The 70787-nt window shown below is 53.4% G+C and overlaps 1 protein-coding gene across 1 annotated transcript; it reads right to left on the reverse strand.

The window, feature by feature from the left end:
- Positions 1-13641: 13641 nt before the first annotated feature.
- Positions 13642-36575, reverse strand: TRIM29 (tripartite motif containing 29; the record flags this gene model as incomplete). The annotated part of the gene is made up of 9 exons (XM_084248839.1): positions 35528-36575; positions 28792-28887; positions 27777-28010; positions 26416-26614; positions 23799-23900; positions 21489-21581; positions 19245-19340; positions 16374-16450; positions 13642-13704 (listed from the first exon to the last, which is right to left on the reverse strand). The coding sequence occupies exons 1-9, from the start codon at positions 36332-36334 to the stop codon at positions 13642-13644; spliced, it is 1767 nt and encodes a 588-aa protein (XP_084104965.1). The 5' UTR covers positions 36335-36575.
- Positions 36576-70787: the final 34212 nt, after the last annotated feature.

Here is a 70787-nt window from a genome sequence, read left to right on the forward strand (position 1 = left end):
GTTTGCATGATTTTCAAATATGGGTGTTTGGTTATTGCTGTTTTTCACTATTTAATGATCTGCCTGTTTGCCAGAGTGCCCCCCAGCCTTGCTTCCTGACCCCCTTTGCTTTCCCTGAAGCCCCAGTTCTGCTGCTTCACCAGCAGATGACATCAGCCTGATGAAAATTTGGGAAGAAAGATCCAGCATCTGCTTCTCCCCTCCTGTCCCCTGACTCCTCAGTCCAAAACCACACTCCCCCAGGACTTCCCTCCCTGGAGGACTTGGAATGTACTTTGCTGCAGCTGGTCCTTGTGACTGGTGACAAAGTACCTAGGCCTCTGCACCAGGCTCCGTGGCCCTGAGCAGGGTGACTGGAGCTCAGAGCTGGTACTGCCCCTAAATAGGTGGCAGGAACACAAGCAGGTGTCTTGGCCTTTCTGCCTGCAGGTCCCCTTCTTGCCATTTTCATAAGGTGCCTCAGGGAAGACACTGAGGACGCCCCCTGCCCAGGACAGGGAAGCTTCTCCATCCTTGCTGTCACCTCCTGCCTGCCTACCCTCCAATTTCCCAGCTGCTAGTGACAGCTCAGTGGGAGTTCTTCAGCTCCAGAAAGGAGCTGAAATCAGACCCAACTCAGCCTTGGGTGAAGGGGAGGGGAGAACCTGCAGGAGGCGGCTGAGAAACAGGGGTGAGGAGCAGATAAAGGGAGGCGGAGAGCAGAGCTGAAGGTAGGAGGGGGAAGCGCTGACACAGCACTCATTCTGCAAATTTCTGCCATAAATCACTCTCCAGAGCTGCCTGGGAGCCCTCACTGTTGCGGAGGGGAAAGAAATCCTGGTTTCTCAGCCCAGAACATTCCCTGGGGGATTGGGGACCTTGGGCAACTCTTTGATTTTTCTCAGCCCCTCAATTTACCCCACTGAAAAATGTGACCCCCTCCCCTGAGACTCTGTGCAGAGTCTGGTGTGTCTGGGGGACACTGAGGTCCCCATGCAGAGGTGTGTTGGGATCATTATTGGTAATTATTATTCCTAACAGTATTAGTAAAAAAAAAGATCACACGGTGCTCAGGAACGTGCCTGCTCAGGGGTGTGGAATAATAACTAATGTTTATGTGAGGCCTCCCAGCATGAAAACCACACTCATATGTATTTTTCTCATTTGATTCCCATAGCAAGGCAGTAAGGCAGGTGAGGCAGAGCTTTCCCCTTGTTTTAAAAACCAAGAATTTCTAGTTCAAAGAGGCAAAGTAACTGCTGCAGGCCACAGACCCAGGAAAGGTTGGGGGAGCAGAAAACTAGAACCCAAGTCTCAGGGTTCATACCCCACCTGCTCTCTGCTCCCTTTCCTCTGCCCTGCACTGAAGAACCCAGGAAGCAGGAACCCCCTGATCACTGGGAAGGTGGGCTGTCACAGGACTTGGAGGTCACATTTGGCTACCCAGTGGCATGATCTCAGCTCTACCCTTGAAACTGAGGAAGTGCCAGCAGAACCCACCCCTGGGTTGTTGGGGTGCATTAAGAGAGAGACTGGATTGAAAGGGCTTAGCAGAGATCCTAGCAAGGGCTCAGTTAGCATGAGCAATTGGGGTGATGGTTCCTAAGATAAGGAAAGGGGGATTTGACCCCTGGTTTGCCTGCCATCTTAGAGGCCAAGAGATGGATGCCCAGTTTCTTCCCAGGAAGTGACCTGCCTGCCCCTTCTGTGCAGCTCTAGGGCTTCCAAGCTCACGTGCCTGGCATCACCAGCAGTCAGAGGACATCACCAAGGCGGCGGGTATCCTGAGCTGAGCCACGGGAAGCGGAGATCTAGACCCTGGGGAGTTTTGAGGCTTCTCCTCTGACCTTGGACTTGGAGCTGACCTGAATCCAAAGCCATGATTCAGCAGAAGCTTGGGGCAGAGTCAAGAGCATGGGCTATGGATCCTGACTGATGTGAAACCTAACTCTGCCTCAGTTTCCTCCCCTATAAAGTGGGGTTATTAGAGTCACAGTGGGGATTGAATGTGGCTACCCCAGTGAAATATTCCCTCCCTCTGTCATTGTGAAGACCAGGGTGAGGCTCAACTGGCCAGACCACTGGGCAGAGCCACCAGAGGACCTAGCTGTTCTTCCAGGGATGGGACTCTCACCCAGCACTGGTGGTGTGGGGGTGCTGCTCCCAGGGGGCTTCGGGGACTTCTCCCAATTCTCCAGACTCTATGTACCTCCTACTACAACACTGAGGCTGCCCTATCCCCTCCATGGCTGCCTGAAGTCCTGTTCCCCAGCCCTCCTCCAGGGCCCCTGACTCCTATGCTGCACACGGGCACCCCACAGGCCCTCCTCCTGCTGTCAGTCCTCACCCCAGTAGTGGGCAAGGGAGCCAGGCGACGTGCTCCGAGGCGCGAGGACTCCACCATTAAGTGGTGTAATTGAGCCCGGGTTCTGTGTTTTGATTTTGCCCAGCTGCGTCTGTGTGCATTTAGATTAATCCTGTTAGCTGGCGGGAGCGGGGCTACCTGCTGTTTGTCAAGAGTGCTTGTGTGATTCCCGTTTGATATGCAGCCTCCTTCCCCTGGCAGAGCAACCTCCCATCTCCTTCATCCTGAAAAAGCAGAGGGGAGAGGCAGAGGAGTGCCCTGAAGGGGTGGTCTGAGCCACCCACACTCTGCCCTGCACACACCCACCCACCAGCCTCATATCTCTTAGCCTCAGATTTGAACACCTAAGTGAGCCCGGCCCTGAGGCCCAGTGAGGGGACCAGCTCTGGAATGAGGCCAGCTTGGGTTCAAATCCACAGTCAGGCGCTGAGTCATAGAGAATGTACTTACCTCCTCCATAGCCTAGAGGTAACAGCACGCGCGCATAATGGGCGTGAGCTCCTTGTGTTCTGGGTGCAAGCTCCTTGTGTTCGGGGAGTATGAAGCACGGAGCTTCACACTCTGCCTATTAATTGTTATTCTCCCCATTGTGCTGGTGAGGTGACTGAGGCACAGACAGCTTCCTAAATACCACAGGGGGCCTCCCTGGTGGCTCAAGGGGTTAAGCATAAGCACTATGAAGCAATCCGCAGCTACTGCAGCATGAGTTTAATCCCCCTGCAGGGAGGTGACATACATGGCGCAGCAGACCTCTCCTGTCTCACCCGCTGCTCCCCTCAGCGGTGTACTTCAGTCAGTCTGCCTGTTCTGTTCCCCACTCTGTCTCTAGTGAATCCCCTCGCCCCCCCCCACCTCTGTCCTGTACCCCAGGTCTTGTATGCATAAATAAATAAAATAAAATAAAAGTAAATAAATACCACAGGGTGCAAAGTGGCAGAACTGGGAGTTGACCTCACAACTGTGGGAGCTGCAAGGATGCACTGCCTTCCAAGGTCAAGGGTCAGTGTGTGTTGAATGAATGAATTCCTGTCCTGAGGGGGTCCCTACCTCACAAAGCACTCTGCTCTACTGCTGGATACTTCTAGTCACTACAAAGTTCTTTCTTTCTTTGAACAAAAATTGCCCATCCCTCATCGTGTCCCATCATCCTGACTCTTCGCTATAGTGAACTCCCATGCCCAGGGCTTTGGGTCCCCGTTGCTGCCCTGGACCCTGATAGACAGGAGGCCCCTGTGTTCCTCCATATGCTCACTCATGCCTAAGCCCCAGTCCTGCTCACCTGATGCCCAGGCTGAGTCTGAGAGCATCCACCTCCCATGAATCCCTCCAGGGCTGGATGTGGAAAGAGCCAAAATCCCTCCCTAGAGATCAGGTGCTGGGGCTTCTACAGGGAGATGAAGCCTTTGTCAGGGATGATGTGAGAGCCGTAGGTACTGGCTTTGTGGGCCCGTCAGCCACCAGGTCCACTTAGGGCAGGGGCAGGACTCAGGTGCCTGCTGGAGGGGCCTGCGGCTGCAGACAAGAAGGGGTGCCCCGGAAGACGCTCCTCACAGCCACCTGCGCAATCCCACGCTTGGTTAGCTTTCTGAGTGACACCGCTCTGGAGCCGACCTCTGTGGCCCCAAGTTGACCCAACACAAAGGCCGTGTGACCCCATCTCAGATGGTGAGAAATACACTGCATTTGGGGAGCATGAGGGTAGAATTCACTGTCTGAGCATCCTAGTAATCAGCCTGTGTGTAGTTGGGGAGGAGAGAGTGCCTGAGACCAGCGCCAGCCCTCCAGACGCAGTGTGGACTTGACCTCTGACTCCAGGAAGCAAGTGCTGACCTCTCTCACCAGGTGGCGGCCCCTTCTGCCTGTCCTTAACAATCAGGCTGGGCAGGGTAGGCTGGGACTGCGCCCTCCTACCTCTGGGACTCTCCGCAACAATCCAGGGCCAGGACCTCTAGCCAAGCTCTGGATGTGGAGAGAGCACCCCAACACAGGGAGAATCCAGGGCCATGGGTGCCCATGCTCCTGGGGCCAGTGCTGTGGTGGAGAGCCGGCTCTGGGGCCAGGGACCCAAGCTCTGATCCTGCCACTGCAAGTCGTTTTGCTGCCCCGGCCTCAACTTGCATTTCTGTAAAATGGGGACACCTCGTGGAGGGTGGGAAGGGTCCATAAGGATTCAATGGGCCATGCAAGTCAGTCCTGAAAGTTACCTGTGCTCTGATTCCACTTGACATTCTTGAAATAACAAAATGATAAACACAGAGAACAGGTAAGTGGTCACCAGGGGTCAGGGCGAGGAGGAAGGGGTGGTGAGGGCACCTCAAAATATCCTCGTGGAGTTGCAAACTCTGGGCCTTGATGGATCTGCTAGGATCTGTGGGGATCTGGTGCTATGGGTACAAGGTGGTTCCATTGGCAGGGGCGGGGGGGCTGGGTAAAGGGGACCTATAGCCTCTCTGCATTATTTCTTACTGCCACATGTGAACCTACAATGGTCTCCAAATTGAAAGCTTACTTTTTAATCAAGAGGTTCGTTTCGTGTCTGGGGAAGAGCAAGCATCGACAATTCTACCTATTCCTGCTCCTCGCTGAGTCCCTGTGAGCTGGGGCTGGGAATTGAGCACCATATAGAGCTGTCAGGGCCAAGGAGGAGGGGCCCAGAGAACATGTTTAGCCTCTTTGATTTCTGTTCCTGCCATGAGCACTTAATAAAAGTGCAAGGAAGTGACTGCCTGAGTGAGTCAATGAGCAAGTGCCTGTTACAAGCCCGCTGGTGACCTCTCAGGAAGTGAAAGGGCCTAAAGCAAGAAAGAGATAGAGGGACAGACATGGGACCAGACTGGCAGTCCATAGGTCAGCCAGTCCAGACAACCCCCCCACTTACCCGGTCCACCCCAGGCTGCCTTGTGGGGTGTGGGGGGCAGGCCGTGTGCCTGCGAGGACAGCCCAGTGACTCACTTTAATTAGTGCAAGAGTAAATTACATTGGACCAAAAAAGCCCAGACTTCTCCCGATGGCGTGGGGAAAATGGAAGCCTAGCATTTTCAATTTAAGGTTTAGTTAGATAATGCCTATTGGTGCCAGTAGATTACAGAGTGGATATTAAATCCTGCAGGATTTGGAATCAGAGCATACAAGTGGAATCCATAAGTAGGGGAAACAGCGGGAAGGAGCCGGCGAGCTGTCCTCAGCTAAAGAGAAAGTGCCTGTGAAGTAGCAGCTGGCATGGCCTGGGTCTTAAAGCTTTCAAGGGCTGCCCAGGAAGGGCGAGAAGAATTGGCAGTCCCTGGAATTCTAGGTGCTGGGATGGCTTTCTTTACTGGCTCCCTAAACAAGCTTTTCCATTTTATGGGTAGGAATGGGGACCCCCCCACCTCCAGTCCCTGGGACCCCCTGGTAGCATTTATCCCTGGTAAATATCTCAGACTTACCTCGTCCTGCTCCCCATAGGAGAGAATGATTTTACTTACTCTCCTGCACCCCACTTCTAGCACATGAGGGTACCCCAAACATGTGCCGCACAAATGGGGTTTTGACATTAAATTTGTATTTATTTTTTGAACAGTTGACGAGTTCTGGAGATGATGCATTCACAGCACTGGAGACTCAGGTACGAAAAGATCTACAGCAAAATCCCCCTCCTCCCTGCTTTGTGGCCTCCTCCTCCCTGGGGGCAGCCAGTCTCCTGTGTATCTTGCAGCCTTTTCTCCAAGCAAATATGTACCTGCGTCTCCCCCTTTCTTAGCAAAACAGTCAGTATAACAAGTTCTTCTCCCCTCGCTATCCTCACTTTACAAGCTGTCTGGGAGTTTTCTTCGGGCCCTCTGCAGGGCATGTCTTCATGCTCCTTGTCACCTTCGAACCAGGCTCTGCTGCTTCAGAACGGGGAGGCTGTGGGGCAGGGGCTTGGGAGGATGGGCACCCCATGTTCCCTTTTTCCCCTGTGTGAGTCTTGCTGGGTGCCCTGAGGTGGCATCTGTGGCTAACCTCAACCAGCAGGCTCAGCAGCATGGACATGAGGCCTCAAGTCTTCGGTCATACCCTCCAGACTGCAGAGAGGACCATGGCCGCCTTCCCTGGGGGTCCGGATGACATCTCTGGTAAGCCCAACACGAAGGCCCTGGGATCCACAGAGGAGGATAGAGAAGCTTATTAGTTTAAGCAGGATGAAATGTGTAAATTAATTACCCCGGCCACCCATGCGTGTAGCTGCTGGCCCCGCGCACAGGAAAGAGAAGCACCAGCCTCCATCCCCGACAGATTGGCTTCCCGGCCTGGACCAGGGTGGCTGCGTGTCCTCACAGGGATGGGGATACCCAGGCTCAGCCTGTCCCTGGGAACCAGAGACTGAATTCTGCCCCCACCTGCCAGCAAAAGCAGGAGTCAGACAAGAACAGGCAAAGGGAGCAAAAACACCCCGCTTCTGTTCTGTTCCCGGCAACTATTTATCTAGTGAAACACGGTGCCAGGCTCTGTGGAGACCCTTTACTCACCGTCTTGCATCTAATCCTCCCTACCAAAAAATCTGGTGGTCCCTATTATTAGCCCCTTTTCACAGATTTCGAGAAGACTGAGGAAGAATAAGTAACATATTCCATTGACCCAGCTGCTAACTGGCCATATAAGGATTCCCAAGACAGCACCCTGCCCCCCCTCCCCGCTCCCTCCCCGTGAGGGCAGACAGGCAAGGACCCTGCGACCCAAAGAGCCTTCCTGCCTCCACAGCCCTTGGCAGAAGCCCCTCCTCCAACCCAACCACCCAGCCCCAGCCCCACTCCCTAGAGCTACCCTACAGCTGGGGCCTGCCCTCCCACCTGCTCCCTGCCCACAGGCCCTCTGCTCTTAGCCTTTCATTTCCCAAGCTGCCCCCCACCTGGACTTTCTGCCTCTATGACTTTGCTTGTTCCTCACCTGAAAAGCCACCTGGATCCCCATCGTCCTGCTTCCAGCTGTCTCTAAACCCTGTCCTGGTTAGCCTGGCCCCCACGCCCACTTCTCAAGCCATTCCAGAACCCTCTTCTTAAAGCACTAGGCTGATCACCCCCACGGAGGGGGCAGCTGTATTTTTAGTGGATCCCAACTCCTCAGATGCCCTCAGCCCCATCCGCCTCTCAACTGTCCACCACCTCCTCCGGGCTGGCCTCCGCCCTCCTCCCACACACAGAGGCCCCTCTCCAAGGCTCCCCTGCTTCTGGGAGCTCCTCACCCCCAGATCTCCTCGCTAGTCCACACAGTGATGCGCTCCCTGAGAGGAGCCCACCTCCCTTCCTTCTCTCACCTTCCCATGTGCTTCTCTGCCCAACACATCCCGCCGACATCAGCTCAAGCTCACAGATGGCGCCTCCCTTTGCCTCCCCAGCAGCTCAAAGTGCCGCAAAGAACACTGAGGTGTCCTCCAGTTTGCCTGAGTTTGGTATGCTATGAATATTTGGGGGTGAATGAATATTTGCCCCTCCTCCAAGAAGCCCTTCCAGGCCCGTGTCCCGGGAATCCTCTGCAGGACACACCTGCGCTCCTCCCTCTCACCTGGGCCAGCGCCTTGGCCACCATCTTGGTGTCCGGGTCATCTAGTCCAGTTCCTTGTTCTAGGCAGGTCTCCGTCAAAGCCACTGAAGACCCGCAACCACACATGTCAGGAGATAAGCACTAGTCCTGTGCGTGACAGCAACTGTCCTCAGCAGCCAGGCTCGTCTGCAGCAGGGTGCCACTCAGCCCTTTGGTCTTACCGTGAGATGGCACCAACCTCAGGGAAAACTGGCGTACTCCCGAGGCCAACTAGAAGGTGGGGGGAAACAAATTATCAGTCCATTTGGGATTAATTTCTTTTGAACCCTGAGCCAGCCAAAGACCTCTCCTCCTCCCTTGCCTGGCTCCCTGACCTCCCTGGGGCTCCTGGGGGAGCCAGGGCATCATTCTCACCCCCTGGGGAGCGAGTTCCCAGCTCCTCCACCTACTGGCACAACCTCATGCAAGAGGGTCTAGTGGTTCCCAAAGTCCTGGCCCCCACTCACCCCTTTCCCTGTGCCTCTTCTTAGCCTCAGTCTTGCAGGGTGATGAATTAGGAACCGGGAGCTGGCACAGCCACCCGGCAATTAGCATTTATCTCCCTTGTTTATGTGGCTGAACAGCAGTTCATTTTCAAACTTAATAGTCAATACTCAGAAAGATGAAACTGCCTGGGTCACTCTTGGGAGGGGAGTTAAGGGTTTGGTTTGGAAGAAGCAGGGTCCACACCTCCGCTTCCAAGTGCCCACCCCTCTGGACAGTTAACCCCCAGGTCCAAACTTGTCTCCTTCTGACCTCCCTACACAGTCAGTCAATCAGGAGAAAAGTACAAATTTCCCCGCATCTAGGTGGACATTGGAGATTGACAAAAGTCAAGGGGCCTTTCAGTCCGCAGCCCCCTATTTTCCTTCCCACGTTGATATCAGGAACCCCTGTTTCTTTCCATCTCACACTTCACTTGGTGATCTGCTCTGTAGTCTCCCAGACCTTCAGGGACTGCAGAACTGAAGCTGATGTGCCCACCCAGCCCCTCCCTCGAGCCTGCCCCCTTGCAGTGAGGGCCCAAAGAGCAGAGCCCTTCTGGAGGCACCAACCCTACCCACCACCCGCGGCCTCCATGCCCATGCCCGGGGGAACAGGGTCTGGTGGGATGAGCAGCAATTCCCTCAGTGTTGCTCAGCCAGGGGCCCGTCAGCTTGTAGTCACATGATCCCACACATCCCACCACCTAGGACCACAAGGCCTATTTAGCTAATGCAGAAGGACAGGAGAGAGGGACTTCTGGAAGGAGCTTCCACCTCTTGGTAGGACAGTGGATCCAGTTCTGACTCTTGGCCTGGTGGAGGGACTTGGTGCCCATTAACTGCAGTAAAATACTGCCACCTGCTGTCAAGCTCCAGAACTGCAGGGAGCCCAGGTTGGGGTTCCAAGGCCTGAGACTCTCCCTCCCAAGCATGGAGGGGTGGCACAAGGGGTTAAGACACAACCTATAAGCTGTCTGGAGCCACTGCAGCATGAGTTCAATCCCCGGCCAGGGAGATACCCACATGGCACAGCAGACCTCTCCTGTCTCCCCCGCTGCTCCCCTCAGCAGTGCTTTCAGTCAGTCTGCCTGTTCTGCTCCCCACTCTGTCTCTGGTGAATCCTCTCACCCCGCACACACCTCTGGTATGTAGCCCAATTCTTATATGCATAAATAAATAAATCTTTTTTAAAAAATAAATAAAATGAACAGGAAAATCAAGCTTGGCCTCAGGTCAGATGTCATTGTTTCTGTTATTGTTTCAACAGAAATAATAATAGTAATATCATGTCCCAATTATTGAACACGTGCTACTCAGGTGCTTGCACGCATTGTTTTGTTGCCAATGATCCTTGAAGATGCTGTTACCTTCTTACAGGCTGGGGAGCTTGCCGCAGGTCACACCTGGTGAGTGGGACAGTCACCTGTCACCTGTCCAAACTAGAAGTCCATGTCTCAGCCCCACCCCCACCCCCACGATGAAACATCCCAGATACCCTGAGAGTTCTTCAACTCCCCTTTCTGGTCCCATCACCTAACCACCAGATAACTGCCCCTTAGCCTCCAGGGCCTGCCCGTACACCTGTGATGTTCCAGAAGAACAAAGCTGACCAATCCCTGTTGTCATGGAATCAGGTGGGTCCTGAAGATCCAGGCCCAGCACAGAATTCACACACTTCCGGAGCCCAAGACTTCCCCTTGGATGAGGGCCCAAGTCCCTGATAGTCAGAGTGCAGTGGGGCAGCTGGGCTGGGTAAGGGGCTGGGGATTTGGGAGTCCAATTTACCTGGCTCTCAACCCAGTCCTGGTCATGGAGCCCCAAACTGGGACCCAGCTCAATTTTCCAGTCCCTCCCAACCACCCTTGCTGTGGTCTTTATGCCACAGACTACCAAGCTGGGAAAGGACATCAGGAATGATCCAGTGAAAACAGCTCTTTTTGCAGGTAGGGAAGGTCAGGCCCAGAGAGGGCGGGCACGTTGGCCAGATCACACAGCCGGGAAGGGTGAGATCAGGAAGAGAACCCTGGACACTCTGGACGTCTCCCTGCTTCCTCCCTCCTCCTCCAGCTCAGATCCTAGTGGGTCCTCCCCCATTAGCCAGTGGGGTACCCACAGCACCCACAGTCCAGAGGTGATAAGCCCAGGACACAGGAGAGCACAGACCAGGACTTTGCTGGGCACTACAGGAACAAGAGTAGAAAATGGGTTTTTGCATCTTCCCTTTCTGCCTGTTCTAGGGAGAGCCGCCTCCCTCCCTCTGAGCCACTTGGGGCCTGCAAATGTCCTGATGTTTTTACGCCTGCTGAGGAGGGAGGCATTCTCATGAAGTGGGAAGAAAGGATTCCCCTGATTGCTTTATAATCACAGCTCTGCAATAATGGAACTGGTGGGCATGAATGGGGTGCGATGTTCCGGGTGGGGGATGTCTGTCCCCAGGCTCCTGAAGACACCCCGCCAATACTGCTGCCCTCCTCTCTCCCCACCTTGCCACCTCCGTGCTGCAGGGGGCAGCTGCAGCTCATGAGTCCAGCAGAGGAGGCCCAGGGTCAAGGACACCCAGCCATCCCCAGCGCTTTCAGCTGGAGGATCTCAATCAACCTGCATCCCTGTGCATCTTTTCCCCTCTGCAGCTGGCGGGCCTGCGGAGGGCCCCAAATATGGAGAGTCAGGGTTTTTCTCAGAGAATTTGGGCCTCCCTGGAGCCTGGGACAGCATCAGGGCCACAGGATGGTGGGTCCTAGAAGTCGGGGAGGCTGCAGGGCACTGGGCGCCACAGGTGGGCCTGCTGGGGGGAGGGACATGGGACTGGGGGCAGCAGCAGCAGCCACACAGGGACACCGGCTGCCAGCTCCCAGGGGCACTGAGGTGGCAGAATGTGAGGCCCTACTCCTTCCTTCCCCACAGCGCTTGATGGTCCTCCATAGATGCACGGGTCCCGTGCCCGCCTCTCGTGTCTCCCCCTCCTATCCCCTCTGGGCACTACAGGTGGGCCTCTGGGTGCCTGTGGCCTCCTTCTTTTACCTGTTTTTCCCTCCCTCCTCCCACCCTGGGAAGCTGGGCAGCTGGATGGAATCCTAAAGCTCCCTGGCCCGGTTGGGTGAGGAGGAAGAGGGTGGAGCACCATGACGGACAGCAGCCAGCTCTTTTTTCAGGGATGGAGAAGGAAGGCAGAGTGGGGTGGGGCTGTTGTCCCGAGGGGGAGCAGAGCAAGGAGAAACTGCAGGAAAGGAGAGGTCTGGGGGACGTAGCTACACCCTCTTTCCCACTGTACAAGTCATGCTTCCTTCTGTCTTGTTGGCTTCTTCCAGGAAGCCTTCTCTGACCACCCCTCCAGGGCTCACAGGGACTGAGGGCCTCATTTGCTTCCTTTGTTCCACAGGCCCAAGACGGCGCTGCCTCAGGAGCCCAGCTAACCTGCTGACCTCAGCTGGGGGTTCCCCTAGCAGGAAGCCCTGACCACTGCTGAGCAGCCCTAGGTCTGAGACCTTTGGGTCTCCACTCCACTCCCAGTCCTACTTCCCTTTGGGGACTCCAGGGGGTCTGGACACACACAGACCCTCTGGGTGCTCAGTGTCTTCCCGACCCCACCTTGCCAACTCCCTTCTGCTCATTGTCACCCAAGGTCTGTGTAGGGTAAGGTAAAAGGTATCAGGCTTTTCTGCCCTCCCGCCATCAGGATAGATGATGGATCCTGGTCCTGAATGCATGCCTGATGGCGGGCACCTGGAGTAGGGTGTGGACCTAGATAGATGGGATTCACCTGGGCTTTTAAGGGCAGCATCACGGGGATGCCAGCAGAAGCCGAGAAAGAAGCAGAGAAGCAGGAGAGTAGAGAAGCAGAGAGAACCTGAAAGAATGCCAGAAAGCCCAGATAGAGTGAAGACTTGCTGGGGGCTTGAAGGCCTGCCAGCCTTCTGGCCCCCCAGCACCCCTGCCTGCTGTGTACCTGGTAAATCCCAGTAAAAACCTGAAAAGCCACTGAGGGCTCCAGGACTCCTCCTTTACCCGGTCTGCTGGATTAGAAAACCTGCACAGTGTCCATTCCTGCCTCGACAGTCTGCCTCAAAAAGGTCGGTCTCCTGCCCTGCACCCCAGGACTCAGATGGGGGGGTGGGCAGAGAGACCTACAGGAGCCACATCTTCTGGAAGGAAGAGGACACACTCTCAGACGGCGTGCTGGGGGGGCAGATATGTGCAGACTGCAGCTGGACCCTCTAGCGACCTCAGGGAAGCATTTGTTTGATTCAAAAGAAGTGGGTGATCCATGGTTTATTAATGGGGGGAAGCCCAGGCTGAATGTCCCGACTCCCGAAAGCTGCCCCCATAGGCCCAGGGATAGGGCTGGGAGGAGAGAGGTTGACCCCACCTTGCTGCTCCTGGTTTGGTCTCCTCTCCAGGCCCTGAGCCCCATGAGGCAATGTTGGGGGCAGTGAGAGGTAAGAAGAAGATGGACAGGGGCTGTGGTGAGGGCGGGGAGCACCTGGAAGGCACCTTGTACGTAACCTCGCACATCCCAGTCGAGGGACGCTATCACCAGCCTCACTCCCCTTGCCCAGGAGGACACAAATGACCAAACTAGAGATGTTCTGCAGGAAAATGAGCCTCCTCCAGGGCCGCTGGGCCAGCAGCTACCTTCAGGTGTGGATGCTATCCCATGAGGGGATCACTTATCTCAGCAGGTGGAGGAGAGGACTATCTCCAGGCCCAAGAACAGAGGAGACACGCAAGGCTGGCAGGAGGATGCCAAGAAACGGGATTTCCCCCTGGCCTCCCAGGGCTGTGGGCTCTGCCAGGCTGGGCACAGGTAGAGCCAGTCTTCTCCTGATGGGCAGGGAAGGAGGAGGCCTAGGAGGGTGGGAGGTGGGCATCTGTCTTGGCCAGGCACCTATTGACATGTCACAGGGCAAGGGACTGTGGAAATGGCCAACAAGCCTGAGGACAGCAGGGCTGAAGCCCATGGGCATAGACTACCACCCCAAAGATGCCACTCTAGGGGAAGAAGGTGGCAGTTCTGGGGGGAGAAGCCCCATTGTCTCCCCCCTGGAATGGCCCACCTCTGAGCACAGGAGAGATGGGGGTCATTAGAAGCCACAGTGGGAGAGAGGCCTGGATGGAGCGTGGCTGATGAGGACACTAGGGAGAGGCTGGGGGGAGGCACAGGGCCAGCCCCCTCCCACCCAGATAAGAACAGTAGCTTAGAAGGCAAGAGCAGCAGGATCAGCTGGGGTGGGGGCAGGGCTGGCAGTGCCTCCCTCAAATCTGCCTGTCTGGAACTCATGGCGCCTCGTTGGATCCAATCCCATTGCCTTTGTTGACGTAGAATGGCCGGTAGTGAGACTGCGGGGGAAACAAGAGGAGTTAGCAGGGGCACCAAGGAGCCAGACCCAGGCTATCCTAACCTCTCCTGGGAAGCAGCAGTGGCCTGAAACCCCAGCAATATCGGGGACCTGAGCCCTCCCTGCAAGCCCTACCTACCCTGTGATGGGGTGGGGCCCAATGTTGTCAGTCTCCAGGGTTACATCCTGATTAGAGGGCAGCCCCGGTAATGGCAACAGGTGGATGAGCTTGAACCTTAGTCCCTCATCAAACTTCCTCTCCCAGTCCCAGGAAGGCCTCCCAGCAGCGCCCATTGGTGGAATGCTCTGCCACTCTGCCATCCCGGGGGCTTTACGCAGACAGGCTCCCTGAGTTCCCACCTTCATCCAGTTACCATGATCATCCCCATTTATAGATGAACAAATGAAAGCACAGAGCAACCTGCCCATGGCTGCTGGGATCTGAACCCCGGCAGTCTGGTCCCAGAGTTCAAACCCCCGGCCCTCACACACACCTCCCATCACTTCAGTCTCAAGGGCTTCAGGCTTGCTTCTGCTTTTTCTGCATGACTCTCCTGATGGGGAGGTGGTGCAGAAAGGTCACACCACCACCCCAGAACAGCCTTACGCATGGCCCACTCCAACCCCGACCCCTTCTCCAGCCTCATCCTGGTCCTCATCAGGATGCAGGGAGCTTCCCGGAACAGAGCCCGTGACAAGTTTCCCACCAGCTCTGTGTGTTTCTGCCGGAGTCACTTCAGGACATCAGTGCTCTGCTCTCTGCCCGACACCTCGGCAGGGCCCTGAGAGCGCGCCCTCCCCTAGAAGGCAGGAGCAGTGTCTAAGGCCAACCCCCAGGGGGCCTCAGGGAGGGGCTGCCCCTCCCACCTCACGTGCCCTGACCCAGCACCAGAGACACCTAGGGTGTCCCACCCTCTGCCCTTGGCCTTGCCCGCCTGGATCTACTGGAAGATGCTTCCGTGCATCTACTGGAAGCTCCTTGCTAGGTCTGGCCCTGAGCAGCACTCAGGGGTGTGGAATGCCAGGGCTGAGAATCCTTAGTTCAGACTTTGGCTAAACCATCTATTAACCAAAGGAAGAGACAGAGACCAGGGCGGGGGAAGGCTGCCAAAGTCACACAACTACTCAGTAGCAAACTGGGTCTCGACACCAGGTCTCCTGACCCCAGTGCCAGCCTGGACCCCAGAGCGGTGAATAAGGCAAAGGGAACAGACCTGGCAATGCCAGGAGCCTTTCTTCAGGGAGGCTAGGTCAATAAAATCTATCACAGATCAGGAAATGGTGTCGTCCTCTTAGGAGCCCGGAGAGGTGGGTAAGAGGAAAGAGACTCCTGGCAACTGGTAGGTGCACCCCGTCCCCCAGTTCCCTCCCTGGCTCAGGGTCACAGCCCCTTGGAAGAGCTGGAAGGCTGTGAAGTCATCCATGCCATCTGATTCATATCACCAATGGGGAAACTGAGGCACGGAGGAAGACTCACATGAGGTCACACAGCCAGTAGGGGGCAAGTGGGGGCCAGATTCCAGGCATCCTGGCCCCCGGCACATCTTCCCCTGACCCCCACCATTTGTGCCCACTAGCCCCTGCCTCCATTTTCCCAGCTTGAGGGGCACAGGCACCCTGTCTAGGCAGGGGTCTCAGGTAGCGATGAGACTTTTCTGCTAGGGCCCTGAAAAGCAGGTAGAGAGGGGGAAGGGCTAAGGGCAGGGACAAAACCCTTTTGTCCCCCCATATCTGTTCTTTGCAGTCCTGCTATTGCAATGCCCCTGGGCTCAGCTCCAAATTACACACACAATCACTTAGCTCCCATCGCTGGCAAATTAAAGATTCTTCCCAATTAAGCCAGCCCCCTGTCATTCTCTGTGGCCCGAAGCAATCACCTCCCCCTGGTCTGACCTCCAAATGCAAAGACAGTGGGGGGCCAGAGCTACAGCTGTGCGCAGCAGAGCCCCCAGTGCCACCCACATTCCAGGCCTGGCCTGACCATCAGCAAAAGAGCACTTGGGGTGGTGGAGACCCCGCACATGAAGGACAGCCCAGGGCAGGGGTCAGGCTTGTTAGGTCAACAGGGTCTCGGGGATCATCTCACCCCAGCACTAAATCATGAAAATGAAGGAACAGTCCCAAAGAGGGGTCTCACTCTCCCAGGACGTGGCAGCTGGCAGGTGGCTGGAGCCCCAGACCACACCTTCCTTTTGTGAGGTTCTTCAACATCCCCAGCCTAAGGTCACTAGATATTGAACCCTAAATGCATCTGTTCTTAACTCTGCAGGCTCTGCGGACCTCACCCCAATGACCTCCATGCTGTCAGAGCTGGAAAACCGGCCCCAGCAAGGGGAAGCCGATGACCATTCCCTGCCTGAGTATTTTATGCTCCCAGAGCTGGTGAGGACCAAGATGTCATTCAACAAGCATAGTCCCCAGAGGCCATCTGCCAACAAAAGACCAGGGCTGCCCATTTACAGACGGGAAAACTGAGGCCCTGAAGGTCCCCCTGTGTGTCAGCCCTGGGTCGCCACCACCTTTCGCTGTGTACAGGGAATTCAGGCCACTGCCACCTGCTCCCTCCACCCTGGGACCCACTGACCCAGGAGCATGCCCCTGGGACTCATTCAGTGCCCATCCTGGACATGCTGGTGCCCAGGCAGGCTCTGCTGGCAGCCCCTCACTCACCAGCATGGTATGCTTGCCAGACTTCCAAGTCTGCGGCTGGGCCTTCGGGCTCTGGCTCCGGAGGAGTGAGGGATAGCCTGGGAGATGAAAGTTCTAGTCAGAGAAAGCATGGGCTGGCAGGGACCTCCGGGGCTGGAGCAGCACAGATGCCATCTCCAAAGTGGCCACCAAGCTCCATCCAGCCCGTTACTAAGTGCAGCCACCCCTGAAAAGGCCTGCAGCAGCCGGGGGGCTGCACTGGAAAATCCTGGGGCAGAAGACCAAGGGGAGGAGGCACCAAGCCAGACAGAAGGAGGAGTAGGCCAAGTGGGGCTGGGCTAGGCATCAGGGAAGTGTCACCCCCAAATCCAGGTCAAGGTTTCAACTTTGCAGGGAATCCCCACACACACACACACACCCTGAAGGTTCCCACCAGTGGCCCTCCCCCCACTGCAGCCCAAGAAAGCAGTTCCTTAGCACCACCTGCCCGGATGCCCCAAGCCGAGTGGAAGGTGCTCCCCACTTTTGCTAAGCTGTGCTGCCACTTGACATACACCTTTGAGTTTTCACCCTGTTTCCATGAGCTTAACGTTCACTCCAAGCTGCGTGACTAATAAGCAGCAGTCAGGACTGAGCCCAGGTTTTACTGCACTCCAGAACCCACCAGCATGGTTCTCTGGCCCTGCCCCAGGGAGGGGTGATCATTTGCCATGTGGCAAACCCGAGGGCCCAGGAGCACCACAGAGCATGTACGCGAGCAATGGGCACTGTGTGGGCATGGTCTTAAAGATGCCAGTCCAAAAGGGGGCTGCCAGACCCCCTCCTAAGCGAAGCACTTGGTGCTCTGCACGCTCAGTGCCAGCCTACAGGGACGGACACAGTGCCTGGGAAGAACAGGCTATACCCTGGACACCAGGGAGCTCAGGAAATGCCAGCAGGGTCTACACTGAGGCAGCCTGGCACCCTAGCCTGGCCGACCCTAAGGCGGAGGTGGGGAGCAGGACAGGCCCAGAAACCTCCTGCGGTGCAGACTGGGGCTGGCCCTTAGCAAGGGGGCAGAGACAGCAGAGAATGGGGGCTCTCCTTGCCCTGGGGAAGGGGGCAGCCTGGGACAGAGAAGCTTCCATGGGTCCTAGGTGGGAGTGTGAGAGAGAAGTAATTCAGATCTCACATCTCAGTTCCCAGAAAGAGCCCATGCGCCTCGAGAGAGGTGAAGATGGGGAAGGGCTGTGGTGGGGGAGACCAGCCTTACAGCAGGCAGAAGGCGGGGCGGGGGCAAGCTGGAGATGGAGGCATGCATCCCTCTTCCAGCAGACTCTGGGGAGGAGGGACCAGGACACCCTAGAAGTGGCAGAGAGCCCCAGAGGCTGTCCCACCTGCCCAGCTGTGGAAGAGAAAAAGGGAGGTTGGAAAGCGGGCAGGTACCGGGATTATTTTTAAACAGCCCACTGACGTCCAATGGTTTGGAAAATTCTGTGGTGGCCTGTCCCAAGGTGGTGAACTGATAGGGGACTTTCCCAGGGCCTGCTGGGAGAGAGAGAGGCATTAGGAGCACAGTGCTGGTCCCAGGAGTGGCCAGAGGGTGTCACACCTTCCCAGGTGCCTCCTTGCTCAGCCCTCTCCCAAAGTTCCAGGCATGCGCTCTGCATCCCCCAGGCCTGGGGCAGGTGGGGACCGTCTTCAGAGACAAGAGGGTTTGGGGGAGGTGACCTTGCACACAGGCAGCCCCTGTCCAGAAGTCCCCTCCCCACTTGTCCTAGCAGCCCCCAGCTCATCTGCAGGACAGTGAGTATCTCTAGGCTGTTCCTGGGGGTGGAGTGGGGGTGGGGACTGGCATCTGAGGAGGGGCCCTCTTAGGGCAAAATCTTCTACAGGGGAGGCTATTTAAGGTGATGGGGAGACACGAGGATGTGCGAGAGCTCCAAACCTTCCCTGCCTGTGATTCAGGTTTGACCAACGAGCAGGTAGGAACCCACTGGAAGTCAGACCAGCTAAGGCGAGTCCTCTGGGAGAGGACCTCCCTGGAGGTTCTACAGGCCCAGACCCTCTGGTCATAGTCCCTTCTCTCTCCCCTCACTGTCCCTTCCAAGAACCCCTGTCCTGAGTATAGGCTGTGACCCCAGCCTGCAATGAACAGCTGGAGGAGAGGGTCTGGCTCAGGAGCCTGCTGCCCCACGCAGCTGACTGCCCTGGCCCACCCAGCCCACTTCCCCTTTCTTCCAAGCCAGATGTCGGTTACCAGAAGGTAATTGGGCTTACTCCCATTCCCGCTAAGGCTGTCCCTGGGGCCTTCCAGAAGAGACAAAAGGACCCGGGGCCCCACTCTGAGGTGGGGTCCTGGCTCCTCCTCCTCAGGATCGCCCTAGCCCAGGGGACAAGAGTCACTGACTGCTCAGCCTTCTCAGAGTTCTGGAAGGAGAGTTGCCTCAGAAGTCCTTCCTCTTTCCCAGCGGAGCTCAGCAGGACTCTGGTAAGCTGCTGCTGTGCAGCCTGGCCACAAGGTTCTAGAATCCCTGCTGCTGGGAGTCACTGGTGAGCAAAGTAAAATAAGCCTCTGCAGTAAGAAGACTCGCCGTGAAGCCTGTGGGACACAGACTGGGGAAGTTTGGGTGGGGGAGTGAGGGCAAGCCTGGGTGGGGGTGTGAGGGCAATATGTGCCCCCACCTTGGCACCAAGGCCTGGCATGGCAGCACCTCCTAGGAATGGTGCATGGGGAGGGGGCCCTGAGAAGCGCTGGTGCCTGGGTCCAGCCTGTGCTGACAGCCGGGGTGCGGAGGGAGGCAACTCTGGCTCTAGGGCTCCTGCTCTGTCCCCTACAAGGTGGGGAGCAGCAGTCACCGGGGCAGGCCTGGGATTGGTGAGGAAGCACAGGACCAGTGGGGCAGAGCTCACCTTTCAGGGAGAAGGAGGAGTTGCCTTGGACAGGGGGCATGTCCTCAGAGCTCTGGACGGTGGAGGAGTATTCCCAGACGCGGGAGGTGTAGTTACCTGGGAGAGCAAAGGCAGGGGCGTCAGACCTGGGCCTCCTGGCCTGGGGAGGAGGGTAGGACTGTGACTCCAGTTCCCATTGCCTCTCAAGCCAGGATTCCACTGCGCCCCACATCATGCCTCTCACCAATCCTTCCTGCCTCCAAGTTGTCCTGCTAAATTATAAAGGCCATTCTGGTCCCAACTCGAGACCCTCTGTCCTCAGATGAAGGTACAAGGCCTTTAACAAGGCCCAAAGATCTTCCAGGAGCTGCTGCCCTACCCGTCCCACTATCTCACTCCAATCTCTGCATCACTGACTCCAGCCAGGCTGCGCTGACTCCCTGATACGCGCCAGGCTTTCTCTTGCCCCAGGCTCTTTTTGCACAGACCAGATTCTCTAGAAGACCCCACCTGCTCCTCCAAGAACAAATTCACATGCTGGGTCTTCAGAGTCAACCTCCATGTCATCTGCCTGTGCCTCAGTCCAGCACCCTGCATCCCCTGCACCCCTGGCCTCCCTCTCCCCTGAAGAGGTTGTAATTGCAGCAGTAATCATCTGTCTCCCCCCTGGGCTCCACAGGCTCAGGGGGGTCCACCTGGCCTGGCATCACCCCAGGACAGGCCCCAAGCGTGGTTCCTAGAAAGTGCTCATTTTCTGGTTGATGGATGAATGAACAAATGAACAAATAAGTACAAACTCAGCTAAAACTTAGGGACAGGGCAGCTGTCACAGCTCCTGAAATTCTGTTGGCCCAGTAAGTCCCTGCAGTCTAGAGGGAAAGGAGGCTTGGGGGAGGGCATGGGAGGGACAACAGGGGTCCCCAAGGGACTGCAGAGCTCCCACAGATAATGCAAGCTATGTCAACCGCTCTGGAGGTCTGGTGTGTTGGGAGCCTTCCTTAGCCGAGCTCTCTCCACAGCAGAGTCCTTGGGGCATCTCCACAGCTGCTGTGAGAGGCCTGGGGCTTACTTTAGGCTCCAGGTCAGAGGTGACCAGGGAGGCCCTCTGGCCTGGTGCAAATCCCCTCCCACAGGGCTCAAGGAAGGTTCTGTAGCCAACCCCCAAGGCGCCTCTCCCCCAGGGCTCTGAGGGCCCACAGGGCCCTTCGCTTTGCCCGTTTATTCATCCAACTTTCCACGTCTGCCTTTCAGCAAATGTTTCCTGCACCCCTCCTCCATCTGGGCCTGGGGTTATGGCAGCAACAAGGCAGACCCAGCAGCTGCCCCCACCTGGAGCTCAGTCCCGCTGTGTGGGGGAAGTATGAATCCAGTCCTGAACCATGGTGCTCCTGACCCTCGAGATCTCAGGGGGGTCTTGTCCTCACTGAAAACCCCCACACTCTTTCCTCAGCTCCTGGAGCCATGTCTGAGGCAGGAGTTCTGGTGGAGCTGGCCTGCACATGGCTGGTACATACCAGGTGCCCCTAGGAAGGGACCAGGGCCTCCCAGAACTGAGGCTTATGGAACAAAGACCCTGCCCACAGCACAGCGGTGCCCAGTGCACCAGGCAGAGGGGACTCAGAATTTGGCAGCTGTCCCCCCAGGAAAGCCACATCTGTACCCCCATTTTACCTCTTCTGGATCTTAAGGCCAAGGCACCCACTCACCCCAGAGCAAAATCTGGGCTGGGCCCAGATTTCCAGGCCCAGCCCTGTTTCACATGGCGCCCTCTTTTCCACTTATAGCCAAACTGGCCTGTTTTAACCTCTTTTCAACTTTCAGTGCAGAAGTTAAACAAATCAGGAAAGGACCTCGGGGAGTCTCGTGACCTGATACTTGCCGAGAGGGGTCTCCACACCTACCCTCAGGTTCCAGGTTCCCCTGACTCTTCAGGGGAAGAGCACATGGGCTCAGGGATTTCCAGTGGGGCTGGATGTTGGCTGCCTCCCCTCAGCCTGAGGAACAATGTCTCACAAGTATGCACAGGCACACGTACACACATGTGCATACACGCACACATGCGTAATACATTCACACATTCTTTAAATCAGCAGGGCCCCTCCCCCACATATCTCCAGGCCCTCAACCTCTTCCTCCTGCCCACAGTCACCCCACATTGAGGAGTCCAGCTCCCCTGTCCACATAGCCTAGCCCTGGTCACCACCCAGTGCCTGCCTGCACTGCCCACACAGGCCCTGCCCAGCCCGGAGTTGAGCCTTCGCCCACCTTTGGTGCCGTAGAGGTTGTTGAAGTTCTTCTGGTTGATCTCCTTCTGGAGGCGGTTGGGGGATGCTGGCTGGTATGAAGACCTGGCTCCAGCTGTGAAGCAAAAAGGCCGTCACCCAGAAAGGTGAGTGTAGCTCAACTCAGGGGCCCATGGCATCTGAATGGGATGTTACACAGATTCCTGGCCCCCACATGGTCCCCAGGGTCTGCCACAGCACCTGGACCTCAGTACTGCACCAGCCCCCTTGGATCTAAAATCAGGGGGGTCACTGAGTCACCCCAATTAGGACATTTTGGAGAGTGAAGTGCACTTCACTAATTGCACGAAGAGCAGAGGGGTCTTGTGTGTACTCAGATTGCCCTACTTGGGGGCCTTAGGTTTCTCTGAAGACCTGAAAGGCCAGCACTGCCCTCCTGCCATCAGCCCCTGCATGTCGGAGACCTCAGAGGCCCAGAGATGGGGTGCCTGTGAGGAAGAAGTGCTTCCCGGGAAGACAGAGCACTGGCCAAGTAAGAGTTTAACACATGAACCTCTTTCAGGTGCCCCCGCCCCCGGGGATGGGCATTCACACTGCACAGGTGCTCCCTCCCCTGCTTGGCTCTCACCCCAGTCTGGAGAAGGCAGAGGCAGGATCCTCGCCCCACTTACAGGAACAACATGCTCCCCATGCATGTCCAGGTCCTTCCCTCAGCTCTTTCCTGCCCTGCCAGATATGCCCCTCCCAGCCTCGCCCACCTGGCCCAGCACCTACTGGCCTTCCCTCTACACGCTGTGCCCGCCATCCCTCTGTCTGTCACAGCTGTCTACTGGTTTACTGAGAGCGCTGCCCCTCTTCAGGGGCCTCCCTGGGAAGTCCCATTGACTCCTCGCACTGACCCCAAAGTCTCAGACCCAAGCCTGGTGGCCCTTCGGCGGCCTTGTTTCCTGAACTCCTGGCTGACTCTCTTGAGCCTTCCCTGCCTCTGCCCTGAGCCTGGGAGCTGCCAAAGGGCAGGTTTCCTCCCCCTCCTGCCCCCGGTGCCGTCCAGGGACACCGGATGAACCCGTTCCTTCCGCCCACAATGCCACTGCCTGACTCACAGTGACAGAGCTGGAATCCATGCTACCATTTAGTTCCAGTCCTGTCTGTCAGGTGGGGACACCGAGGGGCAGCAACCACCCCAGGCACCAGGCCTGCCTCTCAGAGTCACCCCTTGTCACGTTTATACTGTCGCCCTCTTGTTCCTCTGTCCCCTCTCAGTGCCTTCTTCCAAGAGCAGGGGAGCCACACAGGGGCCAGTGGGGGACTCAAGGTCATGTCAGAGTCAGCCCTCACCCTAGGGGGAGCCAGAGGGCTCTGGTCAGGGTGAAGGATGCTGGGGTACACCTCATGCTCTCAGAACCAGAACCAAGGGGCTGTGTCTGGGAGGGAAAAAGGAGTCCACGGGGCCTGGCCCACAGCAGGAATGTGGGGTGGGGGACCTGGGCCTCCAGCTGCCTCCCCAGAAGCCCAGGTGTTGTTTTCACCTGGGTGGGGCACTGGTGGTGGAGGTTCCTATTCACTGAGCTCATCTTCCCAAATCCCTTAAACCCTTCCCAGCGCGCTCTCATATGTGTGTGTGTGTGTGTGTGTGTGTGTGTGTGTGAATCATACCCAGAGCCTCTGGGCTCCCCCTCCCAGCCCCCTGTGCCTTCTCCCATGTCTTCTTTCTCCCCAGACCCAATTCTCCTCCGAGAGAGCTGTGTGGTCTCCCCACACAGCCATGCTTACACCCCTACATGAAGACTGGCACACCTGGCACACCCACCCTTATGTAACGGGTGTTGTGGTTTATTGTTGGTGCCAAAGAATGTGACAGTTTCCTACAGGGCTTGGACAGGCAGGTGCTGGTCTGTACCCCACCCAAGCCGTCACCCCACATGCCAGGAGAGTAGAAAGGAAATTCATAAAAACAACAGCTATCTCTCTCCCTGCCCTTGGATGGTGGAATGCTCTGGAGGATCCCCCACCCTCCACAGGGTCAAGGCCTAGGGACCCTTACTAACCCAAGGAACCAGGGCCTGGTGGACAGGGGCCACAATCAGGGGACCCTCCCCCAGCACAGAGAAGGGAGGGTGTAAACTGGAGGCAATAGCCTGTATCACAGGGGAGGAAGACTCTGAAGATTGGAGTGCCAAACCAGAGGCTTCTGAGAGCAAAAGGAGGTGCTATTAATAATTACACCAGAAGACAGTGCATGCTGGGATTCTCCTGGCAAACACAGACAGACGCTCCACCCAAGAGGAGTGTGTATGGACCACAGGTCCCCAGAGCAGGGGGCAAGCCTTACCCTTGGGCGTGAGGTACATGGAGTATCTCTTCATGGTGTCTGGCGCGCCCCACTCACTCGTGAAGCTGTTGGAGTAGTTGTTCATGTAGCGATGGTCACTCCCTGAGAGGAGAGAGGATGTCAGCCAGGGGCAGGCAGGGAGGAAGAGCCGGTCCCTGGGGCATCCTGGTCTCTGCTCATTCAGCTCTAGCCCCTCTGTCCCCGGGAGAGGTGAGCTTCTGCAAGCTCAGAGAAGGTAATCGTCTGCCCTGAGACCCCTTGCTCCTTGGGGTGCGGGAGGACCTGCGTGAGCCATGCACCCCCTTGGGCAGCGCATAGGAGTAATGGTCTCGGCACAGCTCTACAGAGCGCTGCTGTCCGCTTCTTGTGTGATCTGTGCATCAGTTCTGAGGCTGAAGATCCCGTGTGACAGATAAGAAAGTGGAGATTCAGGTGGGTGAGGTCACTGGTCCAACGTCACATGGTGGATAAGGGCAGAGTTGGGGGTTGATTCCTGGTCCCCACTTCCCAGCTCCGTCTCACCCACAGCTGACAGCCTGAGAGGTGGGACATGGTTCCTCCTTGACCAGGGATCCAGCCAGCTGAGCACAGACTCCCCCACCTTCTGCTTTCCTCTGTACCCACCAGCAGAACCTCAGACCTAAACACATCTGCGGCTCCAAGCTCATCTTTCCCAGCCCATCTCCACCCCATTCCTTTCTCTTGCCACTTTCCCTCTGTCCTTCCTGCTCCCTCTTTCCTGGGCAAGTGAAGAAATGAGACCTTATCTTTGTCCCCTGTCACCTGTGCCTCATGGGTCACTGGCACACAGGGGGCACTCCATGACCAATGAGTGTCCTCTTGGTGATATCCCAGTGCCTTGCCACCCCCAGCCCAGGATAAAGGCAGTCTGGTGCCTCTCAGGCCTGGACCTTTGAGGATGGGCATAAGCCCTGGTCTGGTGGGCGGGGAGGAGAGAATGGTCTCTCCAAAGTCTCCAAAGTCTGACTCACGAACCATCTCCCCACAGTCACCCCCACCTCACACAGCCAGACACATTCCCACGAACAATGCAGCAGCAGCTAAAAAACCAAACCAGCCAGGACCCCAGGCACAAGCACAGGGCCACTAACATCAGCAGCATCCTTCCCTGCTCCTGGGGGCCACCTCCCCGCACACCTTGCTCGGGTGCCGGCCACACCTGCATGAAGGCCACAGTCAACACCACCATGACCTAGAAATGACACTATGGGAGGCTGGGAGTCTGGACAGTCCCTGGGAGGCTCACAGACCACCTCAGCACACTCGAGGCCATTCTCATAGGCCTGACCAGACCTCAGCTGAGGTTTGTGTCCCAGGAGCTGTCATCATTTCATGTCCCAAACCTTCTGCTCGGCCAGCAGCAGCAGCAGCTGTTTCTCAGATGAGAAGACGGGGAGGCTGAAGAACAGTGTTAAAGTCCAATGCACCCCTGTGTGCTCATGAGCTGTGTACCCTCTGAAAAGCTACTTCTCTGAGCCTCAGCCTTCTCATCTGTGAGCTGCACTGCACCCGAAGGGAGACTCAGATAACATGAGTGGAATTCACACCCGGAGTTCTTGGTCAAGGTCAGCCATATCCATTAGTGTAATTGCCATTGCTACAGGAAGAGGATTTCAGGATCCAAATGCCCTCAAAGGCAATGATCGGCTTACTGCAGTGGTTTATTGTTGTCAGGTGTGATTGAAGGTGACAGGGACACTGTGTGATGTCACCAAAATATAGACACCCCCCGGGACCCCAGCACTTCTGTACACTGTTACCCCTTTCTCGGTCCCAAAAGATCACAGACTCCAGCTGGAGGCCAAAGACAGGGTCACCTCTTTTGAAGTGTTTGGACCTAGAAGTCATTGATCGGGCTGTGTCCTCAGGGCCTCCTGTTGGGCCTGGGCCACAGGGTGGGACTTCAGGCCCTAAAGGCACTGGACTGGGATTGATGGGATTGGTTGGAATTAACCGGATAGTGTCTCAGGTTAGGAGGCTTTCTGCTAGATGATTCAATTGGTCCCTGGAGGGGAATAGCATGACTCAGAAAAAAAGCTGACTTCAGGGTGTTGGTAAGTCACCAAGACACTCCACATCCTACTGTCCCCAACCTGGTCCACCAGGCCCAAGTCCAGCCCAAGCCTCTGGGTTCAATGCTGTTCATGGTGACAGGCAATTTCTCACTCCAAGCCTGGAAGCAGTTCAAAGTCAAGTCTACTGGAGTCTACAAACCCACTGGTTTGGCACCTGAACCTTATAAACAATAGTGTCTGCAAGCTACTGGGTTTGGCCCCACCATAAGATGCAAATCTGAAAGAAACCCATCCCTGAGCGGCAGACCACCCACCAAGAGGGGGCGTTTGTGTAGCCTGTGTCCCTGATGCTGCCAGCTCTGGCCCCCCTTGTAATAGCTGCATAATTTTGGCGGCAAGTTCAGTGGGGGTGGGGACAAGAGGGCAATTCTTGAATCCTAGTCCAAGCACTCTTAGGTGGAATGGGTGGCTGGGTACAATGAGGGGCCAGCTGGATTCCAGTAGTCCACACCAGGCGACAGGAAAGGAACCGGGCGAAAAATGCCCACAGCCTTGGGGGCTGGCTGCCAGAGGAGACTTACCGTTCTCCATGTGGTTCCTCTCGATGAAGTTACGGCTCAGGTCCGCCTTGCACATCTTCTCAACGTGGCGCATGCACACATTGAGCAGGTCATCCTTGAAGTTGCCCAGCGACTGTCCCAGGCCCTCCCCCTCCAGCAGAACATGGTAGCTGGGTAGGGCAGGGGGGAGGGAGTAATTGCTCATCAATGCACCAAATTCCTAACAAGAAAGGAAAGAAGCCACTAAATTCCTGGGTCTTTAGGAGTCAAGGGGCCCCCACTTTGCAAAGGGTCCACAGAGTCTAGCTCCATGGAACCATCATGGGATGCCAGGATTAGACCCCTAAAGCAGAGTCCATCACACCTACCTCTAGGTTGTGAGGTCTTGGGGAGCGCTAGAGAAGTGGGCGGAATTAGTTTTGTGTTCTGGGTAGGCCTGGTGGTGTCTCTACCTTTACATGCTCAATCCTGTACCTACCCTTTGTATTCCTCACCTCCCTTCTCCCTCACTGGAAAATCCCTCCTCCTCGAATCCTAATAGGCTTCAAGGTCCAGTTTGAATTCCACCTCCTCCACAAAGCTGTCTCAGATGACTTCAGCCCTCTTGTCCTTCTCAGAGTCTCCATGAGTTCTTATCTCCTGAACCACATGCTTTATCATTTAATTACACCCTCTCCTAGATTGTTCTCTAATTGTGCATGTCTTATCTTCCCAGCCGGTTTGCAGCTCCTTGGGGGCAAAAACCACGTCTCAAAAGCCTCCAGAAGGAAGGCTCCAGAAGGAAGTGACACTTATGTTGGACTTGTAACTTCCAGACTGTGAGATAATCAACGTGTCTTGTTTGAAGTCGCTAAATCTGTGGTCTTTGATGTAGTCGTCATAGGAAGCCAATACCCCACCCTGCACCCTTTCCAGCGTTCTGATAGTGGGAATCTCACGCTTCCCTGTTCTCCCCAGCACCTAATCAAGTAGTGGGCTTGCAGTAGTTCCCAAAAACCCTAGCAGATGGAACCGTGGATGTATACACAGACAGACAACATCAAAGATGACAAATATGCAGCACTCATATGCCACTCCATTCCCATTCCCACAGCAGGCAACACTGATCAATCACAGAAGTCTTTCCTACTAAGCCGGGAGCACTGTTAGCACATACCAGTTGACGTTGGTACAAAGTGATATTTGAGTGCCATCTTTAAAGTAGACAGAAAGACGGCTTGGACAGAAGAATTACGTGGACAGATGGAATGGAGCTTGGATAGATAAATGGGTGAGTGGGTGGGTGGGTGGGTGGATGGATGGGCACAGGGAAGGATGCTGACTGAGGGCCTGGGGAAATGGATAGGACTGAGAGACCGAATGGCTGAGGAACGGCTTCTTACCTGCAGAAACAGCACCGAATCACTGATGCTGTGCAGCTGCTCCCGAGTCTGCTTGTCCTCATGTAGCACCTTGGCCCTCTCATCCAAAGCATCCACAATCACCTTCACTTGGTCCACAGCATCCTGCTCCCGCTGCTCCAATGCAGCCCTCACTTCCTCCTTCTGCTTCTCCAGGTCCCGGACCAGGTCCCGGAAGTTCTGTTCCAGGATGGCCTTCTCATTGGTGGTGAAGCTCTAGGTCCAGAGCAGGGCAGAGGGAGAGGATGGTTTCAGTAATCAGAAAGTCTTCCTAACAAGGAGCCTCTTCAGATCATAGCATAGAGCCAAGGCATTTCTATTGCCCCAACCCAGGAAGCCTATTGTCCAAGAATCTAACTCAAAGGCATCAATGGAGGATGCTGTCTACTAATACCCATGGCCAGCCCACCCTTCCTTATCCATCTATAGCTCTTTCCCCTTGGTGAGTTGACATGAGCCCACATTCCACCCTTAGGTGACTCCCTTCGGGCCCAGAAATTTCCCCTGTGAATCAGGATGTGTCCACTGAAATCTCAACCAGAACCAACTTCAGAAAATGAATTGACAGGTTGTGAAGATGGCCAAGATCAAGAATCAGTGATTTCAGAGTGTGGTTTGTAATTACTCAAACTAGGGCAGACATCCACCTTGCCACACGGGCATCAGCGAATTAGAGAGGGCATGCACGCGGTGGCTGGGCAGTCTGGCAGGCAGAGCAGTCCTGAAGGACATTGGAACACAGAATGGAGGACAGGTCAGTCTAAGGTCTTTATTTCCGGGGATGATGTGAAAAGAGCATTAGGTAGGGAACAAGATCCCCCCTGGATGCCTGGCCCAGGTTTAGCAGGGGAATTAATGGGAAAACCACTGGGATCAGGGAAACCCAGAAGAAATGGGTGTAGGGTGTAAACATAGACCAAGGCATTAGACAGAAGCCAAGGTCAGGCTCCTCCCAGGCACGATGGTGGGATGAGAACCCAGCGGGGCAGTGGCGCACCTTGATGCGGTCCTTCTCCTTCTGCCACTTCTCGGCTTCATCCTCAATCTCAATGATCTTGAGCTGCAGCTGCTCCTTTTGCAGGGACAGTTCTGTCTGCAGGGAAGAGGCCAGGATGGAAGAAAAGTCACAGGGAGGTTGTGGAAGAGAACCAGAGATCCAGGGAGTCGGTCCACCCAGGGAGCAAGCGTGGGCAGAGTTCACCACTCATCCATTCAGGCCTTCACTCAGCAAACGGGCACTGAGACCAAGGCTAGGGCAGGCATCTTGCCAGTCACCAAGCACCCAGCAACGAGTCAAACAGCATCTTGCTGTGAACTTGGGCCTCTGGGACTGGCCATCCCAGCCGTGTCTTTATAAGGGGTCAGCATCCGCAATCTCCTGCACCCAGCCTGAGCAGGAGGGAAGCGCGTTTATGGTGTTCTCACTCTTTTCAGTAGACCTGGGGCTACTGGGGAGAGGGAGGGAGGCTCCTGCCTCTTTCAAGCTAAGGGGAGGAAGAGGACCCAGCCTAGGGAGTGTCCCACGGCAGTAACAGTGTGCAAGGTTTCTATGGCATGACGTGAAGCCTGTGTTGCAAACGGAGCTTGGGTTGCCTCCGGCAGGGACTCCGTCTGGACAGGCACAGCTATAACCTGTTTATAGGGAAGAGAATGCAGTCACCAGCTTGGGTAAAAGAAGGACTTTTATTTAGGGTCCCTTGGCGGGGTCAAAGTGGGGAGTAAGACAGTGAAAGTGAGAGAAGAGAGGAGAGGAGAGGTTTTAGGGGAAGGACATGGGTTTTCGGGGTCCAGGTTGGGTTGGGGAGGGGATCTGTCAGGAGTGCACTGGGCAGTGAGCTCTCACACCCACACTTTCCTTCCATTTGGGAACAGGTCCATCTCTGAAAAGCAGCTACCACAGAGACAAGAGGGGAGGCAGCAAACTGAGGCCAATCCAACTCAGCCCACTCAAGTGCCACCTCTTTTGTTGTGCTGGGCTCCCCTCTAGGCCGTCAAAGACAGGTGGGTGATCACCACCTGAGAGGCTGGGAGACCAAGGCATCTGAGAAAGACTTAGGGGCTCGAGATGTCTCTGCTACAGTGGTTTTGAAGGCAGAGTCCCACCCCTTTCTCCGGTACTCTTTGAAGAACCCACAAGAATAGTCAAGATGCAGAAGCCACAAACCACTAGGAATGTGAGCCCCGTTGGCAGCGAGTCTGGAGCACCGGTCACAGAACTTGGCCAGATGGGATGTTACACCTTCCAAAAGCTCCGCCAGACCAAGGGGGCTGATGGGTGCCACGGGAAATGCCCAGAGAAGTGGGTTGATGCTGGAGAGGATTTCCCTGAATTTTTTGGAAAAGCTGGGCCTGAAGAAGAGAATCATGGAGCAAGTGGAAGGTGGGGGAGCCTGGGGAGAAGTTGCAGAGCCCCTACAGAAAACTCTTGATTCCATTCTGCCTCTGCCACACTCCTGGACTCTCTAGTAAGAAGACACTCCATTCTCAGAAGCATCCAATCTGTCAGTGGAAATCCCACAGCCTGGAAAATGGCCGTTGCTAGAGATGGGAAATTCTTGTCAAGAGGAAAGTGATAAAAGGAAATGAGGAAAGAGATTTGACCTGGTCTCTGCAAAAAAGGCTGGTGAGCAGCCAGTTGTCAAAAGGCACAATGCACAGAGGAAGAAGAATCGGGTTTAGAGCAATGCAGAACCTAGGCCAAGGGCAAGTGGGTCAGCCCCTGGGTGTCTAACCTGTGAGAGGGAGGGAGCAGGGGTGCCAGCAGAGGTGTGGAGAGGAGAGCCAGAGATGTCAGCGTGACCTGGGAGGGGAAGACGGAAGAGGCTGATCTGGGACAGAAAGGGCAGGGTCAAAAGTGGAGCCGAGCTGTCTGCAGCAGTGGGCGGGGGAGAGACTGGGCCTCCTTAACTCTTTGGGGCACTAGAGAAATCGCACTGGCTACGACTGGACAGCTGGGTCTGGCTGGGAGGGGGCCTGGTCCCAAGGCTTGCCTTGCAAGACCAGACTCGCAGGATGCAGCCGGATCTTGGAAAGCACCTTGCACTGGGAACTTTGTGATGCTGGAATGGCCTTTCACACCTGCTAGGAGAATGACCATCAGCATCTATTTAGCTCCTGGCAATTTTTCCCAGCTGGCAGGTTTACTCAAAACTGGAAAAGGCAGGATATAGGAAACAGAGTGTCTCCACAGACACTGGATTCTTTTGCAGCATCAGGAGAAGGAAGGACACTAACCTATATTTTTGAGCATCTACTATGTGCCAGGTATTTTTCCTTTCATCCTCAAAAGCCCCTGTGGAGGTAAGTGGTGCCACCCCCATTTTGCAGATGAAGAAACCAAGGCTTAGAAGGATAATGGAGCTTGTCTGAGTCTTCACAGCTGGAAATTGAGAAGCCCAAGAGGCAACCAAAGGACTCCTATTTCATGGCTTTTTACCCTCATAATGCTCCCTGTACCTCCCCGGTCTTCCCTTCACTCCCATCCAGCTGCCCCTCCCAGCTCCCAAACAGAGCAATTTGTTAATTCCACCTCTTTCCCTGTCACCCTCCCCCCCTCAGTCCCCAAACCCTCCTGGTCACCCCCTGGGACTCCAACTTCCTCTTTCCCTCTCTCCTCTTGGAATCTGATTAAAGCCACCAATGTCTGGTCAGGGTCTCAGCTTTCCACTGCTCCACCCCTGTCTACACCTCCCTCCTGACTTCCTCCTACTCCCAGTTTCAATCCCTTCACCCTGCCCAGGCCTGTTCCTAAATGCCTCCTTTGTTCCCTCTCCCACTCGTCTGGCTGTCTCTCACTCTGCTACCCAGGCCAGGCCCCGCATAGGCCACCCAGCCTGGAAATCCTTCCGGTCTTGGGGGATCAGAGGTTTCCCCTGAGAGAAGAGCATGGCATAGCAACTGGTGGTGGCTCAACCTGGACAGGGCCAGGTGCAGACAGGCCAGAGCACCCCCCAGGACTCATGCACCCAAACTGCCCCCCGGAGAGGAGAGATGGGCGCTGAGCATCCCCAGCCTGAGCGAACCGTTTGGGCCCTTGGCTGTGACATTTGCCAAATGAGCCTGTTAATTGCCAAATTTGTACTCTCAGACAAATGGTAATTATCTGGATAAGAATCTGAAAGGCCAGATAGATTTCTCCATTTCCACCTAGACGTCAAACAGTCCAATTTTAGTCCGCTTGATTAGGGACTAATGTTCCTTCTGCTTCCTCTGGTGTAGGGGCAGGGACGGGGCATGTTGGGGTGGGGAGAGCATGACCAGGCCATCTCCAGACCAGCAGTAGGTCCTTGAAGAAGTCACTCACCTCCCCGAGTGACGTGAAATGGAGCTAGCTCCCCGTTTCCCACCCTGGCTACACACTAGAATACCGGGGAAGGTTTAAAACAGGCCCCAGACCCAGACAACTTGAGACAGAAGCTCCTGAGATAAGGCCTGGAATCACTTTTAACAATTCACCTGGCAACTGGGGCCTGAGGACACGGCTTGGAGCCACTGGACTCAGTGACCTGAGGGAGAGCCTGCCCCTCCCATGGAAGCCAAGTTTAAGATGGAGGCCTCGGCCTCAATGCCAGCACCATACTTTTGGTAAGCTGCTTGGCATCTTTGAGCTGATTTCTTCCTAAAACAGGTGTGGAAACCCCACCCTCAGGGGCTGTTGGAGGACTGACCAGGGCCTGGCATACAGCCTGCTGTAGTGCTCCCTCCCTGCTTCCTCCATCTAAACCTTTCGTTTATTTCTTTCCCTCTTAACATCGCTGAGGCCATCCCACCTCCTTTCTCACACACCCTGTCCAGCCCCCTCTGCCAGACCCCAGGTCTTTTCCAGGTTCCTCTTCTCCAACCCAGTCATCTCTGTCACACAGTGTCTTCCTGCCCAGCCCAGCCCTGTTTGGAAGCTCAAGGCCCAGCAGCCTGGAGCTCAGGCAGCTCCATGGACGAATTGGGCAATGAGATGAGAAAGTCTCGGGGCATGGTGAGAGAAGCCAGCTGAGTCAGACAATGGAAACGGGAGGTTGACCCAGGCACCGGGACTCCATGGTGATGCTTAGCTGAGCGCGGCCCACACTCACCTGGCCAGGCTGCCAACCCAGATCCCAGACAGAGCCCAGCCCGGGCCAGTGGCCGAGGTCCTCCAGCCTGACCCACTGCAGTGGGTAGGACTTAGGAAATAGAAGGGCCACGAGGCACAGAACAGGATGAATATGTGTATTTTGATCTCATCAGCCTAATCCAGACTAGGAAATATCCATGTTGGGGAGGGGGGCGTGGACCAGAGGAAATCTGCAGAACCCCTTAGGACATCTGGAGTGGAACTGGAAACATCCTGACCTGGGTCCCCTAGAAAGTCTGTCCTATTGCCACATCAACTTGTCTTTCTCCCACCCTGCCTCCGCTCGGCATCTCTGGTAGGACTGGGCCCAGGAGAGGAGCACCCACAGCTCTGGGTGTCATCTATAGACTCGCGCAACTCACCAACTCAGGTCTGCAGTTACCTCACCAGTCAGCCTGCAGAACAGGTTCCGGACGGGCTCCTTGCAAAAAGCTGTGTGTGGGCTGATGTTTGGGGTTCAGGGAACACCTCCAGGGGATGCCAAGATTGACACATTTGTTCACTTTGATCCATCAACCCACTCCCCCTGCCATGTGCTAATGCCCCCCACATCTGACATTCCACTGAGCCAGGCTCAGACAAATGCTCCATCTCAGCCTCCTGGCCACCCGGTAACACTCCAGCCTGCCTCCTCTGTGCTGCTGGCACACGCACATGCATGCACACAAATGCACACACACAAACATGCACACATGCATGCTGCACGCAGTTCCTGCTGTTAAGGTTACTTCCGTGGATCAGTTTCCCCTGAAAGCACCATTAAAGCACACGTACCCTCCGCCCCTTTCCTCTCGATGTCCTTCCCCAATGCCCTTCCCCAAATAGATTGCTCATCCCCCATCCAGCCTGAATTCCGTCCTCTCCCATGTGGTGTTTACCTACAGCCACGGAGTAACTGGGTGGATGCTTCCAGGTTGTTTGTGTGTCCGAGCTCTGCCTCTTGACCTACATAGTGTGTCCGCAAAGGCCAGCGCTCTATCGCTGAGTCCTACAGTGGCCCCCAGGATCAGAACATGAACTCTGAGCTCCTGCTGCCCCTGAAGAGGGCTGTCTGAGGGCCTTCTGTATGTCCAGAAGATCAGCCTGGCCTCTGCAGGGGCACTCAGGCTATTCTCAGTGGTAATACACTTGTCTCAGCTGAAACTGGGGGTGAAACCTTGCCTATAGAACAGACTGGTAAGTGTGTTGGTTGCTGTGGAAGTGAGAACTGGAGCCCTGGCCTTCTTGGCATCTTTTGCCCCCTCCTCCTGGAAGGCAATTCAAGAATCCTAGAACTCCAGGAGGGTCATTTGAAACCCCTCAGTGTAGTTCAACCCCTTAGTTTCACATATAGGAAGAACACGGAAAGGACTCTTTGCGAGTCTTATAGCTAAGCTAGCTCAAGACAGAAGCCAGGACTGGAACTCCATTGGGGCTCTTAGAGCCCGGTCTGAGGCTCTGTCATCTCTTGGTGCAGTGGGTGAAGATGATTACTCCTTGTTCTGTTTGGATTTCCCAAGTAAGCTCGCAAAGTCCCTGCCCCATCTCTATCTCCCAGTATTAGGCTTGAAGTAAGGCAGGGGTCGAGGAGTAGCATCTGGGGGCATCACCTTCCTGGGCCAAATGAGGGTTCTGAAAAGAATCTTCAAGAGGCCCCATCTTTAACTTATCCCTCTTTATTTAGGGGTATGGGAATGGGGTACGGGGAGACCACAATCAACAAAGTCCTGGTCGGGAAGGCTAGGTGGGGAGGGGTTCTGCTTGCTCCCCTTCTGAGGAAAGCCAAGTCCCCGAAGGGAAACCACGCATGGTAACCATGGGAGAGAATGTGCCCAGCATCTGTAGGGCAAGGGGCAGCTGCCACAGCTGAGTCTAGAACACCTAGCCCAGGTGTACCCCATTCACAAGCCTCCCCCCACCCCTGCTCCTCCCCAGAGAAGTGCAGCAGCATCACACATACAGGACTTATGCAAACACATGTGTCACCTCTACAGATATATGCAAGCACCCACATACGCACATAAACACCCACATGCATGTAAACGCACACACATACATAGGGGACCTCCCCCCACCCACACACAAAACCAACCTGCACCCAAAGTGTCCTCCTACAGGCACAGGCACGTCCACTCGCAACCACATACCCAGAGCACACTGGGCCCAGCTCAGAGAAGGATAAAGAAGGTCTTTGGAGAGTCAAGAAACCAGTTGGGGCGGGGGGTGGGGGCGGGTGGGTTGTGGGGGAAAGAGAGTCAGTTAGAACAAGGAGCCACCAAACTGCAAATGCAAATTCTGAAGCCAGGAAAAAAAGATTTTGAAAAATAAAAAGAAGAAACATCTCAGTCAGGCACAGCACCTAGGCATGGGTGCCGATTCTCTGATCTGACTTGAATTTATCCTGTGACCTTGGTCTAGCCCATGCTCTCTCCAGGGCCTCTATTTGCTCAATTAGGAAATTCCTCTGTCTCCTGAGGCCTTAGGGGATCGGGGAACCGCGATCTGATCCCCAGCGCAGGGGTGCAAAAGGGCAAGGAGAGGGGAGGAGACTTAAGCCCCCGACACTAGGAAGCCCCAGTGGAGAAGATCAGGTAAGAGGGACATGACTGGACATAAAGGCCTGGGATGCAGCGGGGCCAGTTACCTCCTTCTCGGCCTTGGCCTCCTCCACTGTCACTGTGCTGTGATTCTTGTGCTCCTGGAACATGCACAGGTAGCAGATGCAGGTCTGGTCGGTCTGGCAGAAGAGCTCCATGGTCTTGCCATGCAGGGGGCACTTGCGGGCCTCGAAGTCCCGGATGGGCTCGAGCAGCTGGTGGTCCCTGAAGGCAGCACCCTCCAGGTGGGGCTTGAGGTGCAGGTCACAGAAGGAGGCCTGGCACACCAGGCAGGACTTGACAGCCTTCTGCTTGTTGCCGATGCAGGAGTCGCACAGGACCTCCTCGGAGCCTGACTTGGGGCGCAGGAGGATGCCCCCCGTGTCGGCCCGGGGGTAGCTGTTCCGCCGGGTCTCTCCAGGCTCCACGATGGACACCGTGGGCTTCCGGGACTCTGAGAAGATGGACTTGCGTAGCTCCCCCTTTTCAGCAAAGGTGACGGGCGGCTTCTTGGCAGCGCCCAGCTGGAGCCCAGCGTAGGGTGACCTCTTGCCCTCCCCGGAGTCCATGCTGAAGTAGTTGGAGCTCTTGTCATCCACAGACTCGACAAACTGGATGATGGGCCGCCGCCACTCGTTCCCTGAGAACAGGGCACTCTTGCCCTCCCCAGACTTCAGGGCACTGCCCAGGCTCTTGCCCTCAACTGCCTCCCCTCCATGCCCGTTGGTGGTCTTGGTTTCTTTGACTTCAACCTTGGTCCCATTCTCCAGGCTGCCATTGGAGCCAGGCGGGCTGCGGGCATCCCTGGCTTCCGGGCTGGCCCCGTTGCTCTTGGAGGCGTCTGCAGCTTCCATGGTGGGTCACTGGGCTGGTGGGTTGCGGGCACCGGGGCTGTGCAGTGGGTGACCTCTCCACTGGGTGTCTCGGCAGGGAGTGGGGTAAGCAGCCACCGAGCCCAGAGACACACCTACAGGGAACAGGGAGGAGCCGCAGGAGGAGGGAGAGGAGGGCTGGCAGGCACAGGCCTGACACAACGGGCCCAGGGAGAAGCAGGCGGCTCCCCGAGCCAGCAGAGCGGCTAATTATACAGGGGCCACGCCCTGCACATTCATACCTAACCTGATTTTTTAAAGAAGTGTTTTTTTCTCCCCCAGTTTAATTATTTTCCACAGCTCAGCAACCAGTTGGGCTGCTTCCATCTGACGCACTTTCTTCTGGTCAGGGAGGCGGTGAGCCTCTGTCCTCACCGGTGGGCAGGCTTCGCTGACTCCTGAGGCCAACGGTGAGGTGTTCACAGAGGCCTACGGGGCTATTAATTGGGTCACACAAGCCAAATAAGCCTTGTAATTTGTGGGCCTGGGTTTTGGAGGAGAGATTCCCTGTCCCGAGACAGTGCGGCTGCTTGTCACTTAAGGGGAAGAACGAGTCCAGTTAGATTTGGATTTTAGGATTTGGAGTGAAATGGCTACTGATTATTGAAACCCACTTACCAACTTTATATACTGGAGCCCATTTAACCTCATGACAATCAATTATCCCTATTTAATAGAAGGGAAAAGGAAGCTCTAAGAAGACTGCTCCTCAGCCTAGGTCAAAAGGCAAAGCAGTGCTGCAATTTGAACCCCGAGGTCTTTGAAGTGCTCATATTTCCTTTCCAGCTTGGGTGTCAGGGAGCCACTTGAATATCTCACCAGAAGAAGGTTTCTAGAAGTTTTGTCTGTCCCATCGGCCTTCACAAGAGGCACACAGCCTTTAGGTAATCTGTCAGAGCAGGCCAGAACCTGCTTGGATCCAAAGAGCAGAGAAACAGAGGGAGGGGAATCCAAGCAGTGACGGCCCAGGAGGCTGGGCCCTCAGGCTCCAAACACTTCACTCACACCTGCCTCCACAGTAGATTTGCTGTGTGACTCAGAAAAAAACCTGTCCACTCTCTCTGAGCAGGCAACAGTCAATACACCTCCAAAAGACGTTAGTGAAGTGTGGAACTCTGATAATCTCCAAAGTCAGCTGTTCAAGAATGACTGTCGTGTAAATACAAACCTGGGGAGAAAAGTGAGAAAAACTATGCCGGTTGCTTCTTCTCTCTGACCTGCAGGAAATAGGGAGACCCTCAGCTCGTGCAGGACATGCCACCTCCGGGGTGAGCCACTGCTGCAATCCCACAAAGCCAACACCTCCCACCAGGTACAGGGGTAGAACAGAAGGTGTGTGTGACCCGGGTGGCAGGTTCTGGGCTGTGTGTAGGGGAGTGGGTTTCCCTTCCTTGACCTCCAACCCAGGTCCAGGTCTGAGAGCCCCCACCCCTTTGGCTCACCAGGCAAATTCTTGGTAATATCAGCCCCCGGGGAAATGAGCAGACACAAGCTTGGGTCACAAAGCAGACAAAGTTTTAAGAGAAGGTGCATGGGGTGGTGTTGGGGGTGGAGCATGCTGGCTTCAAGTTGGGGGTTCCCTCTTATCTTATTTCTCTGTTCTCAGGCCCCACAGCCCTCTCTTGCTTGAATACACTGGTAAATTGGCTAAGTGTTCACAGGGTCTTCTGTGGGGAGAATCCTTTCTCAGGCCCAGTTTCCCTAGACTCTTGCCTGAGGCCTGGAAGGAGAGGTAGTTTGTCTGTTGGATGGAGACAAGTCCTCCCTCATCTCCTGAGAAGTCTCCCCTAGTCCGTGCAAACCAGCTATGAGGAGATAAAAGCAGGGAGGGCAAGAAAGGGCAGGAGAAGAAAACCAAAGTTTTGGTTATGGATCCAACATCAATGATGGCTGAGGTGCTACACTCTGAGGCCTCTCCTTGTCCTTAAAGCTCATGCACCTACCTTCCAGAAGTCTGGAGAAAAGTCCTGAGCCTTAGGAACTGGCCAACATAGAGTAGATACTCAAAGGAAAACATTAGTGGGTGGGTGGATGGATGGATGGATGGACGGACTGGTGAATGGATGAGTAGGTACTTGGTGAATTGAAGAAAATAATTGAAAAAAGGGGGGGGGAGAGGAGGAAGGAAGAGAAGAAACAAAATAAGTCAGAGGGAAAAAAGGAAGAGAAATGAAGGAAAGAGATGAATAGATGTCAGGTAGATGAGTGAATTGCAAGGGTATGCTGATAAAAGTTTAGCAACTGGATCTTCTGGGATGGAAAAACACTGTTTTGTAGGGTTGGCCAATTTCTCTCACCTGGCCAATTTCCAAGCAGCAGGGAAGAAACACACAATGGGTCCTCCTGAGCCTTGTGAGCCCCCCAGTATGACACAGGGGGTTGGTGCGTGAGCTAGATAGATAAGTAGGTTGTAAGAGTGAAGATAGAGAGATGGGTGCTGGAGAACGCCATGTTTGGTTGTCCTGCCAGAGGCAAACAGGCTCGGGAGATTTCAAGGAAGATGAGGTTAGTTCATCTCTCCCTCTGACATTGCCCGCAGGGGTGGCGCCTCCTCCAGAGCCCCGGAGCACTCATCTGTCCTACTCACCAGCATCTAATTCAGACCACCAGATGTTGTTTCTCACTCATTCACACCTCCTGCTTGACTCTCCTACCCTGTGTCCTGCTTTAACAGTGACTGATCTTGCAGGTTTGAGTAAGCCCCAGATCTCGCCATTGGGGTGCTCATAGTCCACTGGAAAACAGACCAGTGATTCAATCATTTGAACTTGGTGTGAATGGGAGTGAAAGAAATCTGTGTGAGGGGCTTGGGCTGCCCAGAGGAGGGAGAGCCCAGGACCAACTGAGTTCGCCCCACTTCCTGCACAGTAGCATCCTCCCCAGCCAGACCTGACTAGGAAGATAGTTCTGTTGAATTTTCAACTGAAGCTGGTTGACTGGCCTTTCAGTCCTTCCAGACTGGGACTCCAGACTCTTGCCTTTGTTGAAGGAGGCTCCCGCCAAATGCCTGGTGGATGGTATCTAAGGATCCCCAGAATGCAAGGGTTAAAGTCCTTCTCAGAGAAAGCAGCCCTTCTCAGGGAAGCATTGACCTTCAAGAGCTGGTTCCAACCCTCACTCCAGCCACCCCCAGGCCCACCAGTCCCCCTAGGGCTGAACTAAAGAATGAAGATTTCTATCCACGGGAGAGCTGAGGTCTAGGAGGACCCTCCGTGGGAAAGTGATCGCTCCCAGAGCTCCCCAAGTCCTCCCTGCAGCTCTGCTGTTTGTGCCCACCAAGAGGCCTAAGGGCACTCAACCCCTTCTGCTGGGGTTCAGCCCTTTCCAACTCCAAATCCAGTTACACAGCTTCCATAAAAGGGCATTTCCGAAAGGCCCTCAGGGCCTTTACAAAGGGGCAAAAAGTCTCCAAAGGCCATTCTATCCACTACTGTGGGTGGAGGAGGAGGGAACTCTTCGTGTTTAAAGACCTTGAAAGGAAGGGATCCCTTGCATCCCCTCGCCTCCCATCACATTCTGTTCCCCCTCTGGTCTGCATGTGGGAATGATGGGTAAGTGTATGGAGGGATGATGGATGGCTACATCAATGGCTGGGTGGCTTGGTGGGTGGTCTCAAAGTAATGGTGGAATTGGTCTGACTTCCACCAAAAAATGGTGGAATTTGCTGCCTTGTAAAGTTTAAGAGGTAAAATGATCTGGCACATATGATTTCCAGAGAAGGACTTTTATGGAGTGAAGGTAAATTTGGCCTCTTCAGACTCAGCCTGCCCTGCCAACCAGCCCCCATTGAGTCCCTTCTTCCCACGCCACCTACCAGCCAAGAACCTCCTCCCAGGCTTCTTTCACGAGGCATCTCAAAGCCGTTCCCCTCCTGGAAGCCTCCCTTGATTCAGCAGCAGAGCGGCCCCACCCAACCCTTGCTGTGCCAGGCAGCACCCTATTGTCTCCCCAGAACCTTCAGATGAAAGAGGAAACCCCTTAAAAGGAGATAATTCTTACAGCTTCCTTGGAATCTCAGGGTTGGGAGGGAGAAACCAGCCGGTCCATCCTCTACCTTTGAGCAAGACTTGATCTAGAAACGTCCTTTAAAAGACTTGCAAGGAGAATGATTTCACAGCCTCCCTCAGCCATCCACTTCAAGCTTTACCCTTCACACTTTGAGTCTAAGGAAACACTTTGTAAAGGATAGAGTTGGAGTTGACAAACTGTGCAAAAGACAAGATCAGGAGTGATCTCAGGGGTAAGGGAAGCGCAATCTTAATGCCTGCATGGTTCTTTCAGCTTCTTGGGGTTTCTGTCCTTTGGGTGTGCCTTCATCACAGACAACAGCAAGATGGCTATGGTTGTTTAAAACTTTAAAGAAATAAAAAAAATTCTGAAGTCTAATATTCTCATTTCTGTTATCCTTAATAGTAGAGTTGTTCCTGAAATCCAAGGAGTTTCGATTATATATTAAAAGAGCTCTGTAGATTGAGAAGTACTGTTCCTAACCTCATAAATTCCCCCGTGGGAAGAATTTTTAAAAGCAGGACTGGTTTCTACGTGCCCAGAATATTTCAGGTATCTACCTGGGAAAGGAACCAAGTGGCACTTCTCCAAGGACCGGTGCTCCTAGCCCTGGGGTACAAAGGACAGAAGACGCTGTCCCCACTCTCAGGGGCTCTTGATGTCTTATTCCCCCTTGAAGAGCTGTCTTTTGCCCCTTCCAAGTTTCTACCCCATGAAAAGATACTGGGTCTTAACTGGAGCTCTCACGTAAGCAGAAGCAAGGCAGAGCCTCTCCAAAGGAAGGCAATGAAACCTGGACCCGGTGGGATAAGCATGACCTAGGACGCCCTCTTAATGGCAAGTTCACAGATGGCTCTGCCACCCCCAGTCCCTGGCCCGGACCTCCCCAACACTTGCCTAGGACTCGGGGGAAAATGCCACTGGATCAGACTGACTTCTCCCTGTAATTCCCCATCAACACCCATAAAGGAAAGTGATGGTTAGCTCTATGTGTCAATTTGGTTAAGTTATAATACCCAGTTATTTAATCAAACACTAATCCAGGTGTAGCTACGGAGGTATTTTGTAGACGTGGTTAACATCTATAGCCAGTTGGCTTTAAATAAAGGAGATTACAGTCTATAATATGGTTGGGCTTCATTGAATCAGTTGAAAGAAACAGGTTTCTCTGAGAAGAAGAAATTCTGCCTCAAAACTGTACCATCAGCTCTTGCCTGAGTTGCCAACTCAACTGACACCTTCAGATTTGGGACTCATCCTTCCCTACAATTACATGAGCCACCAATTCCCTGAAATAACCTTTATAGAAAGAACCTATTGGTTCTGTTTCTCTATGGACTGTTAATACCTGTCGCAGCCCAGTTTGGCCTCCCTAAAACCTTCATAGACTTCCTCAGGCAGAGAAGAACTTTCATGAGAACAGGCTTTCTGTGGGTACAACTGGAACTGGGGTGAGAGTGGCAGGTAAGGAGAGTTTGGGTGGAGGAACTCAGGGATTTTCTTGGTGTGTGAGTTTAGGCAACTTACTTAATCTCTCAGAGCCAGTTTTCTCACCTACAAAATAAAGATAATCATAACTTCCTGGCAGGACTGTTGAGGAATTAGGAGGTAATGATGGTGGAAATACCTAGAGAGTACAGAGCTCAAAAAAAATTGCTCAATTTGTTTTTGCTTAATTCATCACTTTGAGGAAAAGGGGCGAGGACTCCCTTGCTGGGGAAAGGATGGGGAGGTCACCCCGTGGGGCACCGGCTGGCCTTCCTTCCCCTTGGGCGCAGTGATGGGGTGAGATCTTTAACCCTCTATGCCTGGCTGTCCTCTGCTTGTATGGCCTAAGTACCTTCCAGCCCTGAAGTTCTGTGATTATAGGGCTGCAACTTAAAATAAAGAGAAGGGCAGTGAAAATAATTAAAGACTTGGACACAGAACCTGAGAGGAAAGGGTTAAAGGCCCTGGGATTACTTAGCCTGGAGAAGGGGTGGCTTAATAACACCCTTCCCAACCCAGGGAAGGTTACTTGGATGTGGGCACTGGCCAGCTTCTCTCCACCTCTCTAAGGGCAGAACAAGAGGCAGCAGGCCACCAGCTCAGCTAGAGGGACCCAGCCCCACAACGGGGTGTCTGCCTTGCCTAAGAAAACATCTGCTCCTTCCAGCACTTGTGGGGGGGTGCGTGATTTGCACACCTGCCCTGAGTGGGGAAATGGATTGGATGACCTCTAGGTTGCTGCCTTGCTGTTTGAATTCTAGAAACTAATTTCCCTGGATAGAAGGAAGGAAAGAGAGAAGGAAGGAAAAACCAGATCAGACTGAACAGGTGTGGTGGGGCTGGCCCAGCCAGGCTCTGCTGCACTGCTCCGCCCTACCCTGCCCCCCTGGTCAGCAGAGGGGAGTCATCCAGGGAAGCCCAGGGGTTGGGAGTGGTCAGTCAGGGCAGACAGGATGGTCAGACACAGAGAGGAGTCGATGCTCTGGCCTTGTTCCTAAGACCTCAGGAAACACCTTCCTCCCTCATTCCTTCCACAAAGGTTAAACATGAACCTGCCCAGCTTCAGGCAGTGCTAACAGGAAGATGTTATGAAAAATAAGATCCAAGGCTGATAAGAAGCACTCTCTCCCCAGGGACATGCAAATGCCGCTGGCTCCCCCTCAGACCTCTGAGCTTCTTCTCCATCCTCATCATCATAGTCATCATCAGAATGACAATACTAGTTAGCAGTTTTGATCGAGGGCATGCTCTCTGCCAGGCATACATTGATACTACCCAATGTCTACAGCTCTCCCCGGGATACTGTACAGTTCAGGAAACAGAGAGGTAAAGCAACTTGCTCAGGTCACACAGCAGAGCTGGAACTCAGTCCAGTGTCATTTATTCAGGCCATCCCAGCTTCACTACTAACGGATGAGATCCTTTTGTCCCCATCTTATGAATGAGGACACTGAGGCTCAGTTGATCAACTTGCCCTCAGGTACTCAACTGTCGACCAATGAAGCCAGATTTCCCAGTTCTCAAACCTGAACAACTCCCCGACTAGATGAGGAAGATAGAAGACCCTCCCCCCAGCCTGCTGCTCTCTTTTTCCCATGGGGGGAGGGAGTAAATCTCTGTGGAGTCCCCCACAGGGTGCGAGGCAAGGGCTGTTCACCTGTCCATCAGAGGGATTGTACAGAACAATATCAATAAAGAGCATTGTTATCATTTTTTTATAGAGGCATGTTTATTTATTTGTTTGTTTGTTTGTTTGTTTGTTTGTTTGTTTTGTTTATACAAGCACTGGGTACAGTCAGAAGCGCAGGAGGGTGAGAGAATTCACCAGAGCCAGAGCGGGGAGCAGAGCAGGCAGAAGGACCGAAGCACACTGCTGAGGGGAGCAGCGGGCGGCAGGAGAGGCCTGCGCGCCATGAGGGACCCTCCTCTCGTGGCCGGGGAGCAGCCGGGGATCGAACCGGCGCTGCAGAGGCCATGGGCAGCTTCGCAACCCAGCGCTCGACCGCTGTGCCACCAGGGAGGCCCTGTTATCATTATTTATTAAGCACTTGCCAGGTAGCAGGCACTGTGCTAAGCCCTTCACATGTATATGTCACTACCTTCCTCCCATAATCTTATCAAGTAGCTGCTTCCATTCTCCCCATGTGACAGAGGAGGAAACCGGGGCCCAGAGAGGTTAAGAAAATTGCCCAAATAACCAAAATGAAAATGCATACATCGTGCAAATATGAAAAATGATGTAAGAATTATATAAAATAAAATATTAAAAAAAAATAAAAGAAAACTGCCCGAGGGTCACAAGGTTAATCAGCAGCAGAGCTGGGTTTTGAACTCCACCTAATGTGACTCCAGAAATTCTCCTTCGAATCCCTCGAATTGTGCTGCTGATTTTTCCCTACTCAGCAGGGTATGTTAACTGATCTGAGAGTCTAACAGCTCCTTTTGTGCTGTCTCTAGAAATTCTTTCCATGTCTGCCACATTTTTCCAGTCTCTACTCCTGGGAAGTACATCTACATTGTGTCTTACTGCCCCATGCCCTACTCTGACTTTCGCTGACTTGGAACTGGGGGAGATCCTTCCCAAGAGGCAGCTGTGAGGTCAAAATTGGCTCTTCTGGCCCTGGCAAAGCCTGGCTGCCTGTAATGACCTCACCTGTGAGTACAGCTGAGCCCAGAACCTGAACGAGACCCACAGTCACAACTAGACCCAGAGCCTGACCAGATCCTGAACCAGATTCTGAACCTAAAACTGAACCAGAGCCAGGACCAGAACCAGATCCTGAAAGTGAACCTGAACCTGAATCAGAGCCAGGACTAGAAAGGGAAGCAGAACCAGAGCCAGGACTAGAGTCACAGCCAAAATCAGAGCTATAATCTGAACCAGAACCAGAGTTACAACCACAATCAGACCTTGAGCCAGAGCCAGAGGCCAGCCGGAGCACTCCCTGAAAGGCCAAGGGGGCTGAGGAGGCTGCCAAGCCCCACAGAGGCAGAAGGCATGAGTCCCGTGGATAGAGATGAGGTCGCCTCTGCCTGAGTCACTGCCCAGCCAGACAGCTCTAAGGAGGGGGGACAGTGAGGGAAGCAAGGAGAGCAAACTGAGCTCAGCACTCCTCCCTGTACTGCACCAAGGAGGCCACGCTGCCTGCCTGGACCCAGAGAAAAACCCCAGCCTGGCTGTCATGTGCTGGGGATGTTGGCTTCCAGCAGGGAGCCACTGGGGTCTCCAGCCCTCATCTTCCAGGGGGACGCACCCCGCACACCCAAAAGTGAACCAGACCTATCTGCGGTTCCCAGCAAGCCTGTGAGTGAGTGCTCACCCTGGGGCCATTCACCAGCTGTCCCCTGGCACTCCACCCATGTTGGGGCTTAGCTTAGTTGGCATTTCCTCCAACAATGGTTTCTTGACCCCCACGCCCAAATCCAGGCTGAGCGGCGCCTCCCTGCACCCCCAGCTCCGCCTAGATCCCCAGGGGCTACCTGCTCACCTGCTTACTCTGTTAACCCCACTACCACCATGGGGCCATAAGTCCCATCATCTCCATGTCTGCGGTGCCTAACAGTGCCCTGTGCCCCTCAGGAGCACCACAAATCTGTGAGTGAGTGGACGGTTAAAACAGAATAAAAGAGACAGCAGGTATAGGTTTTCCGAGCAGAGCCAGGCCCTCCTTGGACTGTAAAATGAGGGTAAGACCAGGGCTGAGATCCTGACAGACGGAGCAGCCATACCATGGCAGGCAGGGTGGGGCATGGTGACTCTGGAAAGGGGCCAGTGCAGAGATGGGAATTCTGTTCACCTTTCCCTTGAATTTGACAGTTTCCAGGGAAACCAGGTGCCAGGAGAGGAGACGTGTTGGGGCAAAGGCAGCTTGTCCATCCTGTTACAGATCAAGCACTGACACTAAGAGGCAATGCAGCGAGAGCAGCCTGCTTCCTCCCGGGAGAGGGAAGGTGGTAGTGCTGCAGGTGCAAGAGAGGAGAAAAGGGGCCTCCCTGGGGGCCTAGGGGTTAAGTCTCTGAGCTATCATCACTGAGGCCCGGGAGCTGGCCACATGGCACAGCAGACCTCTCCAGCCTCCCCGCTGCTCCCCTCAGCAGTGTATTTCAGTAGATCCGTCTGTTCTGCTCCCCACTCTGTCTCTGGTGAATCCTCTCAACCCCCGTACCTCTGGCCTACACCCCAGTTCTTCTATGCAAAAATAGAGACAGAGAGGAGAAAGCCAAGAAGCAGTGCCTTTCATAATCGCCCCAAAGCAGGGCACTTGCTGTGCAGCCCCAGCTTCATGATACCCCTGGCCCAGGCTGCTGCCAGGAGTCTCCCCACACAGAGCCAATCTGCAGCCAACAGTGGACCCAGGAAAACGGGGTAGGGAGGTGATAGAGGGATGGGAAGGAGACAGGAAAAAGGACGGCTGCAGGATGAAGGAGAACAAGAAAGCAGCAGTGAGAGCAAGACCCAAAGCAGTAGAGGAGGTAGTGCATGCCAAAATGTATACCCCCCACCCCACACCCCCCACACTCCCTATGCCACCCGCCCCAAGGCCTTTCCCCATCAGGGTCTCCTGTGAATGCACAGCAGCTCCATGAGGCATAATTATCCTTTTCTTCCCTTTGATTCTATTTCACTTTTTATTATAGAAAACTTCAGAAATCAACATAATAGTCTAATTTAAATTCCAGCGTACCCATCACCCTGCTTCAACCAGAGTCGTGCTGGGCCTGTCTCCCTTCACTCTCCTTTCACCCATTCACTTTGACTGGTTTTGTTTGTTTTTTTGGACATTATTTGTCAGGAAAATTTGCATCCATGAAAATGTACAAATGTTAGCTCTATGATGTTGATAAATGTTTATATCCAAGTCCCCCACATCCCTACCATAAAATGGTCCATTATCATCGCACTGGAAATTCTCTCCTGGTCCTTCCCAGTCCGTCCCACCACCTCCACCCCAAACTAATCTAATTCTTAACTCAACAGTTTTGCCTAATCTGTTTTTACAGGCAAATGTTTATTTCTCTTGGATGAATACCTATGAGTAAAATCACCCCGTCAAAGGGTCAGTGAATGTGTAACTTCGAAGAGGCTGTGGAGTTGTTCCCAGAGCGGTTGCACTGTTTGGCATCCCCACAGAGAGATGAGCTGCTTTCCCATGGCTCTGCGGTCTCCTCAACATTTGGCTGTTGTCGGGCAGTTAAGATTTAGCCACCCAGGGCCTCCCTGGTGGCGCAAGAGGTTGAGACGCAACCTATGAAGCTATCTGCAGCCACTGCAGCATGAGTTCAATCCCTGGCCAGGGAGCTACCCACATGGTGCAGCAGACCTCTCCTGACTCACCTGCTGCTCCCCTCAGCAGTGTATTTCAGTCATTTTGCCTGTTCTGCTCCCCAACATCTCTGGTGAATCCTCTCATCCCCCACACCTCTGGCCTGTACCCCCATTCTTGTATGCAAAAATAAATAAATAAATCTTTTTTTTTTTTTAATTTTCTAGAGGCATGTCTTATTTATTTATCTATTTGTTTGTTTGGTTTATACATGCACTGGGTACAGTCAGAAGCCGGGAGGGTGAGAGAATTCACCAGAGCCAGAGCAGGGAGCAGAACAGGCAGAAGGACCGAAGTACACTGCTGAGGGGAGCAGCGGGCGGCAGGAGAGGTCTGCGCGCCATGTGGGACCCTCCTCCGGTGGCCGGGGAGCAACCGGGGATCGAACCGGCCCCGCAGAGGCCGCGGGCAGCTTCGCAACCCAGTGCTCAACCGCTGCGCCACCAGGGAGGCCCCGAATAAATAAATCTTTTTAAAAAAAAAGATTTAGCCATCCTAGTGGGTTGCAGCGGTGGTGATGTGCATTATTCTAATGACACCCGATGTCCTGGGCTCACCGGTGTTCCTTCACCTTCTTTTGTGTACTATCTGGATTTTTGCCCACTTACAATGAAGCTGTTTGTCTTTTTCTTATGGAAACATTGGAATTTGGGGTCTATTCTGGTAACAGATCCTCTGTCAGAGATGTGTTTCCTGAATAATTTTCCAAATCTGTGACCTGCCTGTTCATTTTCTTGCAGTGTCCTCTTATCAGATTTGTCAAGGCATAATTTATGTAAAATGCATCTATTTTAAGTGTACAGCCCAGTGAATTTTTGACAAATGTGCAAGGTCACGTAAAGACTATGGGAAGTATGATACAGAACATTTCTATCCCCCCAAGAAGTTCTCATGGTCTGGATTACACTCCCTAGCCCCCGGAAACCAGGAAAGCAATAATGTGTTTTCTGGCAATAGAGTTCTGCATTTTCTAAAATTTCATATAAATAGAATCTTGCCGTATGTGTTCTTTTATGCCTGGCTTCTTCCACTAAACATATTGCTTTTGAGATTCAACCATGTTCTGCCCAGACCAACAGTTCCTGTCTACGGTGAGTAGCATTCCACCACAAGGCTGAGTCTCAGTTTACCCATTCACCATTGGTGGATATTTGAATATTTCAGTTTCTGCTATGAATATTTATGTAAATATCTTTGTTAATTTTTATCTCCCCTGGGGTGGTTTTGTTGGGTCATAAGTAAGAATATGGTTACCTTTATAAGTAATTATCACACCATGGTCCAAAGTAGCTATAACATTTCACATTCCCACCTACAATAGTTTCCTCCCCCTGCCAACACCTGGTAGATTCAGTCTTTTTAAACCATGATCATTCCAATATACAGTAAGCCCAAGTTACCACAAAAAAAAAAAAAAGCAATTTAAAAAATATTTTAAGCAAATCCATCTTAGGCATTGTAGTGCATATGCAGAGGTGTCTCTGTGATTTTAATTTGTGTTTACCTAGTGACTAATGTGTTGAGCTCCTATGCATGTGCTTATTTGCCATTGTTAACCTCGATGGTTGAAAAGTCTCCCTGAATCTATTGCTTACCTTTGAATCAGGTTGTTTTATCTTCCTCTTAAGTGAGAAGAAGTTGGTTTTTTTTTAATATCCTGGATCCAAATCCTTATAGATATATGCTTAGTAAATATTTCTGCCCCATTGTGGCTTATCTTTTCCTTTTGTTTAATCACATGTTTTAAAAAGCAAAAGGTTTTCATTTTGATGAAGCCTAAGATATTGATTTTTTTCATATAGAGATTTGATTTCTGCCTCCTGCAAAGAAGTCCTAGTTTAGCAATCCAAAGTCACAGAGTTTAGATCTTTGACCCACCATTTCTTTTTTTTTCTCTTAAATTCTTTTTTTAATATATTTTTTTATTTTTTACATCGTTGTTCATTTTTAAACACCCCCTCAGGTGTAGTCCCCATAGAGTGTCCTTCCCCACCCCCTCAGGTGTAGTCCCCATAGAGTTTCCTTCCCCAATGCACCCGTGCACCATCACCTTAGTCCCCTGTGCTCCTCCCTCCCTTGGACCCACCATTTCAAGTTAATTGTTTGTGATGTAAGACAAAGGTCACATTTTCCCCTATATATAGATATTCAATTGTTCCAGACCATTTGATGAGAAAGCTATCATTTTCTCCACTGAACTATCTTGGTACCTTTGAGAAAAAATCAATTAACTATGTGTGTAAGTCTATTTCTGGATACTTCTTTCCAATCGTTGATCCAAACATCTATTCTATGCCATGATACACTGTTTTAATTACCGTAACATTATTATAAGTCTTAAAATTAGGTAGCAATTCCTCCAACCCTATTCTTTGTTTTTTATCTTCTCTTTAACTACTATGACCTATTGTACTTCCATAGGAATTTTAGAGTCAGCCTGTCAATTTCTTCAAAACCCTATTGGAATTTTGCCTGGAAGTATGTTTGATCTATAGATCAGTTTAGGGAGAAACAACTTCTTTTTTTTTTTTTTTAAGATTTTTATTTATTTATTTATACAAGCACTGGGTACAGTCAGAAGCGCGGGAGGGTGAGAGAATTCACCAGAGCCAGAGTGGGGAGCAGAGCAGGCAGAAGGACCGAAGTACACTGCTGAGGGGAGCAGCGGGTGGCAGGAGAGGTCTGCGCGCCTTGGGGGACCCTCCTCCGAACACTCCTCTGGTGGCCGGGGAGCAGCCAGGGATCGAACCGGCACTGCAGAGGCCGCGGGCAGCTTTACAACCCAGCGCTCAACCGCTGCGCCACCAGGGAGGCCCAGAGAAACAACTTCTTAACCTTATCAAGTCTTCGGTCTGTGAGCATGGCCTATATCTCTATTTAGAACTTCTTTAAAAAAAAAAAAAAAGATTTATTTATGCATATAAGAACTGGGGCATAGGCTGGAGGTGCAGAGGGGGTGAGAGGATTCACCAGAGACAGAATGGGGAGCAGGACAGGCAGATCTACTGAAATACACTGGTGAAGGAAGCAGCGGGCAAGACAGGAGAGGTCTGCCACGTCATATGTGGGTTAGCTCCCTGGCTGGGGATCAAACTCATATCACAGTGGTTAGCGATAGCTTGATAGTGCTGTCCCTGCACCACCAGGGAGGCCCTCTATTTAGAACTTCTTTTAATCTCCCAATGGTATTTAGAGTTTTCAAGGTACTGCATTAATTTTTATAATTTGTCCCTAAGTATCTCATGTTTTTATGCTGTTGAAAACGTTATTTTTAATTTGAATTTCCAGTCTTTGGTTCTAGTATATAAAAATACAATTTGTTTTGTACATTGAACTTATATATTCTGCAACCTGCTGAACTTACTTATTAGTCCTATACCCTTGCTTTTTATGGACTTCTCAAGATTTTCTCCACAGGTAATCCTGTTGCCAGCAAATAAAGATAACTTTGAAACTTCCCTTCAAAACATCATGCCTTTTATTTCTTTTTCTTGAATTATTGCATTGGCTGGGGTCTCCATACATTGTTACATGCAGAGTTATAACATTTGGGGACTTAGGGTGGGGGCAAATAGGTAAAGGTTGCCAAAAGGTACAAACTATGTTATTAACTGGTTCTGGGATTGCAATATACAGACTAGAGTTAATAATGCTGTTTGGTACATTTAAAAATCAGTAAAAGAGTACATGGGGATAATGTACCGTGGTGTTTGGGGAAAACCGCCATGGAAATCAAGATGTGATGGCTGACAGGGAAAAAAAGAAGAGACAGAATGTTCCCACGAGACCTAGCAGTTCCTGAGGGAGACCTGCCCTATATTTCCTGCAGAGAACAGAGACATTTCATATGCCAGGGAAGTATTTTCTGTTGGAAGACTAGGGGCCACTATAGGGCCTCACCAAGGACTTTTTCAGGAATAGCTCATCCATTGTGTGTTCAAAAGACAAGTCCCAGGAGAAGCCAAGGACAATCAGCAGACCAGGGAAGCCCTATATTTAGGAGACCCAAATACCCAGCATTCCTTACATTCATTCTGGTGGTGGCCAACATTCTTGGCGCAGGTCTGTGTCCGCGCCTGCGCTGTCCGGGTGTCTGCCTGATATGGAAGCCTCCCAACCACCCTGGGAGAACCTCATAGATGCCACATCGACATCACACTTTCTTTTTCAGTCTTCTGTGAGTTTTTTAATGAATCAATTCCCTGGAGACAGATTGTCCATTCGGGATCAAACTTCAGGATCTGAACGCAATGAACAGCCCAAAAACCCCACACACCTACACATAGCAGGCACTGCTCCCTTTGGAGGGTCTGACATGGGGTCCAGGCAGGTGCCTGAGTGGACTTGTCCACCTCGGCTGTGGGCACAGGGATGGTGGACAGTCCCAGTTACCAAGGATGTGGCAGATCTTGACTAAGCCTCGGGATATACATATCCTGGGGTGGGGTAATAGGCCTACCTACAGGGAGTGAGAAAAGGCTGGACCAAGGTCTGAACCCCACACACTTACAGGATTCCTCGGGTCCCTGTCCCCACCTGGATTTCTCAGGAACCTCCCGCTGCTCTCCCTCCCACACCCCAGCTCACGCTGAGTCATTCTCCACTCACCAGCCAAAAAGATCTTTCTGAAACATGAATGTATCTTGTCAATGCCTCCCTCCTTCATATGTCTGCCCAACCAAAATCCCTTTGATGGCTTCCCATTGCTCTCAGGATAAAGACCAAGTCCTTGAGATGGTCCAAATCCCTGCAAAGTCTGGCCTGTCATTGTATCCTCGGAGCTTAGCCCAGGCAGGAGCTTATTGAATGAATGACGTTCTAGTTGAGTGGCATCCTAATACCCGCTCCGTTTGTATTGCAGATCAAATGAGTCAACTCAAGTGAAGGTGCTCCCTAAAGCTTTAAAGCCTGCAGGGGTGGTGGGCATCCTTCTGGCTGAAGTGACAAGGGGAAGTGGATACAAGCAGAGAGTTGAGGAGCAAGGGCCGGGCAGAGGCTCGGGAGCCCCCATGTGGCGAGGCTGGGCCGGCGCTGCGGACCATCTGCCAACGTGGGAGCGGTGGGAAGCTTGGCGCCAGGGCACTCCAGCTGTCGGGCCTGCCCTGGCTCGCTGGGCTTTGAAGGCAGCTCCCGCCCCCCCAACTTCCAGCCCCTGTGTCATCGCGACGCTGGGATGCGCTTTATGTCTACCGTCAGCTTCCCTTCCTCCAGCAAAGGGAGACCTGAGTCTGGTGCCTGGTGAGCCTGGGGTGGGGGGGTAGGGAGGCTGGGGCTTGACTTCTATAAGGTTCTGTCGGGCTAGGGGAGGCAGAGGAGGAGAGGATAAATCTTCCCAAGGAGGCTGAGGGCTGTTCTGAAATCCACTACCCAGCCTCCGCTCCCCAAGGAAGGAGAGCCTCTTGTTCTAAAGGAGAGGGTCAGCTAGTGATCCCCACCCCTCCCTGGTGTGTTTTGTATCCGGCTCCATGCCCAGCCCCATCGGTCAGTTCTGGATTCTGTCTTCTGGGTTTGCTGCCCCCTGCTCCCCTCTCCTCTTTGAAGACAGGCACCCAGCTGTAGTAACTCATTTCCCACCTCTAATGCCAGCCACTGCCTGGCACGGAGTGGGATTGCAGAAGTAGTTGCAGAGGCTTTCAGCATGAGCAAATGCGCTCATTTCACACTCACAGGTACCCCCTGCCATGGATGTTTATTACTTTCATTTTACTGATGAGGAATCTGGGGCCCAGGGACATGGGCTGAGCAGGTGCAGGGGAGCTGGCTGGATGCTGAGAGCTGCTCACAGGAGATTTCCCAGACTTCACCGGCATGAAGTAGACAGTGACAGGACAGAGAACCCACTCACTCAACAGACGGGCCACCTCGCCTGCCCCCATAGAGTCCCCGTGTGTAGGAGCGGCTGTATCTGCGCCTGGCACCGGGAAGCAGTAGTGGCAGCCATAGAAGCAGCGTCTGCTGTTCTGAGCTCCTGGGAGGATTCAGGGACCCATGAGCTCCTGTCCAGGTTGCTCTGTGACAGAGCTTCCTGACCTTTCTCACGGCATGGCTCTCAAGAAGATGATAATCCAGATTAGCATGTTGAAATTAAGTGAGGGGCTGCTTTTAGCCAGAGGCAACAGCTGGGGGTTTGGGGGACACAGCAGATGCCCCATGACCCCCTGGACCTCTGAGGGGACTGAATGGGGGAGAGCTCTCTTGATACACCTGTAACCCATTCTTGGCACACCAGTGTGTCCTGCCTGCAGTGGGTAACTCTGCTCTTGGGGAGGTGTGACTGTACAGCCTCTAGGCCCTCTGATCCTCTCACAGGGAGTCCCAATGACACAGCCTTGTTCCCCTCCTCACGGTCTGCCCCCTTTTCCCTAAGCTCCCACAGTCCACCAGGACCGGGGCTCATTTTTATACCCCAAGTCTCCCTCCACCACTGATCTCATAGCCTCTGTCCTATCACACAGGGACAGTGGTGACGAGTATGGGCTGTGGAGCCAGATGGCCTGACTGCAGATCCTGTGTGTCCTTGGGCTAGGTGAGCTCAGCCTGACCAGCTCTGGGTGTGACTATCAGGGTGGCATCCTGGCACATCATGGTCATGTCCTGGCATCCCTCCTCCATAACAGACATGCATACACATGCCTACATTGTCACACAGTGTCACACCAATGTCAGACTGTGATGGATCCCAGTGGGGAGCCAGGGAAAACTGGGACCTGCCCCCTAGGAGCCTGGCCTAGGGGCCTGGCTTCCTCGAACTGGCTCTCACATGTTCTAGGTGAAGTAGTTGGGGCAGGAGCCCAGCCGAGCCACACCCGCAATCAGGGACCTGAATCAAAACAGGACCTGAGACTGGCTGCCTATTCTGCCCGACAGCTCCAGAGGAAGAGGGGACGTCCCTGATGCCCCTCTTAGAGACAAAATGGGGAAACAAAGGGAGGTGGCAGCTCTCCTGAGTTCTCTGGGCACCAGAGCAACTCAGGCATACAAAGCCACCTGCACCCTCTTCTCCCTCACAGTCCCCTAGTGACCATCCACAGAGCACCAAGAACAGTGAAGAAAAAGAGCAGGTGAACAAGCAGCCCCACTGGAGCCTATTGCCCAGTCCAGGCAGGACCCCCAGGAAGGATCTCCGAAGCAGGAGCGGCCACATGGAGAGACTTTGGAGGAGTAAAAGGATACCACAGCTGCATACGGGCATGGATACCACAAGCTAGCGCTGTCAGCCATGCCCGAGTCCAGAGATGGAGAAACGAGTCCCACAACCCAACCTCGACACTGCCCTTTGCCAGTTCAGTCTTGCCAGGTCACTTCTCTTTAAAATGAAGGGACACTCCCCCATCTGGTCCAGCTGCCTGGTCCTGAGTGAAGGTCAGGGAAAGGCAAAGAAGGGAAGCAGGAAGGTTCTACCTGCAGCCAGACCTCATGCCGCAGCTGGGCTGGCCCAAAAACCAGCGTGGCCCACTGCTCTCCTGCCCACCAGAGGCGAGCTCCAGCTGATGCCCTCTCCATCCCAAGGTTAGACATGGTCTTAGGGATGGGACCTGGCTGTGCCAGCTGTCACTAGTGATCACAGGGCTGATTCAGCTGATCTGGCTGCCTAGTCAGAGTCTCCCTCACTGCTGCAGGTGCGTCCTTCCAGAAGCTTCGAGCTCTGCTGGTGGGAGAATGACCACTCTCCACCCCCCACTAGAGATGGATTCTTCTGAGGTCAGGGTGTTAGAGTAGCTGGGTTCCCTGGCCAGAGCCTCCCACCAAGCTCTCACATCACTCCCCAGAGAGCCTTGGGTGCTGCTTTCAGGGGGAGAATGTGACTGAGCCATGGATTTGCTCCACTGCCAGGGCTGGGCAGGAGGCATGCCCTCTATGAGTGGCAAGCCCAGCCCTTCTCACAGGCCAGACATTGGGGTGAGATGTGGTCCCGTCCCACACAGCCCTGAGAAGTGTCCCATTTCAAGGTGAGGAAACTGAGGTTCCAAGAGTCCGAGTGAGTTGCCTGGGTCACACAGCTGGGAAGTGGTAGCATGGTCCACACTGGGACATCTCCCGCCCAGCCCTGGCATAAGGAGTAGTTGAGATCCCGGTGGGAAGTCCCTGCCCCAGCACCTTTTCCAGGGAAGCAGACTGCAGTTCCTCATTTTCACCACAAGGTGTCTCCACGGCCCTGCTCCACCGGCCACCCCAGGGCCCTGGCTGCCTTTGACTTGGCCCCTCAAGGGTCTGGCCTAAATCCTTCCACTCTTAGTTAGCATGTCCTCTCATTTTGTGTTCAAGGAAGACAGGCTAACTCTTGACAAATGTGAGGCTTGTCAGCACCCACACACTCCCACCAGGTTGGGTTGGGTGAGTGACCTGTAACAGAAGTCACTCCCCACATGTACCCCGTTAGTGACCTTCTCAAGTTCCCTACCAGCTTCATGTCCATCAGGAGACTCAGGTACCCCCAGGGCAAGGAGCTTTTGGGAAACTCGCAGTGTCCCACAGCAGGCCTTGACCGCCTGGAGACAGGCTCCTGCCCCCTGCTCCAGGGCCCCCTCCCCAGTCTGACAGAGCAATCGGTGACCTGGCTGGGGCTTCCTGGTCTCCACAACCCACATTCTCATGAATTCCCTATGAGGGCAATTAGAAGAGGCATAATTATCTCCTTTTGGAAGATTAAATGAGGGTATGTATGTTGGTGAAAAACGTTTTGTAAGCTCTTTATTACAATATAAATGTTATATGCCAAAGCGGGAAATTGAGACCCCACAAGGTTAAGCCACACAGCAATTGAGTGGTGGCCCCAGGGGAGGAGGCCAGGCCTCCTGCTCCAAAGTAGTTATTTTCCAAAGAAATCACTCCGGACTTTGCATTGACCTCCTCTGTGTGATCCCAGTCCAGGGAGTTGAAAAGGGCAGCAGGATAGAGATCCTGGGGAGAGAGAGGAAGCCAGAGATGAAGGGGTTAAGGACTCCTCACCTCCCTGGAGTCAGGAAGGCTGAAGGCTATTAAGAGACTGGTAGGAGGGGAGGAGGCAGGGAGGGGGTCTGGCTTTGATTAGGCCCCAAGGCCATCTGGAGAATCAAACTCTGGAGATTGGTTGGTTTTATGGGGGGCAGATGGCATGAATTATAGGGGTTTTAATGGGGCAGTGGGCCTCTCCCCACAGTGCCCTTGAAATGGGTGGAGGAGGGGTCTCTTTCTAAGCAGCCTGCACCAGTCCCATCCACTCCACCTCTGCTCTGCCTTCCTGCCCACAGTATCGAGAACCACCCCCTTTCCACACACCGCCAAAACCATTCCAAGTTTTCTGGAGGATGTGCCATCATGTGCTAGAGTGAGGCCATCTGCTCCCTCTAGATGCCACATCAGGACCTGGTACCAGCTCAGAGCTACCATATGATGGGGGAACTGCCATGTGACCCCTTGAATCATGAGCAGCCAGCTAGCTGAACAGGCCATGTCCAGTTTGCCCTAAGCTAACTGCAGGAACTTGCATGGTCCGCAGACACCCCCAATGGGAAGGAAGGAACTTGGAGATCCTTTTGACTAAATGCTTCAACCAGGGAGCAAGGCCACACATTTAACAACTCAGAGCTGGACTTGAACCCTACACTCCCAATTCTCAGACAAGATAGTATTTAATGGCCTCACCCCATCACATACCCTCTCTGGGTGTCACTTTCCTCACCTAAACAATAATACCTGTTTAGACTCCCTCTTAGCTAAATTGGAATAAAATGCTGGTCACAAAAGGTTTTGAAAAATTAAATCCACCACACAAATGAGCAGAGCATTATTGCAATGTGCTTAGCAGAGCTGGGAAGCTGAGGGAGCTTTTTAAAAGCAGGCTAACATATGGCTCTGCTCTGTGGGAGAGCCCAGCTGACACCCCCTGGTCTTCACAGTCCCTCTTCAGTCCCCCAGACTCTGTTTTGGGTAGGCAAGCAGTGCCCAGCCCAGCAAACAACATTAGGGGATGTCAACCATTCTGCCAAAGAACCTCTCTCTTCCTGCGTGCCCCAAACTGTCCCACCCTGGTGCCACATTCGCAGGTAAGGAGGGCAGGGAGGGTTGGGAGAGAGGAGGGCTGGATGGGGAACACCAATCCTCCCATCTTAAGGACACGCTCTTGACTCGTCAGAAAACAAGCTGAGTGCTATCACCACAAGGTGCGTGTCTCTGACACAGGAATTCCTCTTCTAGAAAGTTACCATGGGTTATATTTGCACAGATGGGCACATGGCTGCCTCTGGCAACTGTTGGTTATAAATAAAGACTTAACCTAAGTGTCCATCATTAGGGGATGGGACACATAAAGCGTGGTATATCCACATTGTGGGATAGCAGGTAAGGAAGATGCCCGCGTGCCTGTAAGTGAATATTAGTGTACATCAGTGAAATCATTTTATCTTAAGAACTCTAAGATACACTGTGAAGAACAAGGCAGATGAAGGGTAGAGATAACATGTTCTTGTTTATGAATGAGAGCTAGAATGCATAGAAAGCGTAGAACATTTCTGAATGATACACAAAAATTATTAATAGTTGTTTTCAGCTTGGAAAACAGGTGGTCTAGAGCAAGAGAGATTTTTCTGAAATTTCTTTTTTTTTCCAAATAATTTTTTTCTGTGTATTTCTATTTTAGCATCTGCATATGTGATTTTGTTCAATTCAATGAATGGGGGCGGTGGGGTGGGGAGAAGCCAGACTCGAAAATGCTGGCTTTGGGCTCAGCCACATTCCTCAATCCTATCTACCTTCCAGTGCCCAAAATATTAGCCTGCTTCTTCCCACACAGCACTGAGCCTCTCCTGCCCTCCAAGTCTGTTTCCACCACAGACACAGCCCCTGGGGACAGCTGCCTTTTGTTCTATAAGAACCAAGGTTGCCCTGTCCTGCCCACCTACAAGAAGCGCACAGGGCCTCAAATGCTGGGAATTGCCCCAGATAGGAGGCCTGTGAGAAGCCAAGGGGCTTGGTTTCCTGTTAAGTGCACAGGAGGCGTGGCAATTAAACACTGAGCTTCAAAGAGCTAGGATTTTTAAAAATTGCTTTTGGGGAATATGCAGCTTTTATTGGAGGTGTCAGACGTTAATGAGAGTTCTGGACCTTCCCAGCTGAAGATCACTCTGCCCCTCTTTTCTCTGTCCCCTCTTCTTCCAACAACCAGCTAGCCTGCTTTTGATGAATCAAGAGAGGCTGAGAGTTCATTGGCGGTGTTCCTGTCCCACTCCTCAGCCCATTCTTCCCCCTTTGTCATAGAAGAAGGTGTGGAAGGCTTTAAGGAAGGGAGCTGAAACCCAAGAGAAGGCCTGGGGAGCCAGTTCAGACAGAAGCAGAAAGGCCAGCCTTGTTGACCTGCTCCTTTGGAAAGTCTTCATGGTCAATGATTAGGAATTCTGGGGCCTGGCTTTTACCAAGTGGGATGGGACCCTCAGCACCCAACTCCTCCCTTAGAAAATGATCAAACCACTAGGTATTTTGAGATCTTTAAACAGAAGGTGTGTGGGAGCTTATAGTTACAGATGTACCTTATTTGATCTCATTTTCAAATCTGGTTCATCTCCCAGCCCTGAAATGTCCCTAGTGAGCTTGGAAGGTCAGCAGCGTGTCTAAATAAAGGGTACTTTTTCCAATACACCAGCGCAGAGGACATATTCAAAGCTATTTGTGGAATACATATGCATTCACGTATGCTTGAATAGCCAAATGACCTGTTTTACTTCTGCCTTTATTTACAACACGAAGACATTAGGAGTTAGACATCAGACATAGATGTTACATATTTAGAATAGACATTAGAAATTATTCCTGCTGGTTAGGCATTGGAACCTTTTTTTTTTTTTTATACAAGCACTGGGTACAGTCAGAAGCACGGGAGGGTGAGAGAATTCACCAGAGCCAGAGCAGGGAGCAGAGCAGGCAGAAGGACCAAAGTACACTGCTGAGGGGAGCAGCGGGCGGCAGGAGAGGTCTGCGCGCCAGGCATTGGAACCCTTGAAAGGAATATACCATGAATTTTTAAAGGAAAGGATTCTTATCTTTCAATAAAAGATGGATGGATGGATGGATGGATGGATGGATGGATGGATGGATGGATGGATGGACTGACAGATGAGTAGGTGGAGAGATATGTAATATCATGATCCCTGGAAATATAGGGGAAGAGTATGACAACCAAATATCAAGCTAGTTGTTTTTGCCTAAGGTGGGGGGAGAGGACAAAATGACACTTGGACCCCTCTTCTGCTGCCAATAACCATGGTAATGCCACTTGATAGCCCATCAGAAGCCAGTGCTCCTCCAGGCCCATTTCAGCAAATCCACTGCAGAAAAACAAGGAAAAAGTTCTGTTCTTTGCTGAAGGTCTTCTTTAGGACCCTACAATAGAGATATGCAAAGTATATTTGTTCATTTCACTCAGGGATCAGGTGGATCTTAACAGCAATACAGCATCAGGGGAAAGTGAACTCGTTATGTCCAAATTCCAATAAAGAAAGAAGACCCAACAGACATTGACTGGGAGGTGGGGTTCTGCCCCCTGCCCCACACCTCTTTGTCTCTCTCTTCAATTTCACCTCCTTTTCCCAAGTTCCCTGGACCAGTGTCCCAACTCCTTCCCTCCCTTCTTTACAACCTGAATTTGACCAGATGCTCGTGGAGACTTGTCTTGGAAGCAGTTGTGAGAAAAGATAGCAATGAGGGCTGCCCGACTCTGCCCGGGATCCACCTGGACCACCATGGCCGAGAGCCTCATTGGCCAAGAGTCACGTCTCCAGGTATGGTGAACATACATTTTTTTCCCCCAGAGCCAACAGTCTAGTCTCATCAGAGGAAGGGCTTTCTCCTCTTAAGTTGTCTATGACCCTGCCCCTTATAAAACAATAACTCCAGCATTAACTTATCTGAGAAAGCATCACTCATTCCCGAGCTTGGCTTGCAGTAGAAGCGTCACCACATCAGTGGTTAAGAGCGCTCACATCTGAAGTGACTCGCATTAGATTGCTCCTAATTCATAATATCTCCTTGATGAAAGGCAAGGCCACCAGTTAGTTCATTCTGCATAAGAATTGTAGTGGAGAACAGTTCACCCAGTTGGATTGTGTCTCGGACAGGACTATGGAGACTATGCTGTTCTTATATCTTCCCCATCGGGATGCTGGGGCTGGTGGGGAGAGGGACGGATATGCCCAAACATTCCTTATTCCCCCAACTGACATTTATGAATGACTTGACCCTTTAGAGTTTGTCGAGCATATTCATGCCCATATGTCTTCTAATCCAGCTCCTGGGAGGTTGATAGCATGGGTTCCCACGATAGACTCAAGGAAACTGAAGTTTGCAGACTTGCCCAAAGTCCTATAATAGTAAAAAGCCAGGCCAAGCCTAGACCACAGGCACCCTAACCCTCCTGCTTCCTCTATTTTCTTTAAACATTTCACATTTTCACCTAGAACCCAACCAGGGTACTAAGATTGCAGTATGCCAGGGAGAGCTGCATAACCACTTCCCTCTTCCTGAGACAGAGTCAGGCTGATGCTTGGTGTCCTATAGCTGCAGGGAGACAAACACCAGCATGGATGATCCTCCTGGGCCTGGAAAGAAGGCCCACTGTGTCATCTAGAGGGGAGAGAGGGAAGAGGTAGGAGAAGAGAAGGAAGAATAGGAAGGAGGGAGGGAAAGAAGTTGGGAGGAGACAAACATGACAATCCTTTAAGGCATTCTGGGAAATATCTCTCTCTCTCTCTCTCTCTCCCTCCTTTTCTCTCTCTCTCTCTATTTCTCTCTCTCTCTCTCTTTCACACACACACACACACACACACACACACACACACACACACACACCATGCTCATCTGCATGTGGATGGAATGGAAGGAGAATAGGATTAGAGCCAGGTGGACCTGGTCAGCATTCCAGGGCTAACATTTACTGATGGAGAGTCTATAAGTAAGTTTCCAGAGCTTTTTCTGGTCTGTTTTCTCATCCACAAAATGAAGGCATTTATGCTCATCGGAAAACTGCAAAAAAGCTCAAAAGAAATATTGAGCCAGAGGTTGGAGGAGAGAGGGAATAGGGGCATATGAGCAGAGGGAAACAGGGAACTGAGAAGGGGGAATGTTCTAGGACCTCAGATAAGAAACTAAGAAGCATATTGAAGATCACATTCTCCAGAATTCATAACCCCTAGAGGAAAGTTCAAATTCTTTTCCTCCTTATGATTGATTTTGATCCCAAGCCCCAGTCCCCTCCAACCTCTTAAGAACACTTTCCAGCCACACCCTCATGTGTCTTCCAGACTTGGCCAGAAGACTCTCCCAGCTGCCTCGCTCTGGCGTGCTTCCTCTTCTCCCCAGCCCCAGCTCCTGTGCCAGAACAAAAACCAACCCACCACAAGGACAAACCCTAGGCAGACCTGGGCCTTTCTCTGGCACACCACACAGCCACCCCGGAGACAGCATGGAGACCAATGGAGGGAGGTGGAGGACTCAACTTGGAACTAGGCTTGAAAATGTCCAGACCCATTGTACACGCTTTCCCAGTCTATGCCAAGACCAAGTGCAAAATGGAGAGTCAGATGCTGAGGTTATTGAGCAGGTAAGTTTGAGTCTAGAAGCATACTCAAAGGCAGGGGGAGATGGAAGGGGTGTTGGCTGAGGCTGGAAGCTTGACATTGATGACACGGATGGTCTGCAGCCACAGGCGTCCCTGGACAACAGCCCCAGGCCTGAGTCAACCACCCAACCCAGAGGTGTGGAGAGCACAAGTGGGCTGGAACCGGCCTCTTCAGAAACGAGAGGGGGCGGTGGGCTGGGTGCGCGGGCAGCCAAAGCAGCGACATCAAGCAGGCCCTGGGAGAAGCCCCGGCATTAGTAGGCCAGCACTGTTACACCGTTCCCAGGGAATGATGCCCAGGCAGCTTTGATCCCTGCAGTGTCATCACGGGGGCGGGCAACCTCTGTCCAGGGAGCCAGCCCCTCTCCTCTTCTCCGGTCTCATTAAAACAGACCTCCCTGCTCCCCCAGCTCATTCTTCCTTGTGCAATATCCTCTGCCCCCGATTTCCCCACGACACCCCACCCTCACTCTGCGTCTTATTCCTGCTGCTGAGATTAACAGCTCAGCCCTTCTCCACCCTGAGTCAGCAAACAGGCAGGCTGCCTCATCCAAGCCGAGAAGGGAAGGAATGGACACCCTTTGGAAACGCATCCTGGGCCCTGGGCCCTACTGCCGGCTGTGTGATGTGGGGTATTTCACCTCCTCTCGTGGTGCTTTGTTTCTGGAGGGAAGTGAAGGAGGCTACTGCTAGTCCCCCTGCTCTGAGATTCTTTTCTCCCTGACAATAGTCCTAGACCTGGGACCTCTTACATGCTAGGGGCTGAGCCAAGGAGCCTGCGAGGCCATTTAAGCCACTGAAGTTCAGAGAGGTTAAAGCGATTCCCCAAGATCACACAGCTCATTTAGAACTCTGATCTGTTCGTCTCAGGCTAGGTACACTGAGTCTCAGCAATCATTGGTTGATTGGCTACCATGAGTATTTTAACAGTCAAGGACTAGAGAAACTCATTGAGGTCAACTGGCTGAAACAGCTCAGGGTCCCCAAGGCCTGAGTCCCCATGGTTTCCCCCCAACATGGCAGATTCCCCCCCCAAAGCTGATGGTATCCATTCCCAGAGTCTGACAGCTGCTCTCCACTCTCTCTTACTCCATTTCTCCCACTTGGAAAAGCATAGCTATGCAACTTCTCCACTAGCAACATCGAGGGGAGAGCTTCCTCTACGCTGCCCCTGAAAAAGCCAGCCCTGTAAATATAGCCTCCAGGCCCATGCACATCCCCCACTTCATGCAGAGAAATCAACCCAACTCTTGCTTCTGCCTACAATAGGTGCCTGCAGCCCAGGGCGTGGGGCAGAATCCTGCGGCAGGAGATGGCAGTTTTCCTGGGTACCTGACTCCGGCCTTGTTCAGGGGAAAGTTGCCTCCACCAGGCTAGGGCCCAGCTTTCTCCTGTTAATTGAGATAATGACCCAGCAACTCCCAGGGCTGCTTCAGCTTGAAAGGGGCTTTGAGCTACTGGGATGAAAGCCTGGGCTGAGTACAAAGCGCAGTGCACGCTGGCCGGGGAGTGGGAGGCCTGGCCCTGGGCCTTCCCGGCCCGTGCTGAGTCACTTCCTCCCTCCTTGTTGGATCTCACATCTGCAACCCAGAGACACCCAACTCTCCCTTCGGGACAGCCAGGTGGGTGTATCCCCAGAGCAGGTGTGCAGAACACAGGCCAGGCATGAACCTCAATTTACCACCCAAGGGCCCGGCTGCCGGCCCAGATGCAGGTGGGGTGCCACCGCCCTTTATGGCTCAGTGGCTCTGCTCCCCAGTCTGGGAGAGGCAGATGGCTCAGCAATGAGCATCCTTTTGTCACACTTAAAAAAACTGAGGAACAAAGTGGTTGAGCTTTCCCAAGCTCTCCCCACACATCTGAGGAAGAGAGTGGATCTGAAGGCTTCTGGCTTCCTGTGTCCCCCCCACCCCATACATACTCTCAGAGGGCTGCTGGACCCCAGGTTACTCCTGCCTTTGAACATGAAGCTCTACTAGCAGCTTGCTTTGTGTTACCAGGACTCTGCTAGAAGCACAGACCAACTTTGCCTTCAGGGAATTTCTCCTGCTTGACTCTAGCTCTTGAGTACGTGAAAGGCTCAGCAGATGATATTTCAGGTTAAGGCAAGGGAAAAAACTCAATCTGGGGCTTGAACAAAGGCACCAGACCTCATGGAAGGTCAGAGGGGACAGCTGAGCCTAGCAGCCAATGGGTTTGAACTACCAAGTCTCCCCAGAAAGGCTCTGCTGGTGGTTCTACAGCATCGTGAGCCTTGGCTCCCTGTAGGGTAAGTAAAAGGTATCAGGCTTTTCTGCCCTCCCGCCATTAGGATACATGAGGGAACCCTGTGGTCCTGAATGCATGCCTGATGGCGGGCACCAGAAGTGGGCACCTGGGCTGAGAGACTGAACTTTTAAGGGCGGCGTCAGGGAGATGCCAGCAGCAGCAGAAGCCGAGAGAGAAGTAGAGAGAACGCCAGAGAGCCCAGATAGAGTGAAGACTTGCTGGGGGCTGGTAGGCCTGCCAGCCTCCTGGCCCCCCAGCACCCCTGCCTGCCATATGCCTTGTAAATTCCAATGAAAAGCCTACAAAAACCACTGAGGGCTCCAGGACTCCTCCTTTACCCGGTCTGCATGGGATCCTAGAAAACCTGCACTGTGTCCAGTTCCTGCCTCTACATTCCCCAAACCAGGCTACCTTAGTTTCCCTCACCTGGTGGACCTCAAAGCTTCCATCTCCCAGGGAACTAGGGTTCCCATTCAGACCAGGGGAGGGCTGTTAGGCGGAGCCCACCTGCCAGGTCCTCTGCTGTGGACACACTAGATGTGGCTCCTGCCTGTCTCCAAGTTGACAGGTGACATAGCTGAGACCGAAGGAGGTCCAGGCCAGGAGCGGGGAAGGGCAGTTGAACACAATGGAAGGCACAGAGACTCCCAGTACCTGGTCCCCAAGAACTCCCCTGTTCATTGCTTAGGAGTCTCTCCCCAAACCCCCCACTCCACCCTCTAATGTCCCCACACCCCCCATCCCTGATTCCAGACCTACTATGTCATTCCCCCCACTAGCCAGACCTCGCTGCGCTCAAATCCTGCTCTAAGCAGGTTCTGCCCTGGGAGCTTTCTCCTCCCTGGAGCCCAGAGAATAGAGATGCTGAGGGTACCAGGAAGCAGACATGACACCCCAGAGCAGCCCCAGCCCCAGCTCAGTGCTGTAGCCCAGGTCCTTTCCAATCCCCGCTTACTAGAAAGCAAGGGCAAGATTCTGTAGGAGCCGTGAAGGACTCTTCAAAAGCAAGAGTGGCTCAACCCCAGAACCGCAGGCTGAGGGAGATTGGGTAAGGACTTTATGGGAGGACTTTAATGCTGCTCAATTGTTTGAGGTGACTTGGGTGGAGTCTGGCCTGAGGCAGGGGGCTGCCTGAAATGACCCCTGCACTTGCCTCTCAGCTCGGGCAGGTCTGCAGGGTGCTGGGAACGGTGGCAGCAGCAGCGGAATAGGAGAGGGGAGCCTCAGACCAGTTTGTTTTTCTGAATTTTCTGGCTCCTCCTGGCACTGGTCCTTCCTGGGGCCCCAACTCCAGCTTGTTAGTTTTAACTGGAACAATTTCCTTTGAACTCAGCTTGAATTAGCATCACCATGGCGATGGATAAGAGTTTTCACAAGTCGACCTGGTCTTCACCCCTCAAGCAATTAGTTGGAAGAAGAAAAGCAGGAGGAGGAGGAAGAAGAGGAGGGAAGATAAAAGGTTGAGGGTGGTGGGAAGAAGCAGGAGGAAGGGAAAGAGAGAAGTGGGGACCAGGAGAGTAAAGTAGGGGACCTGGAAAGGGGGAGAAGAAGGCTCGGGTGCAAGATGAGGAGGGGACCAGAAAGGAGGAAGCCTGGGAGCCTGGGAGGTTATGGCTGGCACTGGCCCAGCCTCCAGGGCCTGCAGGGGAGAGTATCCCCAACCACCTTCCTCTTCCCAGACCCTCCCTCGGCCACACCTACAAGTTAGGGAGAGAAGTTAGAGGACCTTCCACCTGTGGCCTGGAAGGAAAGGTCTACTCATGAAATTTTCCCTGGGGAAACCTAGCAGCCCCCCCACACCGTAGGCAGCAAGCCCCCCTTGAGTCCCTTCCTTCTGCAAGAACCAAGCAAGTAAGAGCCAAGAACAGGGGCTTAAGCCTGAGACCTGAGAACAGTTCGTGCTCCCCCCTCTCCTTTCCTGGCCTACGACTTCGGGCAAGCCACCAGCCTCTGTAAAGGTTGTGAGCAGAGAGGCTCAAGGGAGAGGGCTGCCTGGCATCCCACAGTGGTCTCTGTGGGGCCATTGCTTGCTCTTACCAGCTCTGCCTCTTGTCCGGGAGTTTCAGAACCGAGCGGCTAGGTCTCGGCATTGAATTCCTAAACACTAGCACAGAACCTGACACACATTAGATGGGCAATAACTATTTTTCAAATGAATTAACAAATGAATGAACTCTTATTTCCCCCCAAAAGTGAGCTATAAGAGTGGGGAAAGGAAAAAGGCAAGACAGAATTAATCTGGTGGCATTGACAATCTGTCCCCACCTCCTCCAGGAAGCCCTTGGGGACTTGCCACCCCACCTCCACCTCCCCAGGCTCCTCACCCACCATGCAATGTAATCACTGAGTCCCTCCTCCATCTCCCCAGTTTCTCTCACCCATGTCTCCTGCTAGGTTGAGCCCCATGAGAATAGGGACTGTGTTCCCTGGCTCCTTGCCTACTCCAGGCGCCAGTTGATGTGCTAAAAATATTTGTGAGCACATGAACTTGAGTATCGAGGAAAGGCCTGGACCATCATTCAGCTGTGTCCAGTGCAGGGATGGTGTCTGCTGTGCATAGGCCGGAAAAGGTGGTCCTTGGGGAGAGAAACGTGTAAACAGACAGAGGACTGGCAATGCAGACAGTCAAGCTGGTTACAGAGGAAGTGAGAGGTGGGCGGCGGGGGTGGGTGGCGTCTAAGGAGCACAGTTCATGTCTGCTCTAAGTGGAGCTGCTTCCTAGACCCATCAGGGCCCAGCTATTTGAAGAAAGACAAAAACAGGCCCTGTCTAGTCTCAGAGGGAGTGGGATGGGCATGGGAAGAGCCCCCCAAGCAGGAGGGAGATGTTGTGTTCTAGGTGGACTTTCTCAACTGGCCCTGAAGGAAAGACCCCGGCCTGGGTTTCTACAGCCAGAATATCCATGTGGGTTTAGGACCAAGAGTCACCCTACACATGCTCACTTGTTCATGCTTTTGTGATTTCTCCCTCTCTCCTGGCCTGCACCTGGCCCCACCTAGCTATGCAGTGAGCTACAGGCCTCGCCATTCTCCCCTGCTGGGCTGCTGACACTGTTTTAGGTATGAGCAAGTAGCCTAAATTCCTTTTTTTTTTTTTAAGATTTATTTATTTATTTGTTTGTTTGTTTGTTTGTTTATATAAGCACTGAGTATAGTCAGAAGCGCGGGAGGGTGAGAGAATTCACCAGAGCCAGAGCAGGGAGCAGAACAGGCAGACTGATGAAGTACACTGCTGAGGGGAGCAGCGGGTGTGGCAGGAGAGGTCTGTTGCTCTATGTGGGACCTTCGCCAGTAGCCGGGGATTGAACCGGCGCTGCAGAGGCTGCGGGCAGCCTCACAGCCCAGCACTCAATCGCTGCGCCACCAGGGAGGCCCAGTGGCCTAACTTCTTGAAATCTATCCCTGGCTATAAGGTGGGGCTGATAGACTGACTCTGCCTCCTTGGGGTTGTGACGATTAAATGAGAGGCTGTGTTCAAAGTGCTCAGTGCCCAGAGGTGTGGGCACTGGTCAGCGTGAGCGAGGATCCCCTGGCATCCCTTTTGGAGTCTCGTTTTCCTGATGTGTAAAATGGAAATAAAACCCTGTCTCGGCACTGTCATTTCACCCTTTTGCCCCCTGGCAGGTGAGCAGGGGCAGATCCACCTGGCACCGCTCTGCCCATCTGTCCCAAGGACTCTCTTCTCTTCCCTGTTGTCTCCCGCCTCTCTTCCTTTGACGCTTTTACATTTCTCTGCTGGCTCTTCTAACCTCCCTCCGGTCCTCACCGCTCCTCCCTCCTCTTTTCCCAAGTGCTGCCTTTGACCTCTGGCTCTCCCTCCTCCCCTCCTCCTCTGCTGCTCGTTATAAAAAAGAAATCTTTCCAAATACGCCAAAAATGCTCTCATCCCCCGAGGACCCCAGTCTAGCACAAAGGGCTGGTTCTTTCTGGCTGCTGCTTGTGGCCTCCTTCTTGCCCACTGCCTTTGAATCATGGCCTCTTTCGCATGACTAGAAGGGCCAACTGGGGATTTTCCCAGGAGGCTGGGTGGGGAGGAGGCCGGGAGGGCTGAGATTTAGATGAGCGAGGATGAAAACAAGCATTTTAGACTCTTCCCAAAGTTTGGTTTATCCTCAGGGGGAGAAACAAGCTGCTTACTGGGTGTCCTCAAAAACCCCTTGACCCTAAAGAGTTCTCTCTGACCATCAGGAAAGCTTCAGGTTAGAAATCTGGAAGAGGGTGCAGACCAGGATGCCCGGCGTGAGGACCAAGCTGCCTCAGAGACGTCAGGATTGGCCTTCTTTCTGGGCTGGGTTGAGAGCCCTTTGGCATGAAGACAGAGGAGGGGCTTCCATGATCCTTGGGGGGGCCCCCTAGATGTGAGCACTCCCAAGATTATTTAGGGAACACTGTGCTCCTTAGGCTCTGGGCCTCCCCACCCCCCAGCTCCCACCCCTGTCCAGTGCTCTGTCCACGTGACTATGTCTACACTGACCCAGAAGGTGAGCAACGCCTCCCCTCCAAAGCCAGGATGATCCTGCTCCAGCAGAATCCAGAAGAAACACATCTGACAATGCAGCAGCCAGGGCTGGGGAGGGAGACAAGGCCAGAGGAGGGAAGCATCTGGAGCCCCTCACAGAGCCTCGGGCACAGGCTCTGGCTGCCCTTCCCTGGTGGAAATGTCCAGGCCAGAGAGAAGGCCTTGGCCTCAGCCTTTCCTACCTTCCTGTCCTCCCTGGATTTCTGTGCTTTTCACTCTCCTTCCTGTATTTTCCCTCAACAACCTCCCTCCCACCCCACCCCACCCACAACAGCTGGGCTGCTGGGAGTTCATGGTGTTCCCGAGTTAATCAAAAACTCCTGTACTTTGCCCTTGAATCGAGGCCATGTTCCTTCATCCTGGGGCACTGAGGTCAGCTTGCTCTTCTCTGCATTGAATAGTATTAAAAGAGAAAAGGGGGGTGCGGAGAAGGGAATGATCATTCACGTAGAGCCTCTTGCCCGATCAGGCACTGAGTCAGGCACTGAGCAAACACTGATCTCACAATGTCCCACTGGGATGAGGGGTGCCTGGACGGTCTCCATTTTGCTTTTAAGAGACTGAGGTGCAAAGCTGTAAAGAAACTTGCCCAGATCTCATAAACAGGAACTGATGGAAAGTGTCTCGAGGCTTCCAGTGGAGTTTTGAGGGGGTTTCTTACCCATGGCTGGGTTAGAAAATTCTATGCCTATCCCTAGAATAAGGAGTGGAAGCTGAGCATAAGTATGATTCCGGCTGGGAAAGAGAAGGGGGGAAGAAACCTAAGGGGAGCTCCAGGGGGAACTGGGAAGGCCCACAAAGTTGGGCATCGCTTTGGATCTAGAAGTACCAAGATGGCCATGTTCAGATGAAAGGGCAAAAGAGCCCCCCAGGCCTAGGATTGCCCCACCAAGAGCCCTGGAGAATTGTGGTATGGCCTGAGAAGTTCAGGAGTTTGGGACACAGTGCTGGAGAGGCCCAAGTTCATAGGTCTCATGCCCATGTGGGTTCCCGCAAAGCGAGGAGGGCAAAGCACAGCTCTGTCCCTGAGACTTCTGCAACTGCTCCGCTGGGCATCCTACAGCTCCCCACCTCCCATTCCTGAGCCAGTTCTTTAGTTACTATTTCCCATTTGCCCTCTCCCCCTTCCTTGACCTGCTCTCCCACCCCACCCCCATCTGCCCTAAAGAGCAAATTCCTGTCCTGACCAGGAAGTCCTGCTGGAATCTGGGAGGCCTGATTTGGCTCAGAGTGAAGAGGCAGCCACCAGAACAGGCCCGAAGGAATGAGTGAGGGAGGAGGGAGTTCAGGGCCAGTAATGGGGATCCCTGACTTCCTGGCCAGGAACGGGGGTGGGGGGGGTGGGGGGGGGCTGGTGGATGAGAGGCCCCAGAACTCACCATGCTTCTCAAGAGTTGTGGGGTACAGGACTGGGAGAAGCAGGTCAGGGTAGGGGGTACACAGGTCCCCTGCCTCCCAGAGGGGGCACATGGTAATGGGGCACCTTTACCAGCCCACAGCCTTAGCTCAGCTCCCCAGGGAGTCTGGTTTAGGCTGCAGTGCAGATGGGGGGACTAGAGCTGGGTGGAGACAAACGTTGCAGCCCTGGGCTTTCCTGGGAAAGGTGGCCCCCACCCTCTGCAGACCTGTGTCTGAGAACAATCTGGAGCCCCAGCAGCGGGGCTGACACTGCCCAACAGCAGCCCAGGTTAATTAACCCTTGCACAACTGGGCAACCTCTTCTGGTTTCAGTTCCCTCTCGCACATCCAGCCACAGTTCCTAGCGGCCTTCCTCTGCTTGTCAGAGGCACCTGGAGCCCTCTTCCCTGTCCCCAGTTTCCTCCAGCCCTCCCAGAGAACAAGGTGTCCTACCACCCCAGAGGGGCCTGTTCTGGCCCAGTCGGCTCTAGAGAAACAGGCCTCAAGTCCAGAGTATCCCAACAGATGGGCCTTGGCATCCTCCAGACCAAACCCTCTTTCTCAGGAGGCAACAGAGACTGGCCCTCACAGGTGCTGAGGACAACTCAGGGCCACCCAGTGAGCCCTGCATCCAGGGTGCCCAGGGCCAAAAGCAGGGAAGGGCAGGCTTTGTCAGGGAGAGCACAGAGGATAGGGAAGGACAGGCATGTCCCAGGCTGGGGAGTACCCAACTCTCCCAGGGGAGGGCAGGCCTGTCCTGTTACCTGAATGGGCAGGTGTGGCCTGGTTCAGGGTGGGTTTCCGTAGGTGGCTGGAAATGAATCACACTTCTGCGTGCGTCGCG

This window comes from Talpa europaea (assembly GCF_964194135.1).
Source record: "Talpa europaea genome assembly, chromosome: 12".
NCBI lineage: Eukaryota > Metazoa > Chordata > Mammalia > Eulipotyphla > Talpidae > Talpa > Talpa europaea.